The sequence below is a fragment of the Anopheles moucheti genome, chromosome 2 (assembly GCF_943734755.1).
Source record: "Anopheles moucheti chromosome 2, idAnoMoucSN_F20_07, whole genome shotgun sequence".
Classification (NCBI taxonomy): Eukaryota; Metazoa; Arthropoda; class Insecta; order Diptera; family Culicidae; genus Anopheles; species Anopheles moucheti.
In genome coordinates, this window is record NC_069140.1 from 71,733,508 (window position 1) to 71,797,444 (window position 63,937).

General features: G+C 39.6%; 6 protein-coding genes across 7 annotated transcripts; 2 read left to right on the forward strand and 4 right to left on the reverse strand.

The window, feature by feature from the left end:
- Positions 1-2,855: 2,855 nt before the first annotated feature.
- On the reverse strand, positions 2,856-5,668 carry LOC128297755 (proton-associated sugar transporter A-like). The gene is made up of 5 exons (XM_053033447.1): positions 5,562-5,668; positions 4,525-5,428; positions 4,153-4,458; positions 3,831-3,926; positions 2,856-3,749 (listed from the first exon to the last, which is right to left on the reverse strand). The coding sequence occupies exons 1-5, from the start codon at positions 5,666-5,668 to the stop codon at positions 3,618-3,620; spliced, it is 1,545 nt and encodes a 514-aa protein (XP_052889407.1). The 3' UTR covers positions 2,856-3,617.
- A 4,175-nt stretch (positions 5,669-9,843) lies between these two features.
- Positions 9,844-12,662, forward strand: LOC128297174 (substance-K receptor-like). The gene is made up of 7 exons (XM_053032771.1): positions 9,844-9,928; positions 9,994-10,345; positions 10,416-10,537; positions 10,615-10,847; positions 10,997-11,097; positions 11,533-11,623; positions 11,776-12,662. Exons 1-7 carry the CDS (start codon positions 9,844-9,846, stop codon positions 12,505-12,507), a joined length of 1,716 nt encoding a protein of 571 aa, XP_052888731.1. The 3' UTR covers positions 12,508-12,662.
- Positions 12,663-15,560: 2,898 nt separating this feature from the next.
- Positions 15,561-20,443, reverse strand: LOC128297856 (fatty acyl-CoA reductase wat-like). Its single transcript, XM_053033568.1, has 7 exons — positions 20,201-20,443; positions 19,674-20,036; positions 19,345-19,501; positions 18,930-19,287; positions 16,365-16,484; positions 15,977-16,246; positions 15,561-15,843 (listed from the first exon to the last, which is right to left on the reverse strand). The coding sequence occupies exons 1-7, from the start codon at positions 20,441-20,443 to the stop codon at positions 15,732-15,734; spliced, it is 1,623 nt and encodes a 540-aa protein (XP_052889528.1). The 3' UTR covers positions 15,561-15,731.
- Positions 20,444-25,355: 4,912 nt separating this feature from the next.
- LOC128297062 (prisilkin-39-like) lies at positions 25,356-30,071 on the reverse strand. 2 transcript variants are annotated; one of them, XM_053032617.1, is made up of 5 exons: positions 30,013-30,071; positions 29,311-29,385; positions 26,321-26,546; positions 26,102-26,235; positions 25,356-26,021 (listed from the first exon to the last, which is right to left on the reverse strand). In XM_053032617.1, the coding sequence occupies exons 2-5, from the start codon at positions 29,335-29,337 to the stop codon at positions 25,761-25,763; spliced, it is 648 nt and encodes a 215-aa protein (XP_052888577.1). In that variant the 5' UTR covers positions 29,338-29,385; positions 30,013-30,071; the 3' UTR covers positions 25,356-25,760. The 2 variants fall into 2 exon arrangements, with proteins under 2 accessions (XP_052888577.1, XP_052888578.1); XM_053032618.1 differs by lacking the exon at positions 30,013-30,071 and adding an exon at positions 29,642-29,989.
- Positions 30,072-37,958: 7,887 nt separating this feature from the next.
- On the reverse strand, positions 37,959-43,779 carry LOC128298707 (proteoglycan 4-like). Its single transcript, XM_053034479.1, has 4 exons — positions 43,759-43,779; positions 41,235-41,566; positions 38,339-38,988; positions 37,959-38,254 (listed from the first exon to the last, which is right to left on the reverse strand). Exons 1-4 carry the CDS (start codon positions 43,777-43,779, stop codon positions 37,959-37,961), a joined length of 1,299 nt encoding a protein of 432 aa, XP_052890439.1.
- A 12,076-nt stretch (positions 43,780-55,855) lies between these two features.
- LOC128298527 (fibronectin-binding protein A-like) lies at positions 55,856-60,406 on the forward strand. The gene is made up of 4 exons (XM_053034281.1): positions 55,856-55,876; positions 59,332-59,663; positions 59,734-59,974; positions 60,083-60,406. The coding sequence occupies exons 1-4, from the start codon at positions 55,856-55,858 to the stop codon at positions 60,404-60,406; spliced, it is 918 nt and encodes a 305-aa protein (XP_052890241.1).
- Positions 60,407-63,937: the final 3,531 nt, after the last annotated feature.

Sequence of the window (63,937 nt, forward strand, 5' to 3'; positions counted from 1 at the left end):
GTATTAAATAAACACTTAACAAACAAAGAAATAAATAAATTAGTCATGTCACAGCTTAAATATTCCTGTAAGACGATATTATTTATTATAGCACTTACTTCTACACTTCCACATAAAATTACATCTGCACATGATGGAGGCGCCTAATTATTCACCACGAAATATGCCATTCAAACCGGCAGACCAAACACCGAAGAAAATTTACGTGTTTTACCACCACCGTGAAGAATTATTAACATATTCCTCAATTTGAAAGACGCTTGCCAGTATGTTGATTCAACTTCCTGGCGCGGAAATTTAATTGAACGAAGGTTATATTTAAAATGCGTCTAGCGTATATTTATTTGTCCCTAGTGTGTACACAAAAGTACGTACCGAGCATAAGACACAACAACGGATTTCGACACGTACGCTATAAGCCAACAAAAATCAATTTCATTGTATCAACACCAGCAACAAAGTTGATTTAATATGGAAATGTTTCGTGTAAGATCTGTTCCATCAAGTCATATTTCCCCTCCTACTGTGTGGAAAAGTTTCCTCTTTCACATTGTTCCATACTGACAGTTGTAATGGATGCGCCGTAAAAAGTTTGTTGAAGCTTCTGCATGAATGTAATCCGTACGAGAAGATTCCAACGAGAGAAGTAATTTCAAATTGGCCGCTTACTTTTCTCTTTTGCTTTTGTTTTGCTGTTCGAGCTACATTTGTTTTGAATCAAATATTCATCATGCCTTTTAAATCTATCTTGCTTCCAGGAACTACACTTAATAAGAGAAAATTCTCAAAAATACTCGCTAGCAATGTTTTTGCGTGCTTAAAAAAGTGCGACAGCGCGATATCAAATACACACACATTCACACAAAAACATAACTAACAAAGCAATGAGATAAATCAATGTCGTTTTTTGTGACATTTGGGGAGAACTTTCTCTTCTTTGCAACATCGTAAAAGAATTTATTATTTGTATTTCGTTTCATTAATATCAAATTAAAAAGTTCTATAATAGTTTAGTGGATGGAATTTGGAACTTTGGATGACCTAAGAACTTCTGAAACCTCAAACATTGTTGGCACCGAAAATGTATCAATATTCATGCCTCATCAGATTCCATCTTCACTTTCCGTGGAGAATTTTGAAGAATAGAACATTTTTCGATTGTTCAGAACATTATTCCACTTAAAGCAATATTCCATTTATTTTGTTTTTTTTGTTTTGTGTTTTGAGCTTTATTTTGTAGCATATTTATATAGACAATAAATAAATGCTAGCAATCGGTACAAAGCGTACTTTATCAAATGTCAATACTACTTAAATACGGAACAAAACGATCTGTGCGGAAATTAAACGAATTCTACTTATTCTTTCATCGAATGGAACAATACATCGTTTCGCATCAGCTTAGAATGTATTCTTTTAGGCGTAATGGTCAACTAGGTCATGGCTGCCATTGTCGGTTTGATAGACTTATTTTACCACACAATCGAATAGTTGTTCCATGGTATGGGGAAACGGTCTGGATGGGATTTTGTACCGGTCCTGTTGTGTGAGGTGGGCTCCAGTACCAAATACATAACCAAAACACTCGTCCTATGTCATTTTTAAATAAGAAAATGTCTTAAAATACTCCTTAAAATTATATCTTATTACGCACCTAAAAATGTACGACATCGAGAAATCTAAAATAAATTTTCTAATGTTATTTTTGCAACATTTTGAGAAATCGTCTACAGCAAAGCAAAGTTGTTTACATTACGTTCCATGAATAACAAAGCAAAAAAGTTCTAACAGTTTAGTAGAGGAAGAAAAGCGATGGTCTAACAAAATTCTCAAATCTGTTCAAAGCGAACGCGTATCAATATTCATGCCTCGTCAGATTTCATCTCCACATTCCGAAGAGTTTATCAATGAAATAAACAATTTTCATCTGTTTGCTACATAAGAAAAGTGGAATGGAGCTTTATGTAGTAACATATTTATACCGCCAATGAATTAGTGTAGCAATACTGCCGGTCCGACAATCGTAGTTGTCGATCTAGTAACACGGCGTATCGACCTTACCGAGTAATAGTAATATTGACATTGAGTAAGAAAACAAAAAAAATCAATTAATGCACATTTTTTCAAAGGTTGATGTTAAATAATTTTGCATAAAACTTAATAAATTGTCCTTTGTTGGTTTTTGTCCTACTTTTTTTTTATTCTTTTATTGCGAAATGTTTTGCTATATCTTGGAATTTAATTGATTAAAATTGGAATGGCCAAATAACATTTCATTTAAAGATCATGCGTATTTGAAGATCATTTTTAAATTCGCAATTTACTGTCACATTTTCTCGATTATTTACACAAAAACACTTAAAACATTTGTTTTTATTATTTTATAAATCCACTATTTATTACTCATAAGTGCTTTTCCGAGGTTGTCCAAACTCCATCAAACATTGGAAAGATATAAAAAATATGTGAAAAATGTGAAATTCACCACATTTCATTCGAATAATGTTGTAATCTATCAGTTTAAAATTTCAAACAAATTGCAAAGAACAGGTGTCCATATAGTTATGGTAAACACTATAGCAGCACTTGTTCAAATCAGCAAAATAATGGAATTCAATGCATATGTATAGCAAACAAATGACATATTTGTTATCCCTTGTGCTACGATATACATATACTACGTATGTTGTACATATACTACGATTCCTAATTTTGTTTTCAGATGTTTCCATAAAAAAGTAAATGAAAGATTTAAATTTCTACTTAACGACTTAAATATTATAAAAAGTTAACGAAATACATACTGAAGATTGTAACAGGCAGTGTACTTCTTTTATGACTTATACTACTGTGTCCAAAACATAAGCTGGCATTTTAATTTCAACGTACTACGAATCTATTTTACATCGAAGCAACTAATTATAGAGCAAACTCAATCACCTACGCACATCTAGCTCTATTTGAGTGTGTGTGTGTGGGAATAAAACAATCTTATAGTTCTACGAACCTACATAGAAATACTCATTCTATCACAAGTATCTTCTCTTCAGCGCGTCTTCTGTCCATCAAACCAACCGCTCGTCTTTTAGTGTGCTATTCGCTTTCATCATCTTAACATCTTACATCGCACGAAAAACTTTATCATTTAATTACGACAGACCCATGTACAATCAATCATTGGTATAACGGTGCGCCTCACATCTTAGGTTTATCCCGTAATTGATGTCACATTTCCATGACTGCCAGCTGCAGCACGACGCTCGCACGCCGCTGCTCGGTTGTGGACAACTTTATTAACTCGTCGCGGGACGTGCTGGTTGCGGGGCGATGGGACCGTCAATTAAATTGCTATCTTGCGCTCCTTCTTTCCAGCACCCAACCAGTAACGGGTTGCGCACATGTGTCAGTAAACGAACGCGATACGCGGATTGAAGATTCATCCAGCGTTTGCGAAACACACACACACACACAAAACGAGCGGAATCAATTAGAACTGGACCGTACTACAATCGGCCGTTTGCTCAATTAGATACCACGGTTTAAGCTAAAGTTGAACAAAATGACGATGAAAATGGTGGTGGTTTTAGATGGATCCCGGTGGGGGTGAGAAAATGTATTCACAGCCCCATGTACAGTACTGCCATCGCGGACACGGCAGCTAAGAAGGTGCATCCACCGGAAATGAATGTGATCACGACCGTCGTTCCAGCTGCATCGATTAGAACGCCCATCACCAGTGAAACGATTAGCTGTAAATGATGCACAAAGCGATAATCGTCAACGCCAGGGGAAACATTGTAATTGAATCACGAAGAAAAGGGTAGTGTTACCTGGGCAAGGCACAGGACGCTGCTCATCATCGACACGTCTGCTCCGAAACCGCGTGGTTCGTCACTTTCCACACACTTGCCATCTACCATGTGGAACTACAGTGGAGAAGAAGTGAGATTTATAGTGGATGTGGTAACTGGTTGACTGGGTTGTTATACCCCCAGAACCTCATTTACAGTACCTGAAAGTAGGCAATCATTACTTGCAGAGAGCAATCCCCGCATATTACGGCACATTTTGGACATGCTTGCCAAATTGTCTTACTAATTGCATACTTTCAGGCGCACGACACACAAGTATACCAACATACAGCGTACTTACCGAGTTTTTCGAATGATAATGGGAGATCAGGAGGAACGGCATGCAGAAAATGGTGGCGTACATGATACCGGTGAGCGAACAGCAGAGCATCACGATGGCACGGTTGCGCAGAAAACCCATCGCCAACATGCCGACACAGTGTGCCATCAAGCCGCAAACATACACGGGTCTTGCACCGACCCGATCAATCAACTTCTCTATCACCAACGAGTACAGTGAGGCACAACCGGAGAACAGTGCCATCCCCCAGCAAGCAAAGCGCACTCCTTCCTCGTACCGCACGAATGCCGGCGAATGCTCCAGGGCCTACGAGCAGATGGTGACCAAACAATTATAATCATTTTAAGCCATCAAATTTACCACCATTCTTACCTGCACGTCACCGTGGAACACCTCCGCGCCTACAAAGTCGGTAAAGTACAAACAGTACGGTAGATAACCCATGTGGGACAGGAACTGCGTCAGGCATAGGATCTTCATCGAGCGTGGCATCTGCAATGTGTTGCGTACAAACTGGCGGAAGCCCACGCTTTCGGTAAGGTGCGTTTGGGCCGTATATTCATCGCCCCGCATGCGTTTCACCTCGTTCTGTAACGCAAAGTGCGTGACCGGCCGGAGGAGCTCATCCTCTTCCTGCACCGGCAGCGGTATCTCCGCGAAGCTGGTCAGCGTGCTTACCAGCCCAATCAGCAGCACGACCCAGTTGGCCGTGAAGACGGCGGCTTCGTTGCTTTCAAAGTACTGGCCAATCGGGAGAGCGCTCCAGTCTATCGCACCGAACAGATAGCCAAGCAATCCGCCCATACCACCGATCAACATCATCGTGCTGAGTACACGGGCCTGGTCCTGGATCGTGCACACCTCCATGGCGTACGTTCGGCACAGCCCGTTGGACGCTTCGGCCGAGAAGTCGGTCGTCGTCAGTCCGATGGTGGTGATTGTGGCAATCCAAGCGACACTTCGCAGTCCAACCGTTTCCCCAATGAGACGTCCGTACGGAAGTAGCATCATGCCGAGCAGCATCGCAATGCCAAGGATCAGCAGGACAGGCCTTCGCCGGCCCCAAGCAGACCGCAGCCGATCGCTGACGGATGCTACAACCGGCACAAACAGCACGCCAACAATGGGTGGCATTGCCCACATCATCGTCATCACCGTGTGGGGCAGTCCGATCGCCAGCAGAATTGGTGCAACGAAGGCCGTCTCGGTCGCGTACGTACACTCGATGCCGACGATTAGCAGTGACAGCCGTACCAGCTCCCATCGTGTTTTCGTGCTAAAATTACACCCAAAACAACCGACCACACACGTGCGTGTCCGTTTGACGTTCAACTCACTCCACAGTGGCGTGCCTGGTGACGCGATTCCAATAGCGCGGTTTGCAAACTATCACCAGTACACTGACTTACCGAAACGTGTGATGATAAGCACTGCTCCGGTGTGCTTTAGCATACAGAAAACGCCGGCTCAGCATACCCTTCAGCACCTCGTCGTCCGTCGGTTCCTTACCCTCCATCGCACACGCTTTAATCTAATCCAACCAACGAAACTCTGATTTCGCGTACGTATGAATGCTACAGGTACCTGGATGGCCGGCAAGGAACACACCCGAATAGTCTTATCTAACTTCGGCGGCCTACTATGTTTTGTCACAATGCTGCTTGTTCGACCGCTGACAGGCAACAAACTTCGGGTGCGTTTGATCGCGCAAACGCGAACCTTTCGGAAAGCGACCAAACGCAACTGCCGTGAACCGCTGAAGCATGCGCGATGCGTTCTGGAACAGAAGTGGCGAGCTAGTTTGAGATATCGTACAGCAAACCTTGTGTCATTGAGAGTCGGAAACGAACGACCGTTAGAGTCAGTACATAAGACGGTAAAAAAATTCGTTCAACAAAGCTACTCGCGGTATGTAGAAGACACATCAAAAACAAATACACCCAACACGAACGCCTCCATTCCACGTCATCAACAAACAATAAACAGAAGTTAATTTTGGGATGAGTGAAATGGGAATACCCTCACCATTACCATCTCAGATGCTCACAACGATATGGCAATTTTCGATGTCAACTATACGCGGCCGCACGGTGCCGTTCCATTCCGTTCGTTTATCGCAGTGGTCGGCAAAATGCAACAGACGAGCTGTATGCGACACTTATTGGCACTCACATTAAGACCCTTCGTCAAAAACGATCCGTTTTATGCTAGCAGATTTACGAGATTAATCGAAATTATCAACAATTGTTGGACGGAACGTGTTGAGGAGTTCCTTATATACCTGGTCTTTAGGTGTTCTAGGTGTCTCAGGCATCTGCCAAACTATAAGCTTGTTCGACTATAGGTTGTTGAGACACACATAGCAATCAAATGGAGTTTTAAAATCTCTCATTTATCTCGTGAGTTTATTGTAATATTTAGGATTTTTTGATTTCGTTATCGCAATAAAGATATTTCTAGTCATGCGAATTGTTCCCTGGACTTCTACGAATAGTTTAAACTACAAACGACTTAATTCTGTGTTGAAATGATGCCTAAACTATTACAATTATAACTAGGAAATTAAGTACAAAGTGTAGACGAACCAGATAATGGGAGCGACAAAATGAACTTATAGAATGAACTTTGAAATGAACTGTACAAGAACTTAGGAATAAACGAGTTTCAATTAGACCCTCCACGTGGTTATTACCCGTTGAGAAATAGCAATATCAAACAAATGGCTTATATATTCAGCTGTTTCAAACACGCTGCATCTTTTGAATACTTTCTGGCTTTAGATTTACTTAGATGTATTTATAAGGATGGAGATGAGTATGAAGATTTTCTTTGAAAAGTCTTCTTTTCAGTCATCATCAAGTCTAAAAATGGTCAGAAAATCAATAAAATTATTTGAAGTCTGGACGAAAATGCATTTTTTAAATTTTGCTAATTCAATCGTTTGTATGCTTACTATTTGCCCCACTATTGCTACACTTACCCTAATGTACAAATATGCATTAAGTTTTACGCTTTGGTTCAGTTAAACTCATTCCATAGATATGATTATAGAATGTATCCCTTGGCAACGATAAGTTTGTCAACCACTGGTCAATTGCCATTCGTGTTGCCTTGAAAAAAAATGACCTCTCCTCCCCCCTCCCTATCCCCCTTACAATCACACAATGATCAGGATGATTGTAATGGATTTATTGCGCTATTAGTTTGCATCACATTAATTGAAAAGTGTTATCTACGGCGAAACGTCATATAACAATCAGAGTGGGGATGATTTGTTTAACAATCTACATTGTCGTCTAAACATTACGGACTTTAAATCATTTTGTAACACTAAAGAACGTTATTGTAATGATCAGCATTATCTTTTATCGTTTTCCGCGTTAGTACAGTGACTATATAAGCAACACAAAGGAATGACCTATTCAATGTATTGACTTACTTTTAGTTGTTTATGTAAATGAATGCTGTAAGCTGGCAATTAAGACTATTATGTGGTTGGAATCCCGTACGCAGGGCTGAATATCCAGCAAAGTGTAAATAAAGTTAAAGAAAACCAAGAAATGCAGGCCTAGACCTCTTGAGGGCATTATGTCGATAAAGAAGAATAAGAAGAATATAGTTCAAATACAATATGTTTTGAGTTGAAAAAGTAAAGAATGGAGCACTTTTAAAGGTTGAAACAATGTTATCAATACTGTTTCACAGTCTGTTTCACTGTGGGCAATAAAACTTGGTTTATATTTGGAAGTATTTGCCTTTCGGTATGAGGAATAAGATAAGAGAGAAAACCACTGGTAGGAAACATTAAGAATCCAACAGTTAAACAACCATTTGTTCACTGAAACGTTAAGCGCTGATTACAGAATGCAAAGTTTCATGGTTTATGCTCCCAAATCACCTCAGTAAGAATTAACTATCAACAATGATCACGATTGATCACGGTAGTGTTACGATTTTATTGCATTAACATGTTGACGGAGGAACTGTACAACATGATGAATATTCCGGGGCACAAATTTGTTAAGACGCAGCTTAACATTTATTATCTCGCTAGTTAGTACCAACTGCTTTCCACTAATTGGACACAAATTATTCCCCAATGCTTGTATCGGTTAACAACTTAACAGCTGTGATGATGGCGATAAACAGTTGCTAGAATGATAATGGCCATATTTCCACACGCTGTAATAGGTGCGTTGAATAGTAATGACAGCATTTTAGTTTGCCTGTTTCTACAAGATTTTCGAAGAACTATCTTTCTTTAAAATTCAAAAAACCTTGTCGAACATATAATTTTTATCGTTTTAAGCAATCAAGCTATTTTGTGGTGTGTTTCTCATATTTGTGAGACTGATGATTTAAATCATCTTGATTTAATTCAGTTTATTACATAAAGTTGTAATACTTATCGCAAATTACGATTCACTATTAGCCACGTATTTATTCATATTGAAATGTCCTCAACTATAATATGCAATAAGTAACTAGCAGTGCAATAAGCTAAGGCAGTTTATTTATACTTTTAGAGTGTGTTTACTTTATGGTTATTACTTGTATGCCTTAGATTGATGTATAATGCTAAGTGTAAGTTTGAAAAACGTACGTTACTTCACTGCAGACCTAATAGAAGCAAGAATGCGGCATCCAGAACCTACATAAAAATCACAACATTTCTAGCAACTCATCAGGAATGATTCCACCTCGTTGAGGAATAACTTACCATTCGCTTTACTGATAAAATTACTTCGTAAACTTCCCCCTTCTGCATTGCTCTACTTTCACTTGGCCTACAATTCATCATCTGCCTCCAACAGTAACCTTAGCGAATTTATACTTTAGCCACTTCCGAGTGTAGGCGAATGGTGATGAATTCCGCTTTGCAGAAAATGTTTCGCTAAATGCTCGACCGTACCGTATCAACGGTCAAACTATGCTGAGAAAAGCCATGGATTTCTTTGATCGCATTGCTGCTTGTACCTTGAAAGTGTATGCTCCGAGCGACTTCGTTCACGAAACGGAAACGCTCGTGGCTCTTTAGCTTTTGTGTTTGCGAAAACTTTAAACTTCTGCAAGCACACAATGAGCTTCCGTTTGCAGCTTCCGCTCCGTAGCGATAGACGTTGAAGGGTAGGGAAATGTAACAAACCCGAAGTTCATTAATTGATGATTATGCACTAGAAACTATGCCAAGGTGACATGGCATGGCAATAATGTTTGTTCTATCGGTTTACTGTTATTTTGTTTAAAGAGTATTGAAATATATGCAAGCCCTTGGAAGTTGGAAGCAAAATACGTAAATATAGTATTAAAAAAGGAATGCTGGAAGATAATTGCAAGGTTTTATGAACTACCCTAATGTTACCATATTATTGTCTAAATTATTATCTATTCATTATATTATGGTATTATATTAAAATCATAATATAATATAACTAAACTATATTAATATTAAAATAATATTTAACTATATTAAAATAACTAAAATTGATTAATTTAATATCCAACTTTGTGGTATCCAGTGCTACATACTACTGGGGTTGTGTAGCACTAAGCAAATGTTGAACAGAAAATACTTAACAATGGAAATCTCATGTATGCCAATCGGTTCTTTCAACAACGCTCTCTACATACTTGTTGAACTTATAAGATGTACTTTCTGTTGTTTCTGAATTTGCTTCTTTCAGCATCATCATGCAAACATCGGATATCACGGCATATCACACGGCCTACAACTACACACTCAACCAGACGGACGTGAGGATTGTCCTGGAGGATGGTAGGCAAACGAATGGTGTAAGAAAAACCTCTTTCATCTAACCCTTTCCGTCATTTTGTGTGCAGAAAACCTTTACCAAGTACCCATCGGGCTGCTGGTGCTGTTGTCCATCTTTTACGGCACCATCAGCATCTTGGCGGTGATAGGGAACTCGCTGGTGATATGGATCGTCATCACAACCAAGCAGATGCAAACGATCACCAACATGTTTATCGCCAACCTGGCGCTAGCGGACGTCACGATCGGTGTGTTCGCCATCCCATTCCAGTTCCAGGCGGCCCTGCTGCAACGCTGGAACCTGCCCGAGTTCATGTGCCCGTTCTGTCCGTTCGTGCAGCTAATCAGCGTTAACGTGTCCGTCTTTACGCTCACCGCCATTGCCGTCGATAGGCATCGGGCCATCATCAATCCGCTCAGGTGAGGCCAACCACAACAGTGTTTAGTAAGCGTTCACCATGACGTTTTGCGTTTTTCCCTCTCTTGATAGAGCACGGACATCGAAAAACATCTCCAAGTTCGTCATCAGCGCCATCTGGATGCTATCGTTTGCACTGGCCGCACCGATTCTGTTCGCACTTCGAGTACGTCCAGTATCCTACATTGCATTAGGTACGTTGCAAACACACTTATGCATCGTCGTCCAGTACGGTTCGGTTACTTATGAGTTCGCTGTCTCTTCCGTGCAGGTGGTATGAACGAAACGTACACAAACATTACCGTACCGTTCTGTAAGGTGGTGAACTTTGAACACGGGGAAATTCTGCTCTACCGCTACATCCTCGTGCTGGTGCAGTACTTCATACCACTGTTCGTCATCAGCTTCGTTTACATACAGATGGCCCTCCGGCTGTGGGGCTCGAAGACACCGGGTAATGCGCAAGACTCACGAGATATTACTATGCTGAAGAACAAGAAGAAAGTGAGTGCTTGTTTGGAATGGGCGGTTTGGAAGCATGAAGCATCTGATGAATGCTGCTCATCTTTAATGCAACGGAAGAGCTCATTTTATTCACTATTATTTTCCTCTTAATACTTACTTTTTCCAACTGCAACTTTTTCCAACGGAAGGTTATTAAAATGCTGATTATCGTTGTGGCACTGTTCGGCGTTTGCTGGTTCCCCTTGCAGCTATACAATATTCTGCACGTGACGTTGCCGGAAATCAATGAGTAAGTGGACGTAACTTGGATTCTTTTGCATAATAACAGCACAGCAACGTAATTAAATCTTGGAGAAACATTTCAATTTAAAACTCAAACCGGTTCGAACGTCGAATTGCATACATTTAGGCGCTTACATAAATCTTATCAACTGAGGAACGCTCCGCTTCGAACAATCATATTACATTTCACATTTAATTACTGATGTGGAAATCTAATGAACCCAACATAAAAGCAAATTAAACCATGGATCAAACATTAATCATTGATATTAAACGGGCACGATAGATTATTGGGAATGCAGTTTTTATTTCCAATCCAGTTGCTTACGCACGCAAATCTCTGCAAATCTCTTCGTTTTCATTACAATTTGTACAGCAGCGTGCCGGGCTGGCGGTAATGAGCTTACGGCAAGGCTTGTTCAATTTCGATTATCTTTCGCAGATATCGTTTTATCAACATCATTTGGTTCGTCTGCGATTGGTTGGCCATGAGCAACAGCTGCTACAATCCGTTTATCTATGGCATTTATAACGTAAGTACAGTGTCACAATTTTCTATCGAATCGGCATACCAAATGGAATCGAACGCTTGATTTTGGTTGACAACTAACGCGCTTCTGATTGATGTTTTCTCTTTGATATTATCAAAACAAATGCAACCTGCCGGCCAACGTGTTTCGCGTAGGAGAAGTTTAAGCGCGAATTTCGCAAACGCTATCCATTTAAGCGCGATCAAACGTACAACCATGCGCATGAATCGGATAAAACGTCATCTATTTTCACGCGCGTCAGTTCTATTCGCTCCAGCTACGCTACATCGTCTATACGGAACAAGCTGAGTACGAACCGCTATTCAGCAACTAAGCAGCTCCAAGCGCAGTTCAAATATCCACCATCGAATCATCATTTCCATCATCCTCCTGCCGTTACCCACAACAATGCGGCCCATATGCACGAGCTAACGTTCGGAACGAAACAATGCCCCTTGAACTTTGACGGCACTTCAACGACCACCTTTGCTCAGGGGCGACCGATAAGCTGGGAGCAAAATGTGGAGCAACAGTTGGTTGAACACGATAAATTGATTGGATCCATCACGGATCCACATCAGCAGCAGACACTTGCGAGTTCCAGCATAGGCGACATTGAGGATTACCAGCTACGAACGAAGGAACCGATCTCTTTGACTTCAAACCGCACCGAAGCAGCAAGGCAGCGAAATGGTACGTCTCGGGAATCCACCCTAACCACCAACTATATTGACCGGATGGCACTGAAACATCCGCATCCGGACAGTGGAGGTGAGGGTGGCGATGGTGAACCGGAAACCGGTGTACGCTCCATCCACGAAGGGCTGGACTCTGGAGGACACTTGTACTGTAACGATTTAGAAGAACTTGGACCATACTTTGACTAAGGGCCTCGAGAGTAACCTTTTAACCAAACCACAAACGTCATCCGCGTGCGTGAGGGGCTGAAATGTATATATTTGACTGCTTTTTATCAAGTACATAATGAGCAATGTATATTAACTGAGAGCTGTTTGCATTTAATGAGTTTAAATAAAGCTAAGGCCACAACTAAATCACTTTGCAGTATTGCAGATCAATCTTTTTTATTTTATTTTGTGCGTCATATCAACGAGAAGTGTCACTTGATGTAACAACTTAATGTCTTCTGTTGAACACCCAAAATTACGTGCGGATTACGCATTTGCTTATCATAATGGTATTACAGGTAAACAAATTTAAAACAAATTCATAAATTAATCCAAACAGTTTTCGCAATTAATTTTTTCCGTTTTCTTTACTTCGTTGTTGTTGTATCGTATCTAAAGTTTTAATTGGAGAAGCAAAAAACAATCCAAACTGGTAGACGTTAAACTTTTTCCAATTTCCTTTCCTTGGGTCGTACTTTTTGGAAACCTTTCAAATGTTCCGTGAAAGTTATCGATTGGCTAACTTTCAATTTATGATTGATTGTTTTTTCTTTTAAACCATTTTTACTTTGAATTATTTCATCATTTCTATGAACATTGAACTCTGAATTTCTGCGCAAGGGAGAACAATGGATTCATTACCATCGGAGTTTTATCAAAGAAGTTTAACAAGTGTTTCAACCTGTTCAGAACCCAAACACGTAGAAATGCAATTATTAATGTATAATCATGTATGTAATTTACACTTTAATTTAGTCCGCCATATCGTATCGTATCGATTTTAATTCGATTCTGATTCTGTGATGTGTTTTAGTACTCCCTTTTTCTAATTCGCTGTCTTCTAATTCGCCCGATTCAATGTGGTTGTTTTTTTTAAATAATGCAGGGTTTACACAGCCAATCAGTCATCGAAAAATCCACTGAAAGTAGTCATTAACAGTTGTTTTGTCACCGTAAATCCACAATTCGGCAGCGTAAATTCAACAATGGCGTAAATTTCATCGTAAATTTAAAATTTAATTATGTTTTGATTCTACATTGTTCAATTGGCTCCGCTCTGTTTAATCCACATTACTGCCTCCACAATAAAGGATTCATATTTAATTGTTACGAAATAATTTCTGTGGTTTAATAATTCACAAATGTTATGTTTTTAATGTTCAAATTTATTAACCTGTTTTTCTGTCTGTTAAACGTGTTTTTTTGTCTCTGCATCAAGCAAACTGTAATTAGCGTATACGTACGTCTTTCGTTCGTTTTGAATTCTCTTATGTATCTGAGTTTGTTGAAGTTTGTTGAAAATTAATCAAAAATTAACTTTTATATTTTTAAACGTTAAAAATATAATTTTAAATTATATATTGAATAAGTTTGGCCAAATTAGATTCAAAGTTTTCAACGCTGTTTTTGGATTTACGCTGTCAACGATCACCAATTTAATAACGGTTATGCATTTACCAGTTATACCGGTTATACAATAAAAATTATACATTTACCTTGAGGCTGCAATGTTATACTTTATTTGCAGCTCAGTTTCACATTGTTTATAAAATAATTCTTTTCAAAACTAAAATAAAATGCTAAAAAACGTTTGAAGCACGTTAATAAATAGGCAAAAACATTAATAAAAGGATTTAATGTTCCCGTTACTAGTATAATCATTACTAGTATATAATACATGGCGTTGCCTGGTAGTGTATTGGTAATGGCGACGGTCTTCACACAACGGGACCGATAATATTCTCACCCTAACCAATCACCCACACGCAGGACTGGTAAAGTCAAAGGAAGCTCGAAATCGCAGACCTACAGACCTCTTGAGGTTTTTATGCCACCAAGGAAAACGAATATGTACAAACATGATGACTGGGGCTAATTTTCATTTATATATCAATCCACTCCCATATCAACACATCCAGATGATGCAAAAACTAATGTTGCATACTTTTAGGAGTCGATTGTAGTAGATAAACATTAAAAAGATAAACATTGCATACCTTCAGTCATTCTCATCAAGGTAATTCTGCAGCGCAAATACAAACTCATGTATAGCTCAGCGAAAATTTATTTCTTAACTTTATAACTGCCACCGATTTCACTGAGTTGCCGTTTATCAACAAAATGAATATGTTTTTAAGTTTAAAAATCATTTCCATATTTAATTATTTTTTTTTACACCTAACTTTTGATTTGTTTTCTTTTTGTTTCATTTTACGTATTTAGTTTAAATTTATGTTATGTTTATATTTTACAGAGATTGCCCAATTCCTATACAGTCTTTGATACAAACAATCTCATGATAAAAGTAAGTATCTCAACCGTGAAAAGAAGCTAACAAATTGTTCACAATCTACGCGATCCAAGCCAGGCTCATGTAATCAAAGATGTTTGACCAGGAATTTTCCTTAGGTTCTGTTTCTACAATGAGTGTACAGTACTAAACCCCTACCTGGAAGGAACAAATCAAATGTTTTGAAATCAAATAAACTGGATTGGTTTATTGCATCAAGCACTAATCAAACTGCGCGAAATGAAACGACGCGTATGATTGCAGGAAACCCTTTTCCTTTATTTTCTCATGCTAGTGAAATTCCACAAATCATTTCTCGATTGTCGACTTGCTCAATCGAGACAACTGACGCTGCCGGTGTCAATTCTCGTCATCTGTCAAATCGAGAGCATTTTTCTATTTCGTTACCCATCACTGGATTCATTACTGCACGCCTACGCAATTTTGTTTCTGTTTTATTGATCAGATAATTTATTGTGTTGAGAATTTCGATGATTTTGTTGAGTAATGATACATTTGAAAACCGTTTTTACAATCCTAATCGATTTCGAGCCATTGTTCTTTACAGGGTGCACCATTTACGGGTATTATTTCTTTATTTTACTCGAAATACACTAAGTAAGTAGTAAGTGTTGTAAGTTGTAAGCTCAAATCAAGTGTTCTAATGGAATAAAACTCAAATGCGTCACAATTTTCCAAACACATACTGTATTTATTATTGACATAAAAAATTACTTGCTTAGTATCGCCCTTTATTGAATTTAGTTATTTCGCTCAAAATTTGCTCTTTATGTCCTTACTTTCATCCTCATCCTCATCCTTTCTGCTTAATTCACTGAACATATATCACTGGTCCATGCTTGTTCATAACCAACACGACAACCTCGCCCTGTGTGCCACGTGTGTCAAATCCTTACGAGATCAAAATGAAAAATAAATTCCGCACCACGTACAGCCGGTGGCCCAGCCTTAAGCAAAAATAAACCCATATCAGCTTGTTAAACAGTTGACAGAAAAAGCGTATCCTATCCGGCGACAATTCGACAGCGGGCATTCGGCACAATGAGGTGGAAAGAAAATAGAGAAAAAATAAAGATATTTATTACGGTGCGAAAGAGGATCAATCCCAAACGGCTACTCCCAGCAAATCGGTCTTACCTCCGATGCCACGTTGTGCTTTTCACCTTCGATGGACGATCCTTGAGACTGGGTTCGGCAAGGAAGTAGCGTCGTATGCCGGGAATGTAGGACTGAAAGTACTCGTCCCAGTTGACGGTGGACAAATCGAATTCAAGCATCGATACTTCGGTGGGCGTAAGCAGCGTCCGCAAACGGACCACGTTTTCGTTCGCAATGTGCCACTCTCGCAGTCCGAAATATGCCATCAATTCTAGGAATCGGTTCGTCTTAGATACCATTCGCCGATAGCTAGCGGAAGATTGAACATGAAGCAGGACAAAATTGTTTGCGAAAGCAACCGACAGCCGCACGATGGTCGCCAGATTTCAAAATACAGCAAATGTGCGACACGATTTTATGTACTTACAGGGGACGTTTGCCTTGAATCTGGCGCACGAGATCTAGCAGCCAGGCCGGAACTGTGTGACAGCAGTGGGAAAGGACTCGGAACAGTGCCCTGTTCGATACAATCGCATACGCGTGATACCTAGTGATGGAATAGACCGGAAAAAACGAGAATTGTAGGACGTGTTGTTGGACCATCTTGTTGGACTAACGAGTGGGCGATTGAATGCACGAAATATACACACAATTTCGTCTAGGTCTATGTTGGTTTCACTTTTTGTTACCCCATAGCATTCATCACGATCGATGTCGTGAGCAGAATATATATCATTCATTGGCCGCGCTGCGGACCAAGAGGATCTAAGAAAAATCCTCTTTAGCGATCTCTGCACAAAGTTCTTAGTAAAACGATTAAACGAGCAGACACTGAGATTTCCTGCCAAATTAACAGATTGTGCATATAATTAACAGCCATAATCTTATCACTAAAAAGACTCCTTTCGCTCAGACATTTGTGGAAGCGCTAAATGATTATAAGCAATCACTAAAACAAATACACTTTAAAAGTTTTCGAGCTCAAATGGTAAACATGGAACGATTGCTTGTCTTTTTAATTGAATTGATTTATTTAAGATATATCAATTTCACTGTCGAAATCACACTGATAACAACTTGAAAAATCTCGAGCAAGTTGGAAAGACCTTTATTTGACTTTCTTTGGCTAAATTTGTCTAGTTTCAGTACAGCTCGTTTTGTAGCACCCTCTACATTTGAAGGCAATATCATATACCTTTCTCATCTTATCGGAAATATTTTATCCAACAAACCCATGAAATACTATATCGACTTGAAGTGTATTGTATGAACACACTACTGACATTTCTAAAACTCCAACAATCGAACTAGATGGTGGAGAGATCATTGTGGAACCTTTTGGAGCTACAGTTCTTTAGCATTAAATAAATAAAGGGTTTCGCTTCTCTCGCCATTCCAAAAGCGATCAATTGCCTTGGATGTCAGCGCGTAAATCGATAGTAAAACTAATATGAAATTCACTTTTCTTCGGTTCCTGATTGTTCGTGTTTGGTCCGTGTTGTTATACATCCTTGCGCAATTATAGAAATATAAATCGCGACCATTAAATATCTTCTATGATTCTTCCAGAAGCAACAGGATTATTTGTGGACCAACCAAAACACACGTTTGTACTGTTGTTTACGAAACGTAAAAAAAGTTTGTTCATTCCTTTTAATTAATTCGTTGCCAAAAACTCGTGTTAAAACGAACATTTTACGATGTACAGTGATCATACAAAATACTAGTTACGATTCTATCCATAACATATTTTCACTAATTACCTTGTTGGGATATGAGGTGGAATTAACATTATTTTCTCCACCTATCACGCGTCAGGCTTACAAAATGTAAACCCAAAAGACACAAAACATTATAGTCTCTTACGATCTAGAGAAGCAGAGTATTATTTTCGTGTTATTTATGTTCTCTTTGAAGATTCTGGCTTTTATTTTGTTTTTTTTTTTTTCGAAGAATATGCCAATAATAGCCGGTCCACATATATAGAGGACTTGGGTATGCAAATTCACAAAAAGAAACTGATAAATCCATGTAGCTGGATTACTGTGTGGTATATTATGTACCAGATACGTAGAATAAATGATTTTCTTCGAATTCTAATCAAAGGCGGGACAAACTGTTGTTAGTCAACGGCAATAATTTGAAAGGTACCTCATACTCCTGTGGATTTAAACTGTAAAACACTGTTATCACTTAATAAAATTAGATTTTATATTCCCAATCAGATAAAAAAAACTAATTTATATCATTAAAACCAATCAACTAAATAAATAAAGAAACTTCTTCACTCGAAACTCCAGTAGCGTCGACGACACCTGGTATGAAGTTCTAGAACTCACATACGCCTCAGCGACATGAACAGCGCCCAATATAAATGACACTCTCTTAGAGGCTTTCGAGGAAAAGATTCTCGGAAAGAAGATCTACTGTCATGACAAACTCCACCATTTATAAACTCCCGATCGTATAGTGAAATAGACTCGCCAGACACCAGAAAGACTAGGATCATGGTTTGGTCGATGATGGCACTCAACCGTGCACGGTCATAAGTATGGAAGTAACATATGTACTACCAATAAAACTAATTTTAGAGAGTTCTACGAAATAGTCATTACAGTTTATCAGCTGCATCGTCAAAAAAGACAATGCAATTGTTTGATGCAGCTACATTCTATTGGCTTAAATGTTATAGACAAAATTCAATAAATAAGATAATGAGTTCGCAATATGGCTATAATTGATTCTGATACTAGGAAGGCATAAAAACACGGTATGCCTCGTTTTGTTATTTGCATGGTGGAATTATTTCCAACGGCTTAACCTCCACAACGTTACTTGCTTGGGTATTATTAATGAATCTCAATTAAAACCAATTATAATAAGTACGGATGATACATCATCACTGTTAAAAACAACTCACTCAGGTTCTGCTCGAAAAGCGCGTACGTAAGTACACCATTCACAATACTCGATATTGATTTTTATAACTCACCAGAGCAGCCGCTTGATCCACCCGTCGAATCCCATCGATACCGAGCTCATGTACCGTCCCCAGGTAAGGCTCGATTGTGAGTACATATAGTTGTACACCGGCACCAATTGTTGCGATTCCCAAGCACCAGTTTCAACCGGATCCGGTTGGTGCGGCCGACCTATCGATCGGTCCGCCACATCGAAACCCGCCACCAGCATTGCGTTCACGCAGTAATCCACCGGCACCAGGTTTGCCTTCTTACGCCCATCGCCATGAATCACACGCACGTAGCCCTTCACCGTCCACAGGCACAATCCGGCCGGACCGTTGAGATTATCCGTCCAGCCAGCGAACGGTTCCCGGTAAGTCGAAAGAACTGCAATAATATACGGCTTGATCAGCACATTCATGCTGCCACTCATCGAGATCTTACCTATTGGTGGTCGGAAGATGCCTATCGGAAGGTCGGAAAATTGTTGTTGGATAAGTGATTCCGCACACTTTTTGCTGAACGTGTACGTATTGGGTAGGTCACCCACCAGACAGTGCTGCAATCGATTCATCTCATCGGCAGACAAGAGATTGGAAAGCTGGACGCAGAATGGAAAACGAAAAATGGAAACAAATATCAAAATTAATTCTACTATGTTGCAGGTAGAAAAAGAAATAAATTAAGTATAAACCAACAAGTTGGCACCCAAGAATCCAAGGCAATTTAATTATTCCAAAATAAAACAAAACACCACATGATTGCATCCCTACCTGTAGCACACTGTCGGGATTGAGCCACGAGTCCGTATACACCTTCTCCTGTATGTGTGTTCGATCACAGTTTGAGTAAAGCGTGGACACGTGCACGATGGCTTTCAGCCGATGCATACGCCGAGCAAGATGCATAATTCGCCGCGTTCCCACCACATTGGTGTCGATAGCATTTTTGATGCTTTCGTTGAATTTCACCGACGCAAGCACATTGAATACGAGCTCAGTGTCTTGTAGCAGCACCGCTTCTTTGCAACCGTCCATACCTAAGCCAGAATCGTTTGCTTCCAGCGATATCTCTACCGCTTCGATGCGTTCGAGCAGCTGCTCGATGGAAGTGGTCATCCGAAGCCTTTCGAAAACCTATCCACGAAACGCCGGCCACAAGGAACAAATTCAGCACGCAAATTAACCCCCCAACAAAGCCGGATTTAGTTAATTCAATTCCATTGATACTGATGCACTGTGTTCGGCGAAAAGTTAACGAGCTCCAACGCGCTTCCGGCTGTCTTTTCCGTACTACTTACCGCATCCTTAAGCAGGTCCTGCAAACGTTCGGCAGGTTTTCGTCCATCCTTCGTGCGCACGGCTAGAAACACCTTCCGAACTTTCAGACAACGTAGGATTTTCTCCAGCAATACCTTACCGAGAAAGCCGGTTCCACCCGTAATCAATATAGTAGCGTTGCGGTAAAAATCCAACACCCGATCCGGTGAGGATTGTTCCGCATCGAGTCCGTTTCGCTTGGGTTCCGTACTGCACGCCGCCATCTCGGTACGAAACGTGTGACGATATCGTCCGGAGCACCAGCCAGCGACTGACGGGAAGTTGGTACCGGGAAATGTAATCAGGTTAGCGGATTATGTAGCCCACATACACGTTTGCCACCAAGCATGGAAGTGAATGTGCGTGAGTCATACTAACCCTTACGGCGGGAAGCTACAGTCAAGCAACCATACAATATTGATCATGTTGGATGGGAACTTTCAACAGCTGCTCTTCACAATGCATGACAGACGGTGGGCCGTTGTTCAACTATTTCGAAATCGAATCGAACGCCTTTGGCGAAAAATCTACACAGAAAATGCCTAATTTCTCTTACACATCTGGTATAGTTTTACTTACCGTGCGATACTGTGCATAAAGCGTACAAAAACTAATACTTTCGGTATGAAAAAACTTTGCCTACCAGCCGCAAACTTCCGTCGTTAGTGCATCAATTCGTTGTTCTGTGGGCAACGGAAGGTTAATTAAAACGGAAAAAAATATTCCGAACGACGGATTTCCTTTGCTCACTACATTGTGCTGCAGAACAGGTTGGACCCATTTGTTTACAATGCGAAACGTTCACCGTGTTTGCTAAATGTTAAAGTTATTACGCTTAATAGTGCTTTTGAAGGATAATCGAATTATAATAATAGATCATGTTTACTGATGTACCACCAATGTTGGCCGTACAACATTTTTCTTCACTCGAAATATCTATTCACCGTAAAGGAACAAAGCATAATCCTACGATGGATGAATTTGTTTGATAAAACAGCTTAATGATACTGTACACACTGATTGTTTTTTTTTTTCAAATCTGCATGAATATGCCTACGAAATCTTATAAATAACGTTCTGGACCGGAAATTGTTCCGGTTCAGCCATTTCGGGCCGGAACCACTATAAAATATGCTACCAGGCTGCGCCATTGTTTAACTTAAAGATGAAAAATCTATAAATGCCAATCCTTGGTTCCTTTACAAAAATGGGGGTTGGAATAGTCCTTAACAAATCACACATCCTATGTATTTTGTCTACATGCTCTCGAATGAATTCGGGTTGGACATTAACGAGGCATAAAACAAGTTGATTTTCAATTTCTAACTTACGCGGGGATTATGTTCAAATAGGTGAGTGCACTTTCGAAGTCGTCCAAGATTTCACCTATCTTGGGTGAAAAGCTTTACATCGACAATAATATTGATGTTGAGATACATTCCTGATCCTGTGTCGTGACATTCCTGAAACATCATGTGACAAGCTGATATTCTGAATGCAACACACTAGATGTAGCATAACTATATAGAACTTCTATAGTTCCAGTTCTCACATACGCCTCTGAGACATAAACTTTGTTCAAAACTGACGAAACACTCTTAGACGCGTTCGAGAGGAACATTATCAGAAGTATTCTTTCCTCGTATGTGTGGAAGGACAATGGAGGAGCCGCTATAATGGCGAACTCTATGAACTTACTGTCGACCAGCTGATTAGAATCGCCCAGCCCGAAAAAGTCGATAAGGTTCCGTTTTACGTCGTACACATGGACAGAGAAGGGAAATAGAATATCCAAATTGAGTTGGAGTGATGGCGTTGATTTGTCCCCCAGAAAGCCCGAGATAAACAATTGGCTGACGACTTCGCTCGACCATGAGCAGTTTAGAAGACTCCTGTTGAAGGTTTCATTCTGGTTATTACACGGTACCAGACGATTTTAAACTGTTGCACTTCTTGGTAGAACCTTGGTAGAACCTTGGTACGGACAACCCGTTTAGCTCAATTGTCTGATTCCAATTCTCAATGGCTGTTAGTTCAATGTAACAGGTCGGGTGATAATTGTTTGGCCTAACACATATATCGCGCTAAAAGATTTTTATCCACATCATATTTCGTTTGTACCAACCTTCAAACGAATTCTGCCCAAATTTGACAGCACTCGGGCCATAACCTAATGAGCTAGAGCATTTTGTGTGTCGCAACTTTTGTGGTTTGAGTAGTCGTGGAAAAGAAGGTATTTCGCGTGTTGATAAATTATTGCTTTTTGAAGGGTAAAAATACAGTCAAAGCCAAAATTTGGCTTGATGAAGAGTCTTTGGACACTGCTCTATCAAAATCAACCATCAAATATTGGTATGCTAAATTTAAAAGTGGTAAAATGAGCACTGATGACGGTGAACGCAGTGGAAGCCCAAAAGAGGTGGTTACAGAAGAAAACATTTAAAAAATCACAAAATTATTAAGAACACCCATAATTTGAAGCTGATCGAGATAGCTGACACCCTAAAGATGTCTAAGGAACGTGTTGGACATATCGTTCACGAGTATTTGGATATAAGATAGCTCTGTGCAAAATGGCTGCCGCGCGAGCTCATATTTGACCAAAAACAACAACGATTTGATGATTCGGAGCAGTGTTTGGAGCTGTTTGAGCGAATTTAATCCGAGTTTTTGCGTCAGTATGTTACTGTGGATGAGTCTTGGCTTCTCCACTTCACTCCAAAGTCCAATAGACAGTCATCCGAGTGGCCTGGACGCGATGAACCTACTCCAAAACGGGGAAAAGCAACATTTAGCTGGCAAGGTTATGGCGTCAGTTTTTTTGAATTCGCAAGGAATAATCTTCATCGATTACCTTGAGAAAGAAAAGACCATTAACAGCGACTACTATTTATAGTTATTGGAGCGTTTGAAGGACGAAATCGCCAAAAAACGGCCGCATTTGAAGAAAAAAAAGTTCTGTTTCGTTAAGACAACGCACCGTGCCACAAATCCGTAAAAACAATAGGAAAAATCCATGAATTAGACTACGAATTGCTACCTCACCCATCGTATACCCCAGATAAAACTATTTCCATTCCTCAGGTCGCAAAAGGATGCTCGCTGGGAAAAAAAAATAGTCGGATGAAGAGGTGATCGCTGAAACAAAGGTCTTTTTTGAGGCAAGGGGCAAATACTACTACAAAAATGGTATCGAACAATGGTATCGAAGACCACTATAATCGGTGTAACACCCTTGAAGGGTATGTATACGGATGTAAGAACCTAGAACCTTCATTACCATTCTTTAAAAACCGGATAAAAGCGCAAGATAAACAACATAACATAGCTACTATCCATTTATTCGAAGGCTATTTTAGAAGACCACTACGAACTACCACACTTCCTTAGTTATTTCTGATTGTAACACCGAACTGCATTACAGAACAATACAAACTTTTGAAAGATTCCCCATTGGAGTTATTCTCTTGAAATTTTGATTCGAAGTAGTTTCAAGTGTATAGTTTACCATGTTTTTTTTAATCGACGGATCTTATCAGAACATTGAAGTAAATGGAAACGTCGGGCAAAGAATTTGTGCAAACAGATAGAAAATCGCCTCAGCACCAGATGCTGACGAACCCTAATAGTTAGTCATAGTTCCTAATAAGGAAGCAGAATCTTTAGTCAGAAAGTTTGTCGGGATGTATATGTTTTGATAAGCGATCTTCTCGTGTTGTAAACAAAGTTCTTCATTCGTTATGACATATTCGTTAGACATGAGTTCCCCCAGCAGACCGAAACACAAATCGAAAAATATTGGGCTATCATGAAGCAGGCATCACGGATCCCAAGCAAGTCGAATCTTAAGCAGATATTAAGAAAAGTTAGCTTCCATGCTGAAGAAACTGCAGCCAGATGTGGTACAAAATCTAATGAGTGAAGTGAAGCATAAGTTACAGGCGTTCAGTTATGCTATTAAGGTTGAATTAAATAAATATGAAAATATCTTACCTACATTCTTTATAAACTCCTATCCATTTCACAATAACAAAAGAAAAGATTTTATTTTAAATTAGTTGAATTAACTGCAATTTATTCGTCAAAAAATGTTCAAATCATCATAACCATCAGTACGGGATGTAGTTTGAAGAGAGGACAATTTTAGAGGTAATTTTCGCTGCATTCCTTGAGCGTGACATATTTTTAAAACACTGGCGCTGTGGGAATATAAATACAAATTACAATATAAAACAAAATTTGCTAAATTTGTTCATCTACGTTGAACATATCTCTCATCAGAAACAACGTCCTACTGGAACAAAGTTCTACAAAGAACAGAGAATTCACTCAACACAATGCGGAACGACGCATTCCCACTACATTTAAAACATTTAATACAATACGAAGCACACAAAACGCACAAAACGAAGCAAAAATAAAGTTGCTTTCCAAGCATTAGAGTATGAAACCAAGCGGACGATTAAATTTGCCATTTAAATGTGATGGCTTGCGAAGAGCGGAACAGCGCAAATGTGTCGATTCAAACGCCTTGCCAGCCCGTTACACAGCAGCAACAAAGATGCGACAACACCGGCAAGCGCATTCCAACGAATGCGTGTGGAAAACGCACGGAAACAGAAGGAAGTAACGCTTGAAGAGTTTTGTCCCGACGCGCAAAATCTGTTCCGATCGAGAGCTTCCCGCGATGAAGCTTGCATCGTTCTGCATCGGAACGACAGCGTTTATACGCGCACACACACACTGCAACGATCGCTGCAAGCAAACTCAAACAATGGCTGTGAAATTTCACATCACCCGTCGTCAGTGCAGTTTTGCTTGCAGCCGGCGGAGAAAGAGCGTTCCGAGAGTTTACCATCAGCGTTACTTCTAAAATTAAGCGTGCATCACCCACCATCTTACATAACGCCACGCTGAAATACAAACATGGATGCCACGGGGTGCGTCATTCTGAAGCAAATCGAAAGCGACTTAACGAAGCGATTAATGGATGAATGCAGAGATGGAATTGGTAGATGGAGGCGGCAAAACGAGACAGGGTGAGTGATGGGGTGCACTTGCTTCTTCTTCCGACAATGGACACAAAGTTTAATTTCCATTTCACCCGACGGTGATTCCAGTTCTTCGAACGACATCTTTATTTACTCGAGCAAATACAACTCCCCGCCCCAAAAGCTGGGCTACGACCCTATGGGAGCGAGGTACCGTTCTTGCGTATGGCAAGGGTATGAAGGTGTTAAAAGTATAAATAGCTATCAGCGCCACCAGACCAGGGCGGAACATTTTATCTACGCTATAGAGATATACCTGACGCAACAGGATTGTTTGGAGATTCCATCATTTTTGATTCGTTTCGTTTTCGTTTTTGGTTTCAAGCAGCGCACGGGTAGTGCAGTTTCCGCCCCATCCACAAAGCTCACGCACACACATGCACACGCCATTTTTGGACATTCACAACACACACCGCATCACGAAAAACAAAGCACGAGCACAAGTCAAACGAGTCAATGCGGGACACGCTCACGGGGTCGAAGTCAACTGTCAGTTGTAGCCACGGAAACCGCTGACGAGGGTTGAGCCTACGTAGCCAGACGGTGAGGTACCGGTGTAGTAGCCGTAGCCCAGGTTGCGGTTACCGTAGTAGTTGTCGTTGTTGTAGCCATAGTACGATTGCAGTCCCCCATTACCTCCGAACCCGCCGTAACCTCCGTATCCGCCGTAGACGCCCCCGCCGTACGTTGTCGATCCGACACCGAGCGTGTTCGTTCCGGGGTAGTAACCAGCGCCGCCATACCCGCCCGACTGAGGATAGACGGAAGAGTGCCGTGCGTCAGTTTCACCAATCAACATACCGCTGGTGATTGCCGGTTGAAATTACGTACCGGATAGTAGCCTCCCTGCGGTAGATAACCTCCTTGTGGATAGTAGCCACCCTGCGGGTAGTAGCCTCCGGATGGGTAATATCCCCGATTGCCCGAATAGTATCCGGGCCGGCTCAGCAGCCCCAGGTCGAACACTGGCGCAATAAAGTGCACGAAATTAAGCGATAAGAAGGGTGTTGCTACATACGGCAATATTCAACACCCCACGCTGCTACTTACATCGTTCGCTCGAACCTCCACCATAGTAGCTGCGCTGCGTCCTTGTCGAAGCTGCCGGACGCAACAACTCGTCCGCACTGCCACCGACCGGCTTGACATCTTCATGCGTCTCAATGCTCGCCGGTACCCGCACATCCGTGGACAATGGTTTGGAAGTTTCGCGGCGACTACGCCCCAACCGCTGACAGTGAACCACTTGCGACAGAATCGAGGTCAGCAGCAGCATCTGCAATGAATGGACACCAATCAAGGGTGAGAGAGTTCGCTCGGTTTATGTTCCTGTACCGCCTGTTCGCTGGGTCACCAGATCACCCCGGACGAAATGTGGTTTATTATTGGAAGCTTTATTTACATCGGTTTGCACTTATTGTACCAGGCGATTGAAGCTTTGCAATCTGTTGATTGAATTCCGAACATGTAATGCACATACCATTACATCGGGTAACTCTTGTCAAAGATTGAACTGAATGCATGAACGTCACGGACCATTAGTGGCAATTTGTGACTCTTTTTACAAAGCAGCGTGTTGGCAGTGATTAACATGCTACAATTACATGTGTTTTATTGCTGTTTGAAATATTTTTTTTTCAGTAAACATTTTCTGATTAACCCATCCTTTTATATTATTTAAGTAATAAAATTGTTGTTTTTGCAATATGTTAGGCTCTAACATTTTCATTGAAACTGACATATTTTCGCCTGTGAATGTAAAGGAAACACTTTATTTGCACTTCTTGTCGGACATGCTCACGCAGTTTATGATATTGCGCTCGTATTTAGTAGGAAATTTAATTCTGCCTTGTTTATAAAACATGTTTAAGGTAAAGGTATTAATATATTTTGTTTTTGGTTTGTTAAACCGTCATCGAGAAACTTATTTAACAACGCGAAATATCCTGGTAAAACTTTCAAATCATTTTACTAGAATCAAGTAACCTCGACATGTTTAAACGCATATTTTCACGTGGTACCCAGAATATCGCAGAGACCTAAGGAATGATTGATTTCACAAATTCATCGTTATGCTTTATAACATTTACTAGCACTTGTCTGTATGCTTTTATTTTATAAATGATTTCTTACGAAGAAAATAACGGTTATACATCAACCAGAAATCAATTTTTTCTTCTTAAACATCTGAAATTCATCGAAATATTCCGAATCAACGAAGCACATCGTAATATCAATTTGGGATTCGAAATGATTTTGCCAAAATGTCATTGGATACCGAGTTTACGGTGGCTATGCCCAGCGCTTCAACGAAAACCCTATTAAAAGTTCAGATTTTGTGTTTTTGAAACCCCCTTTTTCTGGAATAATAAGTTAAAACACTTCCTATCCTATGTTGGATGTAGTTCTTTTTCTGTTCAAAATCTCTAAATTGACCTTTTCCCCAGTTTCAAAAGGAATATTCGGGTTTGATTTTCAAGATCGAAAATATGGTGATCTATTAACTGAAACTATGCAAATCCATCAATAATTTTGTTAAAAATGTGCAAGTTTGTTAAAATGTTTTCCATGATAGCGATACTTATTTTGGCTGACGATAACTTATATTGGTTAGTTTCGGTAAATCCATACTAACACGACTGTATTGTTGCAAAAAATACTACATTAGGTCACAACAACCGGAACGGCCCGGTGGCATGATGGAAGCATCGCCGATCTTCATACGAACGGTCCGTACCAATACTCTGTCTAAGTTTAAGATTGTCTATTCGGCTAAGTGGTAAAATAAGTCTAGTAAGTCATAAATGGCAAGCATGTCCTAGTGGACGTTACACCCAGGAGAGAAGGAGAGAAGTCACAACTAATTCAATACGACAAAATATCATTTTTAATTGTTCATTTCAATATTAATAAGAACTCTCAGTTTAACTATATTTTTCATGTACAAATTACAATACAAAAGTAAACTAGTTTTGACCTCATTAAATCAATGTTATAACGTTCACAAATACTAAAAATGTGTGAAAAATTATCCATTAATACAAAATACTGCAATAACAAATATACTAACGAATTGTGAACTCTAAAAGAGCGTAAAACTTTAACCATAACATATGCTCGAATGGTTATCTAGCAGAAAATTGTCATCAAATTGCATTTAATGATGATTTGGCAACACTGAATGGACCGCAACAAGAGTGGACACAAAATCCCTCGTGTAGCGTAACAAGATTCTATTTTACTGCTGAAATACATTATTTTCAACAATACAATACATTTGTAATACATTACACAAAGACCTGGTAATGTTTAAAAATTGTTTCCGTTACAAAACAACTCGAATTTGCAATATTCGAGCATATGTTATGGTACGAATTCAACATTTCGCTATTGTGTTTTTGTTGCGCATAACAACTATAACATAGCAAAATTTTGTTCTGTACAACTGTTATGGTTTGAAAATGCGGACATGAAAATTAAACTTAACGCGGTAGGGGATTTTTTTCGGGAAACCGTATTCACTAATTTTACCGCAAAGCCGACTAGTAAGCCCCTGCTACATGTAATTGGAATTTTTCCTGGGTCCTGTTATATGACGACCGGCCTCGCTACCAATACACCATTGGACTGCACCAGCTAATAAGCTTCACAGGCTCACGAATTTTTAAACATGCGCTTTACCCTAGCCGAAAAGTAAAACTACGTTCCCGAAATCCAATTGATTCCTCATGCCCGGAAACGTTGAACAACTATTTCCATTTTCATCGTTACTTAATGGCCACACTTTTTCTGCAGATTTCCGACTATTCACATTACATTACACCCATCATAAATGTTTAAATGAACCATTACGAAAGAAGCAATCTTCAAAGGAAGAGTTCAAACTTTACACGGAACACTTGTATCCGTCTACCAGGAAAAATGCTTGTATATTTTCAAATAGTTTTAAAACTTCATTTCATGCTTTCACTCTCTCTCTCACACACACACACACACACATATCCATACACATAACGCTACTAGAATACTCTATAACTCACCTTAAACAGCACACTTGTAGTAAGCATTTTGCATCCAAAAGATATTTCCCTTGCAAAACAGCACAACACGTTACCCTGGAAATATAGCGAATCGTTTACTTTCCACTCGACTTTCCGGGCCACGGAATGATTAATAGCCGGAAAATGTCGAGCCCCAAAAATGGGTGGCACAGCGCTTCACGACTTCGTTCGTGCGAACGTTGAACTGGTGGCTTCGCAAAAGATAGTCGGTGGCACTTGCAGTTGGTGGTGAATTTTGAATATTTGGTGAAAGGCAGATGAAAAGCCCGCGAAACAAAACAAAAAAACAATACAATCGATGTTATCCTACTTCTTGTTTAAGTCGTTTGTACGAATAAAAAAATCCATCCAAAAAACGGCGCGCTAGATGCTTGCTTCCTTTCACTATTTTTCACTTATTCGGAGCATCTTTCGCTTTTATGGATGAGCTTTTATCGTTTTGCTTGTTGCGCAGTAGAAGATACACCTTTCTGTGCTGTTTATCGTAAAACGTTTTGCTACGATGTGCAACCACAGATAAATATTTTCCACCTTCTAAGCAGTTAGATTTTCCTTATGTTAATCATAAGTACACACAAGCTCACACACTCCAGCACTGTCACTATCAGAACGGAAAACTTATGCATTTGCTACGGACTTTGCACACCATCATCACACGCTGCCGGTCGGAAACAAACTTACTGATTAAAGCCACTTAAATCTGCCCGAAAGCTGAAGCTGTTGCGCGCTGAAACGTTCGGTTGGAAGTAATGGTTTTTCCCAGCGCCGGCATGATTTTATAGGCACCTGGTACTCTGTTTTTTTTTTTCGGTGCGTCACCACAGCGTACGATCGTCGAGCCGTACGCACCCCGAAAGAAGTTTTGCAGCAGAAGGGTAGGCACACAATGGTTTCCGAATGTTTCGTCGCCAATGAAGCTTGTGGAGGCGAAGAAATAAGCAGGTTGGAGATCGCGTTCGACCATAGCACGAGCGGGTGTGTGCGAGATTAGGGGGCCAAAGAGGGGCCATATTTTCCATCCCCGGGTTGGTTCCGGCGGTGCTAAGCGCGAGACGCTTTGTTCCGGTGCGATAGGTGGTGCGGGTACGAGCACCATCAAATGGCACGATCGCTATTGATCTGCTTGCGCACAAACATTTGCGTACCGGTGACCGAAGCGATAAGAAGCCCATCATCGGGGAAGCACGATATCCAGGGATTGGCTGTGAGGTTAGGGTGTGGCTCTTCGGTTGAACTTGAACGCGCGTATCCCATCCCCGGGGGAAGAAGCTTCAGTTTTGTTTCTGGTGAGGGAAATGATCCGTAAGGCTTGCGAACTTTTTGCACTTCTGAAAGGTTTCTTCACGTAGGCACATCGCACACAAACACCAAATGTTGCCAAGCGGCCAGTCCTTTATTTGTCAACCGTGACAAACACAGCTTCCAATGTTACAGTGTTAAGGTCACTCGAGTGGAAAAAACCATGGTCGTTCATTACAACGGACAGTTTACGTTGTTATCATCGCGGTCTTTCGAAAATCGATATATTCTTTGTTTGCATAACGGCATTTCGAAATGAATTGTTCGTCTAAAATGGAACTGTATACAGAATATATTCTTAAGTTTTTGTTCTTCTCAAACGGACTCATGGATGTTGTCTGCGACAGCATCATTTTGTGTAAGTTCAGAAAGTGGGTCACCGGGTTACTGTAGCTTTAGGGTTTTAGGGTTGATAATTTTGACTCTTATATCTTCCAACAAATGTTTAAAGTTTAACTTACGAGTTTAGTTATTTAAGCATATTCGCATCGCATTATATCATAATAATTACATTTATTTAAGCAACAAAGCCGTCAACAATTCACATCACAATATATCATAATAATTACATTTATTTAAGCAACAAAGCCACGGTGAAAAACCGACTTCTTTTCCACTACCCCACCAGCTCGCCATTTTTAATTTCAATATTGTGGCTAATCAATTCTGCAATCAGTTTCTAATTGTTTAGTTGAAACCCAATTACAATATTTTTCAAAACAATTCATTATACTAAAACTTCGATTCGTTTCTAAAAAAAATAGGCTAATGAATTATTAAGACAATTTCCAAGATGAATATAAATTATGTTGTGATACTTCTGGTAAAACCTAGAAAACCGAAATCCTATAACATCCAAGCGCTTCACTGATTGAAGAAGAACAAGTCATTTTGAGCATAATTGCCATTTCTTCTTTGCCTTTTATGTTGTTCTTCGTTACAAATTATGCAAGATCGTTTGTCTATTTTTAGTTTTCTGCCAATTTGCTAATGGCCGTAATGTTTGGGGCGGTATTAAAATCCTTTGTCTCTTTTGCCTTACAGTACGTGACGAGAAACTATAAAGACACACAAGACCAATGACATCGTTTAATGCGATGCTCATCATTTATCTCCCAGAACTTCATTTTCTCATTCAGCAACATTAGCCCGCCCCATGTACGATTGCCAGCAAACGAAGGAACGCTTTTTGCTATTGGAAAATAACGCCCTGCACGTAGCCTGAAATGGGCCCATTGTACGGGCAACCTGTTTGATTCGGAAATTACCATCGGACAACGCAAATGGTCCGCTTGTCACACATTTCCGACCGATTGTGCAATTAGTGGGTGGTGAAGGATAATTTTCGGGGTGTATATTTAGCTTGGGTAAATAACCGCAACCAACCGGCCAAAGTGCTCACGGGGTTTTTTTTTCGTAGGCACCGGAAGATATGCTGACGGGAAGCGACCGCAACGAGCAGCCAGAACGGTGAATCACATTTGCCTAGCCCTGTCGCTCTCGATGTTTGCTATGCTTTATCGCTCTTCTGTCCGTTGGGTGGTGATTATTGTAAAACTGAAGGGTAAACCTCACCCATAGCCTTATTCTTACAGCCCCATTCGTTAGGTATCATTGTAGAAACACTAGCCACTGTTCCAAGGACACTGGGAATATCCAACGTAAAAGGTGTCTTGCGTAAAAGTACCATGTATGACAACTTAGAAGATATAATGTAAAGTGTTTAATGTTATCGTTCTGTTGTCGATAACTTTAAAGTATTTCTTAACTGTGACGACCGTTCAGATGACGCTGAATGACGCTGATATGAAGTTTGTAAATTCTGTTGTGAAAAATCCATTGTTCTTGCAAATGATCGCCTCGTACATCCTCATTTGTCTATGGAAAAATGTATATGAATAAATAAATAAATTAATAATGCATCAAATTCTTACTATTCCATCATCAAACACTGCAATTTAAGGTGTAATGACTAACAGGACGTCGTAATAACCGAAATTGATATGAACATCTTCATTAATATTTTGATGAATAAACATTCTTGGCAATTCAACCGTAACATTTTTTGAAGAAAACTGTTCTGTGGACACAATCAGCACACGCATAGAAAAGAAGCACATCCAATAGGGGATTTTACTACAATTACACCTACATTTACTAGTATGCCATTTCCATAGTGGCACTTCTGGTAAATCTATACGTTGCAGAACAAGAATGTCTGCGGATAAGGACTTAATACATTTCTTGTACTGCAGGCGAACATAGGCTCCATCTCAACGAACTATCCTTGGCTTAGAACCAACAACACTAAAGCACTTAGTCATTTGATTATTGTCAGCCTTCCGGGAGCAAGTTTACCTGCCGTTAACCACCAACTATCATCGGTCCAGAGCTCCACGTTGTACTTGTTCGCGAACATCACAAACTTCTTCTGCAGAAAATAAAACGAGCGTTCTCGGCCGGCACATTATGTTCTGCTCTAGGATATCTTACGCTTCGAGCATACTGTTGCAGGAAATAGCAGTAATTGTTCTTTATCATTTCCTTAACTTCCTTTCTCTTCTCTTACCTGTACTATGTAACGCTATTGCAACTAAAATAACTCTATTGCATTGTTGGAAATAACAAAGCCATGTAACAACTGTTAAATGTTCTTTGTAATCCCTGTGTATCAGATATTATAACGTAGGTTGTGTTTGCCTTAAACACTTTAAAAATAAGATTTAAATTTTCCACCGGGGTTCTGTCTATTTTTCGACCTAAACCTTCACAACTGTAAGTCTGCTACTAGGAACATCGTGTTGGAAATGTTTAACGTCAAACACTAGAATTATGTAAGTGTAATGAAAAATTTATCGCAAAAAAAGTTTGTTTTCTTCGTTAGGCCAGAACTTATCGATTTATTTTTACCACATATCCGGATAATCAGTAAGGATACATGATACGTGACATGACCTGAAAAATATAAAAACAGAATATAGTTAATGATAGGTTACAATCGGAATAAAACTCTTTATCAAGTCTCCTTTCGGTATCACTTTGAATTATAACTCCCATGGTTGGTGAAAAACAAGAAATATAAATTAAAAAACGACTCCAGAACGAATCCAATGTATTCTATCCCTCTTGGGTTGGATTCAGTAAATGTTTCATACGCTACTTCATAATGTTTCATACTTATGCTAAAATTCTATTCGAGGGGCGATTTAATACGTTGAAATATTTAATACTTTCGACCCTAAATCTCCTCCATCACATTATTCATACATTGTATATACTTTCATGACGAGAAAAGCCGCAATCAATATTTATCATGAATATTACATCAAGACATTGAGCGAATGAGCGAAGACATAGACGGGAACAAGACACATTCAATATTTCGATATTGGTTTGTCTTATATTGTCATGATATTGATGTTCGTACCTTATTCTATTGAACGTTATGAAATTATAACAATATTTTTTGCCTGGATAATATTCCAAACATTTTTTGTACAAATCCATATAACATAGCTCAGCATTGATACTGCTCTTGCACACCCCTTACAAATAATAACAGTTGTTATGCTACTGCAATCTGCAATTGAACCCCCAACTACCTTAAAACACCTGCAAATAATCCCACCGTAGCCTGATACCACCACAAACCGATGATTGTTGTGGAACAATTAAACGCTCATCACTTGCCCACCAAGTCGATGTTTATCGGTCACTTTGTTTTCCACCATTTTACACCAAACCGTCCGAATGTCTCTTCCAATGCATCGCACGGTTCACACCCTTGGGCGGGTGAGTTCATCCAACGGTTCATGAACTGGTGGAGGAGAGTGATTTTTGACACAAAGAATCTAACACCCACATAATGCACCTGCCAAAGGGGTAGGAAAACACACTCCCATGCTTTGTATGCAAAAGAAAACTTACACCGCGCCGGTAACCACATACAATTAGCACGATAACAAGCGTGTTTTCCTTTACTAATTTCGTCAAAGTAAGGAGTGCTGTAAAGTTTAACCACAAAAACACATGCGACATTCATTTGGGCAGCGTGCGCACGATTAGTGGCGCAAGGTATGTCTTTATGGCGTGCAGTAAAGACAAAACAGCACAGTTTGGTGGGAAAACATCTTCGTAAAAAATATTCCCATTGAAAATGCGCGGGCAAATGTGGTTTTGTATATTATTTCAAGTATAGTAAAAAAATGCTTTGGTAATCATTTTTATACATTTTAAGATTCTTTTTTCATTTCATACATTATTAACTGTACATTTTTTGGTCGTTTTATTTAATTAATACATTTTTCTTCAAAGTCATATGGCCTGGCTGTTCCTCACGAAAAAAAAACATACATTTTAATGTGAATATAACAAACATATTTATCGGAAACAATACAAAATAATCCATAAAAAATTTAAAACCACAAATTAGGTTGAAAACACTATTTAAAAAAAAGTGCCATAAGCGATTCATACACGATATGACACATGTCTCAGTGCTCAGTGCTGTCGCCATGAGCTACAAAGCGCTTGCTGTTATGTAATCTTACTTACCCACGCCACTGGCACACTCGAAGAGCACACACGCCAAACGTTGACGACTGTGGAGACACCTGATAGACACTAATGGGCAGACACTGCGGGAAATGTTGTGCTAATGCTCTGTCAAACCACAAACGAGTGCAAATGTGCAACATGAACGCATGAGGTACGACTACCGGCCCCGGGCGATCAAACGATCGCTGTGAATCAACCAATGTCATGGATTTTCTCAATTGTTGCTATTGTGTTTGCAACCGAGCGCCAAAGCTGGAGGTCATCCCAAGACGGAAAAATATATGACCGTTCCCTTGGCCGCAGTGTGCTTTTCGAAGCTAGTGCCAGCGGTCCGGGCCACAGTTACGAACCCCCGGCATCAGTGACACAGTTTTGAAACGAGCAGCCCTTTGGTTGTACTGCTGCTAATCAAGGGTGCAATTGTGGAGCATTATGATAAGTAGGTGCCAACCTGGTCATTGTGCGTCGGTACCCTCTCTCGCTTTTCATCAGTTGGTAATGGGAAAACTACGAATGCACTTGGAAAGTTGTCTAGATAATCATTCAAGATAAAGTTTTGGTCATTCCCGGGCTGTACTACGATCTACTAAGAACTAGGCTTTAAAAAGTTAAACATGCTTCAAGATGGCCAGTTGTGCTAAATCACAAGGACATAAAAAGGTTTTGGTAAGGCTGGTCCTCAACTGTCAATAACGTCATGCACTCCTTTTCATAACCGTACCATAGTATATACAATGATCATGATAATCACAAGTTAAAGTCTGTAGGTTGTATATACTCAGCTGCTCTGTTCCATTTCACCTATTTCAAATATTATTCTCTTCCTGATGAATTAAAGTAATTATAATCAGCTGGTTCATCAGCTTACTATGGCTTGAGATGTCTAAAATTCCTGTTTTTTTAGTAATTATAATTATTCAGGTTTTTTATAATTCCTTATTCCTGTATGCATTTGTTTTAATCATTTGTTGCTCAATCGACTAGAGTTGCCAACTTACACAATAATTATGTCTTCTCAAATATCAATTACAGATTCACATAAAATGTGTCGTCTGCGTCGTACCGAAACAATTTGATTGCTGTAGTTTTGAGAGAATCCGTTTCAGATTCATGTATTTTAATGAATCTTTAAACTGAATGATGAATGAATGAAATGAATCTGAGTCTTTTCAAATTCAATAATGCATAATGCTAATTTTTATACTTTTTGCTTCTGAAATGTATTATATATTCTGTACAACTTTGCAAAACATTATTTTTAACTATCTCGGTAATTTTTCTAATATTCTGTAAACATAGAGGCATTATTTTTATTAGAGTACCATATTCATATTTTTTTTGTCAAAACAATAAACACTAACGCGGTGAACTTCACGATAAACAAACAACTATGAATTATAAACTTAAACAGATACTTTGTTCATTAAACCAAATAATTAGTAGATCATTTAGTAGAACATTTTTAAAAATAAAAGCTCATATTATCAAAAAGAAAAGTCGGCACGATCTTTTTACGCATTGGTGCAGTGCAACGATGGTTATACTTATTCCATCCGTATAAAAAAATCTTATTTTAGAAGCAAGCATAATAAATATATGGCCTTTCAGAACAAACAGAATAAATATATGATTCCGTTGCGAATTACGAATTTATAAATATAATGATAAATTTTTAGGGAATCATTAATCTATTGAGAGTCGGTTACAAATTTGAATGACTTCTTACTAAAAAATAATATAACTCTTCTCAAAATCGTCATTAGGCACATGAAAATTATGAAAATGTACTGTGGTCTTTTTGGATGATATTAGTTGGTCTAAATTGTTCTGTATAAAATTTAAGCTGTGCTATACATGCTACAGTATGGTGCAATAGGTAAACTAAAAACGTTTTATTATTATTTGCTCTGTTTCCAAATTACACTGTGCATGCCACAGGTACAGAGCACCTGAATGTATGCAATCCGTTAATTTGTTTTCTCTAATGGAATGAAATGCAGGCTTTTCCCGAGTTACGCGACATTCGCGTAACGTGAATTCGAGATACGCAAATCTCAAATTTTTATCAATTCGTGTAATTTTGTACGTGGAATTGAATTTTTTATTTGTCATACTTCTAATCTTCCCAAAAATACGTTACATTTTAATATTATAAACATAAAGTTTGGGAAAAATTTACTCTAATTACCGAAATAAACGTAACAATATCAATGATGATGTGCTTCGTAACACGAACAGAAGAAATCGATCCCTGAATACTAAATATAAACCATATTGTAAAGGAAATGCGAGTTACGCGAAAATTCGAGACACGCAAATTTCTCTGGCATGCATCATTCGCGTAACTTGGAAAAAGACTGTACTCAAGCAAGGAAAGCTGGAAGAGGAGAAATAACGATGGGCAATATAAAATATGATCACTATTATGTACAAATTCTCAAAATATCCACTTTTTTGTAAAATAATATGATTATTTTGCCGATTGTTTTGGCAAAACGAATATTACTATTAGGAATTCCGGGAAAATTAAATCCGCATGAATTATTCCACCCAATTTACTCAATCCATATTCAGAAAACAAACAAACAAATCAGTTAGATTGTTCAACTAATTGCTACAGAAAACAAACGATTTTCCGCAATCTCCTGTTGTTCAACCCATAACACGATGAAACCCCTTGTTCCGCACTTAATGTTACACAATGTATTTTCCATTTATTTATTTTAAAAAAACTTAAAAGTACAATCGACAATACATTTTCCTCTGGCAGGTTAACCGCAGGTATTACACCGTGACGCACCGTAACCAATGGATGGAATGGCAAATTGACTGCCAGCGGGTAGACCACCAATTCCACCCTGTTGCGCCACTGGACCCCTGGCACCCGGCAGCGTGTCCACAATGACCAGCGGAAGGAACACCTGCTTGGCGTTGGGATTGACCGAGCCCAATGAACCGGCATCGTCACAGTCAGGTGCCGCCTTCGGTGAACTGTTGAGCGACTTTAGCAGCATCTGTAGCAGCAGCTTGAGCTCGGAAATATCCTGACCCACCGCTTGCAGGTCCTCTGCAGAAGGAATCAAAGGATAAAGGAGAAAAAATATAATACTACTCTGCGTATTCGAAGCACTTAATTACGGCATGTACTTACGCGGTGGCTTCAGCGTTTCCGCCGTGTTGGTTGCCGGTGAGCCGATAAAGTTGTCCCGGTTAGGGCCGAATTTGTTACCGCTGGGTTTTTCAGACGGCGACGGAAGGTTGTCTGGTTTGAAGGTGTTCTTCGGTGCCGTTCTGGCCTGTGTCGTTTGGGCCGGTGCTGGTGCACGTGGAGTGGGCGGTTGTTGTTGCTGACGGGGCGAGGCCGTGTTGGGGCGCAGAGTAACAGTACGTGCAGTGGTGGGTTTTGCCTTTGGTTTAGCGGTCGTGGGTGCTGCTGGAGTGCTTTTGGGAGGAGCAGCTTTGGGTGTTGGTGGTGTGGTTGCGGCACGGCGTGTAGCGGGCGGAGATGCTCGTGCTGCGGCGCGAGTAGGGGTTGGCTTCGCTGGGGTGGGACGTCCGGTCGTTGGTCGTTGTGGTGATCGTGTGGCAGCCGATGGTGCCGCCGCTCGTCGCGTTGTTGGTGCGGATGGTTTCGGTTTCTGTGTCGTCTGCGTAACCGTACCATCATCGTTCACTTGGAATCCTTTCGGGATAGACAGCTCGTTACGCTCATCCTTGCTCTTTTGCAGTACCCGACAAACATCGGGGAAGTAGAGCTTTTCCCAGTCGTACGTTTCACCGACGGAATCGTAAAGATTGGCCCTGAAATGGTAGGAAAACGAGTGCAGCGGCATGAGAGGAAAGTTTACCACGACGATAGATGGAAAATTCAAAGGAATTACATTTAATGCTTTATGACGTTTGATGCATTTTGATTGAAAATAGCCTTAATGAGATTTACCTAGTTCAATCTAAGTAAGTTTGATCACACCACGAAAGGGTATGATCAAAACAAACTGCCGTTTTGCTTGACTAATTAAACTATTCTGCAAGCACAAATAGCGATGCAAGTACAAGTACAAAAAACATCTCCTAATTGCTCCTTATTTTCAATCTAGATCTGGATAAAATTAATTTTGTTACGTTAACATTATGTTGACTTAACCGAAAACATAGTCCAAAACTCATTTTTGTAAATTAAATACATAAATTTCCTAAACTTATTTCTACTAATTGATTTTTTCTTTATCGTCACCACTACCCCAAGATCCCCTAGACCATTGCCTTTATTTACCCATAGCCGGATAGTAAGTCCTGCATACGGAGGATTGGTTCGGAAGGAATTTTGGACCGGTTCTGTCACGTGAAAGCCGGCACCGAGCCATCCCCCTACTAATTGAATTGGCTTATTCAAAAAATATAAGACCGCCAGAAAAGAATTGCTATAATAATTAACTTGTTTGCCTGTATCTCGATCATTTTCAACCAAATTTTGACAGCCGATCAATCATTTGACAGATGACAGTTTCGGCACTAAGCACTCGTAAGTGCACTTGAAAAACGCAGGAATTAATGCGCGATGAAAAAAAAACGAAAAAACCGGCCATTAAAAATTAATGGCCAATCAAGAAACGGTTTCATATTACACTCAACTGTTTTGTCGACAATAAACCCTAATAATTTTACATCAATCATAAACTTACCATATTAATGGCAAAAGGCTATTACTAACAATGGCCAAAACATTTAAATTCCACCTTGATAGAAATAAAAAAAATCTTTGTGAAAACAGGTAGGAAAGCGTGATCTCTATCTTGATGACCTTGATATAGTCAATCTACGAAAAGAAAATCTAATCATTCGTTTTTTAAATACCTCAATATAAAAGGTCTAACGGATTAGTGATATTGGTAGGTTTTTACATGCTAAGGTCTGTACTTAATCCCATCCGGACCGCTAATCCATAGCAAGGAATGACTATCAAGGTATTTAGAAAATAATTCCTGTAAGAATGTTACGACCAAGCAGGAAGATAAGGGATTTGATATTTACAAACTCGTCGAATTCGTTAAATTTGTACAAATAAATTGCCTATCGATTAAGTTATGCTCAAGAAAAACTATATGCCTCAAACATTTTTTATGTGATTCTGTTTTGTTGTTGATTAGTGTTAACTTCTTTAACTTAGTTGAGGTTTGAATACATTTTATTTACAAATTAGTCTTTGTTTTTCCTGGCGTACCTCTCAACTTCTTTTGTAATTCAACCATTCCTTTCTTCATCCTTAACAGTGGCTTTTCAAATCTTCTCATGCTAGCCCTAAAGGTGGAATGTAAAGTTCTTTATAACTTGCAATTATTGCATTTTGAATAGTGGCATTCTACTATTGCAAATAACTTGTTGACTTATAAATATAGCCTGGTCTTTTTGAATTAATGAAATAAATCGCCTAAGTCGTAACCTGCCATGATTCGCTTCATTTTTACATTTTCTCAGGCCCTATTTCTCGATGCCATGATATGGATAGAATTCTTTTAAAATAACATGCCTTATTCTTCACGCATGTCTCGATGGTATGCCATTATGTCTTCCAGCATTTACATGTGTGGCTGTATTAATGGCGTCATCTATTCTAAGCTCATTGTTTACGATGTATTCGGCATTTATGCCTGCTTTAACTAATTTATCTCTGTTTTCGTTGCCATTCGTTGCTAAGTGGCCGGCGGTTTCATATGCTGTTTCAGTAAATTTGCATTTCAATAGTATGTTGTCTATTAGCAACACGGCTAGGCTGTCTTTCTTAAAGTAAAAAAAAGTATCGTTGCCTATCGGGGTGATGAAATTTCGAAATAAAAACATAAACTGGAGCAGTTGTTGAATTCAAAGATTTAACTCTGATGATTTGATTATTGATTAGGCATTCGGAAACAGGTCTGGCACATACTTTTCCAACCGATCTGTTTTATGAGCTTTGCGACGCCAATAGTTATCCCCAACCCAAGCCGGTAGTCATAAATCGAAAAAGTTATCAATATCTAAATAAGATTCTTAAAAAAAACTCTACTTACACGCTGTTAGCCACCCGGTCGGTGTACACCTTGGTCGGTTGGTTCGGTGGCACCACCCGGTATCCCTTCAGATCGGACACGTAGTGGTAGAGATGCGTTCCGTTGGTCGGATCGACGAAGCCGTAGCATCCGTACGTCACACCGTCCGGACCCTTCACCTTGTGCTGGTACTGGTTGTAGTTCCGCCGTGGCACATTGTAGCCGTAGTTAAACGAACCCTCCACCGTCTTGCCCTGATGGTACAGCTTCGAGTCCGTGTCGACCTTGATGTCGATGTCGATGTTATCGTTCAGTGCAGCACCAAACACGCTGCACACGCCGCACAGGGCAATCTGGGGTAATAGGGTAAGGTGCAAGAAGTAGGCAACAAAATGAAACGAACCGCCGATAATACACATTTCGGATGAGCTAGGCGACCAGGAATGCCATCAAATAGATTTCAATTTATCGATAACCCCGCGACGGGTCATCGATGCTGAATTCGTTACAAATCGACAGCAACGATGAATCCCGGAGGCCTCGATTGGAGGCCTCTAATCTAATCCCACGCACCGAACGAGATCTGCCTACGCATGGTAGCATCTCTCAATGTGCTATGCATACGATCAAATGCCATGGTTATGATACAGTATTTGTCACCCCGTGCGTGGAACCACCGCCGGCCGACCAGGGTATGCATAATTGAGCAGGAGCAAGAATTTTTAATGCTCGCGATGACACCTGGTGACATCAGTTGGTTGGCCACGGCCGACCGACACCGACAGCTGCGGTATCGAGCCACGGATACCGGTTCCGCGCCGTGGATGAAAAACGCAATCCGTCATCAAGGTCGTACCATGTAAAGTAATGTGAACGAATTTCGAACGCTGCTGGCCAACTGGCGCACGATTGTGGCTCATTAGAGCTGGAAAGCATGCTAATGCTAACCTCCATCGTAAAACCGAAGCGAACAACATCTTCCCGTGTCAAACAGACGTTGAGCGAGCGCTATCATATGCGGAAGTGAATCGGCCCCAACGGGGTGCGTTTCGGTATCATTCCGGCAATAAATAATCTATTGTGCATAAATTAAGCTCTGTTACAACCACACATCGTGTGCGTCTGAGAGAACCTGTAATCCGTAGCAAATTCGTTACACTTCTTCGGTGTTAATCTAGAAAAAAAATCCTCAAATGATGGATGCTATTGGTAAACTTTCCATTTCCCTGCTGAATTTAATCATTTCTGTCGCGCTGGTTTCCGGTGGAAAGTGTTAAGGTAGGTCATTAGGTCTTTGAGGTTGATTTGCTCCATAATTAATTTTAGCTCTGATCCTGCATTGCCGTACAGAGCGCATTCTTGGAGTATCATTTTCAGAAAAATCGTCTAATTCGTTTTAATTAATGAATAAAATGTTTGTTTGTTTGGTAGGCATTCAGAATAATGGAAGTCGTAATTGAGTTAGATCAGAAGTAGATCAAATATAGTAAATAATAATAATAATTAGATATAAAACCTATGCAATGAAACGCATTCTTCACTTCACTTGCAAACGTTTACAAGCTTATCTGCCATTGAATAAGTCTTTTTTGTTTGAATGGAAAATTATGCAATGCTTCCAATTCCCAAAGGCCCAATCGAAAACCACATATTGTTGCACTAAATTCCTCAATAAATTCATTATAAAAACGAAATAATTCCTCTTATTTCATGGTATTGCATTGGGGAAAAAAATGCTTGAAACTAACCATAGGGGAACGATAGCTTACATGGTTGGACAAAGAATTGGAGCTCTTCTATTTGGCCATTCAACTGTAGCTTGGCTGAATCAACTTCTAATAAAGTCAAAAACATTCCGAGTGATGAAAATGTTGATTAAAAATTTACTCAATCCACAAACCAATTGAAAAATATATTACATTTTGAAGTACAAAAAGAAGTCTAAAATAGAATTTCACTGAGCAGGAATTACTTTCAGGTAAACTATTTTGTTCTAAATAAGAACAGGCTTGTGGAATACATTTAGTCAGTTTAACTCCTACTGTAAGGCCTCAAAACATAATTTATCAATTTCAACAGAGTCTAAGGACCGTTTAACAGAGTTTGTTTAAGCCTTATCATAACCAGAATCAGAGTAATAATCAGAGTAAAAAACTTTGATAATTTTTCCTAAAAATAATCATAATCGTTTTAATTGTAAAAGTTAAACTTTCTTGGAATCTGATATCTTCTAATACTGAACAATGCAACTAAAGTTTTAAGACATTCGTCCTGTATTGAAATCAGAGTTATGGTAATAATCGATACATCGCGATATAATAGCCATATGTCGCTTAAGAAAATTTCATTCTTTAAAGACGATTTGGTCATATTATTATTACTATTACTAAAAATTATAAAATAACTAATTAACCCTCGAAACAGATAGAAAAGGAGATAGTTTGAAAAATTGGTTAAAAAAAAGATATTTTTCATTCGAAGGATACCCACATTATCCAGTATGCTATTAATTAAACCCTCACAGATTCTCCTATCATTCACTTACCACAATATTAAAGCTCCACATTGTCACTGATTTATAAACTGATAAATTAGGTGCTTCACTTTGAACCGCTTCGCGAGACGGCGTGCATAAATAATATTTTCGCCAAAAAAAAAAAGCTCTTCCCTCTAAACGGCCTCCACGCTCGTTATTAATGTCCAACAATTTGCAATGGCAGCACAACAAACGAAAATGGTCTCTAATGTCCACTGGCTGGTGCTCGTAACTGTTCACCTTATCCTCCGAACGCGCGGCACGATGGTGAAAAACGACGGTTGTATTATTTATACACGCTATATACACTGAACAACGTCTGGTCGGCAGTTACTGCTCCGGTTCCGTACCGGCCGTCCGTGTAAGGCTCGGCAAACTTTCGACGGGGCGCGCTCTACGCAACGTTCTCAATCCACCAGCCGGTGTCCGACTAAAGTTCGGGCTGTGGTTTGAAGCACTTTTAAATAGGTGACAAAAAAATGACTGCTCCACCCCGCCCGAGCGTGGCTGGCGCTCACTTGCCCCGCAGAACACGCTCAATTCAAGATCCTAGGATGCTACCGTAGCAGGAAGATGCGAGCGCTTTTTTTACGAAAGAAGGAGACGCCGAAGAAAACACACGTTTCTACACACATACACGCCCCTACATATGCTGCGCCATATCGTGACCGTTTTATATCGTCGTTTTTGCATTTTTGATGAGCACCAGAACAGCGTCTGGGGCGCCCCAAGAGTGCGACTTATGGCCGAAGCTTACGACCATCCAAAAACCAGATCTTTCGTGTTTCGGCGGTTCGTGCGTCGGGGAGTGAACCCCGGGGTTGAAAGAGATGTGGGTATCGCCCGCTGATGGTGGTTTGAACGATGATTTCCAATTATTTTTGAAGCTCATCTGCTAATAGAACTGTCTTCCGTCATCTTCCGGCGCGTTTATGCAAGCCGTACATCACACGGGTCGAGGTTGGTTTGCTCGAATTACTAATTTATGAGACAAATTGTCTCCTCCCTCGGTGTTTTCGATATTTCGGAATCGGGCCCTTTTTGGGGTGGGTAGTCCTAATGGACGTTCCATGTGTGGCAGGAGGGTTGGTGCAGAGAGAGGTAATCGAAAAACCGGGCCAAGATTTACATCCCAAGGTATTTAATTAGCAACTTGTGGATTTAGATTTGAAATGTTTGTCAGAACGAGGACAGAGATGCAAAGCTGGAATTGGTTTGATGGTTGCTGATCTTACTGCTACCATAAGCGCACAAATGTTTACTGTAAGCAAATGATCTTAGCAAACGACACATAAAATCAATTATCAAACCTGGAATGCCTGGTGTGTGCAGGAATACACTAGAGTCAGCATCCGCTGAACGTCATAATCCGTGTGTGGCATTCAACTTTAGACATTCTTAAGATATCCTCAATCATAAATATTATTTTGGGGGTGCCAGTTTTAGCTATAAATCACATTTTCATGGCGAATAAAGCCATGAAATTATAGTAAGGCTTCGAACTGCTGATCTGTTGCTTCAGAAGATAAGAGGAAAAGACTAAAGTCATGAGTTTAATAGCAAACATCGTTGTAGGATGATTCATGCAAGGAAACGAGCCTGTATTTGCATAATAATGATAATAACATGCTTGTAGTAGTTGGGTGTAGTAGTTTGGGTCTCAGACGCCATTAAGCGCCGTTCGATGGCATTCGTTTATAGTCGAAATTCTGGAGAACGCATATTCACAAGTTCACGCTCCTACAGTTTAAACCAAGCACACCTTCTGCCTATTTCTAGACTTTATAAATGGAATAGAGCATATGGAATACCCTCCAAGAGCTAACTTTAAGTAACAATTTTAACGTCCATCTTCTTCTTCTATCCTCCATTTGAAGCAGAGACATGTCTAAATGCTTGTGAAAACCATGTCTAAGAGCTTGACTACAACACCAAGTCGATGTTCGTGACAAATTTGACAAGTTGGTCGACAGTAAACCATCTCCCCTATAATTTTTTATGTCGGTGTTAACTTAAAACAAATGATAAAATTCTGGACTACTTGGAAGGGCCTAGAAGTGATGGAACTACCATTGATATATCTCATTTCAATGTTTCTGGGCCATTTCAATACCTGAAATTATACTAATAGCGCATGATAACTGATAAGTTAGTATTATGTAGGCAACACATATCAGAAATCTGCATCAAAATTATCAAGAATGGATTAATTACTGAGCCTTGGCTCTAATACTTTTCAAACAGTTTAAGAAGACATTTTAATAATGGAGCGAATTCGCTCTCTAAGCCTATTTTTCTAAACAAACCAGCTCTCAAATGCTATGTTTCCAGATACGCCTATTTTGAGACTACATGAAAGACCATCTCGATAATCAGAATTTCTTCAGGAAAATAAATATTCTTCAGTAAAATAAAAAGCTTCATCTTAGATGAACTCATCAACGAAACAAGGAAAGATTAAAATGTCTAGCTCTTTTTTTGCTAATGTCAACACAATGTCACATTGCTGTCCAATAAATTCAGCAACATACAAGACATACCAATCAAAGACGATCTATCAATAATCGCACTGTTCCAACCGCATCCCGCTATCGTAAAATAGTTAAAGTCGATTGTTCTATTTCTTGATATGCTATAATTTATGTGCCTCCCTCACCTTCATCAATATGCTAATGATGGTTGCTTTGCAACATCATATCCACCCGCCCGATCAACATCCCTGTCATCTACTCCAGATCGTTTCATTTCTCGCATGCTTCATTCTAAACACTCTCCTTCGGTGTAGTGTTATTTGCATAGCGCAAGCGAACCAGCCACCAGGAAACCATATCGGTTACCTGAACTGATGACATTTAACCATCAGCGGGCAGGTTAAGGCCGGTACGAACAACCTACGATCTTTGCAACGTGATCGGTCAGTTTGCGAATTTTACCGATGCGCGATAATTATGAGCGAAGGATGAGCAGGCCGTTCTATCGGACCGGATGGTGCAGCATCACATATCCGTCAGCTGAGTCATAGCTATCTTGCAAAACTGCAAAACAAATCATTTGAATCCATGAGAAAAATAAAGTTCAAAAAACAAATTAAAAAAAAGAAAAATCAAAGAAAAATGAAATCAAAGAAAACAAAGTTTTACTGTTCCTAAAGGTTAACCTGCAATGGTTTCGTTTGTTAACGTTTTGGTTAAATCTTTATCGCATGTGTTAATCGCTCCCGACCAGCCGAAGGTCAATCATTCATGCACGTTCCGCTGCATGCAACACGAACGTCAAACTGGGAACACGATTTAGCTGCTCATTTTCTATTCATGCTAAAACCGAACGCGTAAACAACACATTCCCCCAGAAAAAAAACCGGTACTAGCACCGTCTGCTCTCATTTAGTACGGCACCAAATATATCGCATCTTAATTCGTTGCTCAAATTTCACGACGACAACCTTCACCCTGTGGCGGCCCTAAGTCACCGGCAGCGTCCGTCCTTGCCACGTCGGTGTTATCACGAAATTCCTCTAAACAGTGCCCATTAACACTGCCTAAAGTGAGCTACCAGCCTTTACGCACCGGTTACCTTGCTGAATGCGAGTCCCAACCCCCCCAGGTAGCGACGCCGATTTTCGGAAGGACGGTGCGAAGCGCATCTCACATCCATCCGATGACGGAATACCGCTTACATATCGAGCATAGCAGAACTGGGATGCTGGGTCTCGCGGATGCGTGGGATGAAGCTGTTGGCTGTGGTTAGCCGATTGACTCATCCACACCATTAGAAGCGAAATGGTCGCATGCTTGCCGGTGAAATAACGAACAGCCACCAGAACATTGAACCGGATCTACTTATGCAGGCCCCGTGTCGCGTTTCCAGTTCTGATCCGATTCGTTAAATAATTCTTCCCCGGACCGGAGGCAAACCGCATCCTGACGGGCTACGCAATAAAGGGAAGGCACCGAACACAAGGGGAAAATGGAAACAGGCAACATATACAGAGAGAAAATTAAAAAGATACATAAATAAAGCTTCCACCAGAAATAAGGTTGCCCGGTTTGTTTTGAAATTTTGTGGAGTTGTTTTTTCTTTTTTTGCATTTTTTTCCCCCATTTCGGCTCAGCACTCTATCAGCCGCCCAAGAACATGCCATCGCAGAGGAAACTCATTTGCGAAAAGAATGCGATACGGTCGCGCATTTTTGCCCACAACGTGCTGAACCGGGTGATATTCTTTATTTGTGTGTTCTTCTCATCTTTTACCCAACTAAGCTACGGAGACCCATGCGCAGCAAAAATTAGCCGTAACCCATATCAAGATGAAGCACGGGAAGCGTATTGGATCGATTTTAGAACTTCTCGTAAACAAAAAAACCCTAGCTGCTAACGATGATAAGATACGTGCCGGGGTAAAAAAAACATTGGCCGGAAAGCTGAAATTCTAACCGTAAGCATTGAACGGGGTCGACGTAGGCCATGGTGTAGATATGTAGTTAAAATACTTCGATGAAACGATGCACGGTATTATATTCGTCCAAAAAATTTTTATAAATTTTAAACTGAGTCAGCATAACAAACTTCTCAAAATTATTTAATATATTATTTTATTATTTAAGCATGAAATACTAGCAAATCATACATATAGAGTATGCCTCGTTTCTATTTACGTTTTTGCCTTATTTCGGACATGCTCGGTTGGATCCTCTCAAAGTACTAAGTTAGTTTTTGGAGCTGATCAGCTCTTAGTAGTATGAGTCCGAAGTTTAGAATTGAAAACTGGTTAATCCCTCAAGTGAACCAGTGTTGTGTGCTGAAAGCCTTTGTAATATCGGATTACACGTATCGACGAAAACGATTTTACTTCAAGCGGATGCATGCCCCAATGTTCTGAAACGCATCATCTGTCTGTTGATGCAATATGATGTACTTTTCGTTTCGATTCACATCCATCCTTCTGGAAGCGCCAACTCTAACAACACGTGTCGATAGACTGGATACGTCTAGTGGGTATGTTTGAAATACAGACAGAGGATTCCAACAAGTTCGACAAAAACCGACATACATGTGCCATTCAAAAAGAGACGTTCTGAAAATCCACTAATAACTGCATGAAAGCCCGCAGCGAAACTCGCAAAAACTAACTATTTGATGTTGGATGGAATTCTTGCCTAGAACCAATAAGAAGGTTTCCTGCATGCCCCAAAAACTCGATTAACCTTGCCTGTGTTGCATGAGTGACCGTACGGGCAGTTACGTTTTTGCAATGACGGTGTTACCTTACGATAAAGTTATATCTTTTTCACAGAAAAATGCACAAAACCATTAAACAATTTATGATCAAAAAACGACTTAAACGGGATGTAAAATGGGATGGAAACAAAAGTTCTAGGAATGAAAAACATACGAGCCGTAACTAGGTAAAGTTTATAAAAATATTTTAAATGCTATTAATGCAGCATACGGTGGTCTCTGAAAAGTTTGAAAATAATATTGTACTATATGATTAATGTAATTGCTATCAACGTTATAACATTTCATTTATTCAGATATAAAAGGTAAATAGATTCTTTAGAGCTAGTAGTTTGTTAGATTTCAGGTCTCTCTAAATTGCTTTCACAGACCACCGTCTCATCGGAAGACACCGTTAATGGCCACTGTGCGACCTATGTTGCCGGTATGGGGTCAGATTGGGATCGAAGATTTGCAACGTTCGATACGCGTCAGATCCGCGTTCCTGAACGGCCTGTTGCCGAAACCGGTCGTCTTAAGAATTTTTGTAGTCCTGCGGACACCCTTGTCCCCACCGGTTGTTTCCTTCCTTTGCAGGCCAACCCGCAAAAGAAAAAAAAACCTGAGCGACAAATGGGGGGACCATAAAAGTTGCAGTTAAGATGGAATTATCGGCGATATCGCACGGTGACGAAAAAACACAATTAATTTCAGTCACTTTTACACGGTTTAGCCATTGTGTGTGCGGACAGTTCTAATGCCGATCTGGGTACCGTGGGATATGCTCAATTAATTTGTTTCTACCTTTTTTTTTCGTTTCGTTTCCTAATCAGAACAATCATAATCATAATTTAAGATTCTTTTCTACGCGCAGAACTTGTTAGGCAAACGAGAATCAAATTAATCCCATCAAAAGCTATTCAGGCGAACAACAAAAGCATTCTTATGCTTCGATAAAACCGACGATCGTATGGGACAGTACAACAATATGAATGAAATGGACCAATCGAGAACAAACGGAAATAGAGCCCTAGGGTCATTTTTCGAACGCGGGCAGAAGTTTGCCAAAAAATAGGTTAATTACAAACGAGCATCCATGTGAGGAAAATTTATTCTCTGTTTAGCAATGAATTAAAAATTCATAAATTGAAAAATTAATCGTTTATTTAAATATCAATTTGATATTTAAATTTTAATCATTGGTTAAAACTTGAAAACATTCCTTTCTTCCCTTTACCTACGCTCAAGCTAAAAAATTACAAATATTAATCATAATCATAATTAACATCCAAAAATATAATTTTGAACGTCCTTTTCAAGAACTCGGTCATTCAGAAGCTTAAAAGTATTCGATCTAAACGTCGTCACAAATTGACAATACTCTCACTTCGAGGAACTTTTTTAACTAACATTGTAGTTTTCATTTTCTGAATGCTGCTAACGGTGTAGTAAGAACTAAGAAATAAAGTGCCTAAAATAAAATCACAATGTAATCGCATTCAATATTGACGGTTCAACACGAATTTTTTGTTGGAAAATTGCATCGTTGAAACGTAAAGTTCTAGCTAGCGAGCGAGAATCTACCCTTGGCAAATACTAAACATAATAAGCGTTTTTTCAGTAAGTTGAGGAGATCCATCACAATTTTATAATCAACATTCGGACAAAGTGTAAGAAACTTCACGTTTGGCATTGTTTAATCTATGAGTAAAGTTTCTAGATAAACTTATTGTTTCCAATTTCTGTGTTTTTAAAAAAGATTCAAGAATGTGATTTAAAGAATAAATATTTGGAGCGATCCATAATTTTCATTTATTTCAAAACCTTCTTAAACTCGAAAAAATCACGAACGATGTTCGAGTTTCTAATCCGGTAAATGAGCTTTGCTCAGTACATTGTAATAATCAAACTCTCTTCAAAAATTAACAAAGATGATGAAACCGAAATGATGGATAAGATTTTTCCATGAGTTTGTTAAGATGTAATTTTAAATCTCAATAGCGAACGAAAACTGGAGTCAAAATGAAATTGAATGCGCTTGAAATATGACTGCATTGTTTTTTCGGCATACGCAAATCAATAGTTCAATAGTTTCCAACAATGCTTTGATAAGAAATGCAATTAGGTAACAACATTGCGTTTTTGTTAGTTAATTAAGCTTCGTTGAACATGCATATGTGGAAGCATATCGCTTTGAAGATCAATGCAATTAAATCTTTACGCTGTTAGTACACTGTTACAAAGTAACTTTGATGGCAGAAAACAAAATTTCCCCAACACAAACGGCCGCTATTTTGCCAGTTATCATATTCTTCATACTCTCTTGAAAATTTCGTGGAAATCAACCAATTAAAATCCGGTTGTGCTCTACAAGAATTCCTTGAACCATGACCATGCTTTGACTATATAACCGTAACAATTGCAACCAAGAGGTGTACCTATGGACAGTCCCAAAAAAATTACAGTGAAACGATCGTAGCTGCAATGGAAATGCGTACCATCTAGTAAGTTCTCAATCGATAGTTGGGTTGTTTGGCACCCATCAATCTATCCATTGAAAACTCAGAATCAGAAGAATCAGCATATAAATCGAGGAATTAATCGAATAATCATACAAAGTTTACACGTAACTAACAAACAGTTTTATCCATAAAACATGACATGCATACGACCCTACTCTTGAGGGACCAACAAAGGAATAACCCTTCAAAAATAGACCCAATTAGTGTGGTTCCAGAGAATAACCAATAATGGATGCATAAATTGGTACAAAACTGTCGATAAGGACGTGATCAAATAGAAGAAAATGAAAAAGATTTTTAGTAATCCAATATATCAGCTTTAACCCATCGTTGATTAAAGATTGTGCCATAAATTCTTCATGGAATATATCATTGTTAACTATTGAAGTAAAGTATTTAAATTTTAAATTTCATTATTTAATGTAAGCATTGTCAGTCATTGCATTACATTGCACATGAGAATAATTGCAATGATTGCATCAGTGCAGAGCAACAAATTTGTGTATCAATAAAGAAGACTACACAGTTCCTTAACTCGCTCAAGACATTAAAATGTTCAATATAAAGCATGCAACATAAAAAAAACAACAAAATGTAGATTTGAAAATGAAAATATCAACCATACGAATTGCTTCGAACTCTGCTTCGTGAACCTTTACACCGACTAGCACGTAAATTGCGAACCTAATCGAGCGTAGGTACATAACTCACCCTTCGCGCTCGTACCGTCCGTATGTCATTAGAGAGGAACGTATTTTATTGTTATACCATATCCCGAAACATTACGATGCTAATATATCTTATTGCTCCTCCCCGCGCGTTCCGTTCTCAAGGAAGCGGGCCTAATAGGTTGTCAAACATTAGCCCACCATTCAGCTGACCGAACTACTAGAATGTGCCCGCGTTTGGCTCCAAAAAAAAAAATCAGCGATCATTGGAAGCTGCCAAAATGCAAACCATCAACAAGATAGCAACAGGGAAAAACCGGTGCCGTTTTCTGTTCTGTGGCCCATCTACCAACACGAGCCAGAACACGCCGCACAGTAGTACACAATCGTCCATGTCAAGCCAAATTAGCCACAAGCGCAGGCTCAAACCCCTCGGCGTCGCCGTTAGAAATGAATATTAATAAAGGCCTTCGACAGCATCGACTGCCGTGCAGGATGGACGGCTTTCCGGCTATTGGCTCGTCGCACAACCGGACACCTAACACCCCGTCCTGCAATCGAACTAGTTTAAATTGATAACATATCGTAAAGCGAGAGATGTTCGGTAGGGAAATAAAAAAGCCAAACAATAACACATTCATTCTGATTTAGAACCGAGAACGAGACAAATGGCCCCAATAGGCAGGGTAGCATCCTTTTCCACGAAACACTCTCGATCGTTCACTTTTTCTCAAACGTTTTTTTATCCTGCCGTTGGGGCCCCGTAAGCTGGCTTTTATGATATCAACGCACAGCTCGACGAAAATAGAATTTCGCTCGAATGGTTCTGAAGAGGAAAAATCTTGTTTTTTTATCGCCCTGCTAACCCGATCGACATGTGAAAGGGATGCGAATGTTGTGCACGAGAACGAAGCAAGCAAGACTAAATAACTGGTTCGAGATGGTGCAAAAAACAAAATTCGGAACCGGAATCTAGAACAACATAACAAGACTATAACGAACTACATTGCAGAGCTGAAGGCTCTAGCGTGGTGCATACATTTGCAAACATGTTTCTGCTCTGATGGAGAAAATTAGCAGAAACCCCTCTAGCGACCTCGTGGTACAAGGAATCACACAAACTACTACCTCATCTGACTCTGAACCATTTTGGCAAGCATTTCACAGTATTGTTCGATTTTGTACTCATTAGCAATGATAAGTGCTTGATATCTCAATTTTCACATCTACTTTGTTTTTATCGAAAAGTTTCTAAGTGTTACGCATATTCATTATACACATGATTATCAATTTCCTATCATTCAAAAAGATCTAATATCGGTTTTAGATCGATTTCCGTAGCACATCCCCAAAAAAACGCCAATTTATGCAATTCGCAACACATCCCTCGAGCAACCAGTTGTGATGAAAGTTGTGCGCGTTGAGTTTGGTTGGCTTGTTCTGCGAGAGCTTTTTAATTGGATTTTAATTAAAGTATGCCGAAAAAAACATGCAGCAAAATTATGCTAACAACGTTGATGCAAGGAATGCAACAGATTTTATAATGAAATGATAATGTTGTGATTATTTGTTTTAGTTTATCGTTTCCATTTTCCGTCCGAAGCATTCCTTTATTCGTTAGAACGACCAGGCCGTAACAAGCAAGCTGCGTGAGAATGGTCCGGATGATATTTTCCTGAATGTGAAAACCGACTCCGCTACCAATACACCAACGGACCACGCTGATTAAAAAATTGTTTTCTGTTAATTATTTTAAAGAAATTTCTTCAATTCAACAAGTAATCAAATAATTATATTTCGATTTTCTTTTTCTGTTTGCTTTTTGCTAATAAGCACTTTAACGCATTTTAACTGCCACCGGCTCCTGGTTCAGATTATAAATCTGATGTCCGTCTCTGAAATCCATTAGGCATTGATCTGTTGATGATCTTTGGTGGAACGTTTATCTCTAAATAAGACATATTTTTAGTGAATTCTGTGCTACGCAGCGCTACTAAAAATTGGGAATGTACTTTGAAGTTACGACATTATGAAGTTAGCTAAACTACCTCGGTATTATCACCATCAACTGATATTCTGATTTTCAGGCACGTTCTGTTATGGTCAGAGCTTCTGATAAACAAACATTTCGTCATCTTTGCATTGGTCCAATTAAATTCAATCCTTAAAACTCGGGGATTTTGTCTGATGCCGCTGATGGATGTGACGTTGATGGCGCCTGCAAAAATTGTAATTGCAGTGAAGTGGTGAATATCGTTATGTTAAAAGAGGTTTAGTCGATAGCAAACAGGTCGACACGCATATACAACACTATCCTATTACCCTGCACGCCATGCTCATCCAATACTATAGAATTCAGATTAAATTTGCAAACATGTCTGCTGTGGTCATCTCCCTGACAACGAGGATCCAATCCATAGTGTTTCGTAATTCGTTATGAATCCGTAACGCTCTGAAACGTCAAACCAAACCCATCAATTCCCATCAACACTTCGTTGTCACCTTCCAAAGAACTCACGTTTATTTCATGCAAAATTGGAGCCATCCGGTGTGTTTATTATTTTTTTTGCGATGTTTCCAACAAACTTCTCCTGCCTGTTTTCCATTTCTTGGCTGAAACTGTCGGCAAGAATAAGAGTTGGTAAAATCAAACGTACCCTGATGCCAAATTCTTATTCTACGCTGTCCAAATTGTTTTCGTCCTGTTTCCGATGGAACGCGATGGATGGAGAGCATAGAAAGATACCTTGCAAATCAGTTTTTTTTAACACATTTTGAGAATATACGACAGTTTGACGCCGGGGTTAGCGCTGCCATTTAAAACAATCGAGATTCAAAGCATAAGAACCTGTCTAATCGTATTAGAATGCTAAATAAGGAAGGGTCAAAGCGAATGTAAAATAAAGATCGTTTAAAACAAAAACCAGAGGAAAAAACAGCATCGAATAGCAAGTATAAGATGTAATAAAACAAAGCTCCATAAGACGAATGGTAGCGATGGGACGAGAGGAGCTTTTATTTCACTTCTTTTCTTGATGATAAAAACAAGTTTTCGCTTTCATGCTTGTCTTCTTTCGTTTCGGTTTGGTTTCACTTTGCGAGTAGAAGGTGGATTTAGTACTACGCTCCGGTCGTTCTAAATTAATAAAATAAAGAAGATGGTCTTTGTCAGCGATAGATAACGCTCGGACTAACATATCAAGAGAACGAGAGTGGGATTGCATATGTTTTACGTTGAAACGGTGCCGGATGCAGTTCATCTGGCCGGACTCGTTTAAATAAGACCATCGGACACGGTACCAATCAGCAGCAGTTGTGTGCCAGAGGTTGAGTAACGCGGTTAAAGTTGAAAGGTGCCTTCCAACATCCTATCGTACCGGGTCGCAGTTTCGCTTGAGCGAGCCGACCATCGCTGTGAAAGGAAATTTACTGGAAAATTTTAAAAGAGATTTTCCAGTAAAATGACATAAAAGTGAATGATTAAAAATGTGAAAAGAACCACAAGCTACCGTCCTTATTCGAGTGCTAGATCGATCTTTCTCCCAATCGAGAGTGGAATAAAAGAACATTTTTATTGGGTAAAAAGTAGTGAAAATTGTGAACAAAAGCTAAGATTGAGTACAACTAAGTGAACGAGCGATCTCTATAGTGTAGTAGAACTTTTCAGTGATTATATACTTTTTTACGAAAGATCATCAAAATGGTGAAATATTTTGTGATGGTAAGTAAAATTACCAACTTCGAGTGATCTGGTGATCAGAATTGGTGGCAGTGCCAGTTTTCCATACGTGCAAATTAATTCGAAATCTTATCCGGAATATTCTCGCCGTTCGTAGATTGGGTTGCTCAGTGACGGGTCAATATTGCCAAAAAATGTAGGATACAACAAAGGAAGTTGTTCTACCTCCCGGAACTCTTTAAAAAACAAGAAAGCAAGTGTCTTCCTCGCCAAACTTAAGCTTAAAGTACATCGAAGCTTAAGAATGATTGCGATACGGGGGAGGCCCGGTGGCATGATGGTAGCGGAGCCGGTCTTCACACGAACGGACCGGACCAAAATCCAATCCGGATCAATCTCCCGTAGCAAGGACTGACTATCCGGCTACGTGGTAAAATAAGTCGATACGGCCAGGTCGTTCTAACGAAAACAAAAAAAAATGATTGCGATACGCTTCGCCTTTTAGTAATTAACATGTGTTCGGTGCTACTTTGCTCGTGTTATGTTAATTAGTTATTTGTGTTACTTCCCGTATCAAGCGATCCTCAACCGCGTTCAGCAACAAAGAACTTTCTTTTGGTTGAAAGGTTCGTCTGGTGGTTTCGTAAATCGTCTTGATTTAATCTACCATTGTCTCATGAAAGTGTGAGCGTTAAAACAAACTTCTTCGTTCCGTGTTGTACTATCGCACGCATTTATCCAACTCTCGCCGACCAAACAGAGCCTAAGGGAGTCATCAAGCTTTGGACGCACATAAACGACGAACGGCTCTTCTACCGTGAACTGTAGTTACCTCGTACCATTGATAACAATCTTGAGGTTTTTGGTGACAATATGCTTGTTAATTATGTTTGAAACTAGGACCGTTCGTTTACTTAAACGGAAATTTACAGTCATAATTGTTATGATTCCTCCATTGTCCTTCCACCCATACGTGGACTAGAATCTGTTTGAGCATTCTTCCTCTGAAACGCGGCTTAGAGCCTTTCGACAGACCCATGGTAATAGCATAGTTTCCTGAGAGTTTTCCGTCCCACATCACCTGGCATGTTACGTTGGCCATTGTCTTTCGTACTAGACTGGTAAGTTTGACTGGAATTCCACAAGAGCTCATTGCATCGTAAAGTTTACCCCGGCTACGCTGATGCTGGCCGCGAAGACGATGAAGGAATGAAAGAAGTGTAGCTGCTGCTCCACCTGGTTCTCCAAGATCTGACGCATAGTGAAGATCTGATCAGTGGTTGATTTTCCTTTTCGGAATCCCCTCTGATAGCTTCCAACTACCTTTTCAACGAATGGGACAAGACGACCTTGTAAGATGAGGGAGAATATTTTGTAGGCTGTAGCTATAGCTTATCTAGTTGATTTTACAAGGATTAGAAGATACCAAGATTCCAATCTCTATTTCGTGTTCTAGTGCTACACCTCCATTTTTATCAGTTTGACTACTATTCCGTAAGAATCTTTAGAAATTTATAGATGGTTATATACTTACGAGTTCGACTCATGTTTCGAATGACTTGTCACTCTCTCTGTCTCTCTGTCTCTCTCTCTCTCTCTTTCTTTATTCTTCTATCTTTCTCTCTTAATCACTTAATTTTTCTCGCTCTATCTCTCTCTCGCTATCGAACTCCCGCTTAGTGGGATTGAGTCCGGCATCCTTATAACATGCCCCAGCCATCGTATCCTGCCCGCATTCGCCACCATCAGGATGTCCGGTTTGTCGTACTGCTCAGCAAGCTCGTTCTTCATCCTTCTCTTCCATACTCCATGCTCGAACACACTGCCAAAGATGATCCGGAGAATGTTTCGCTCACACACGTCCAAAGCGTTTGCATCCTTCGCACGAATGGTTCACGACGCGTGTCCATAGAGGACCGTCGAAGTCTTCTGGATTTCAACAGATGGTAAAGTTCGTATTACGCACGATTGCGTCTTCGTATTTTACTGATGATGTCATTATCCGAATTAACGACCGCCCCAACATAGCAGAATTCCTCTACACCACCTCGAAATTGTCGCCGTCAACTGATACTCAAACGACTCATCGCTGACTTTTAAAAAATATCATTGAAAACAACACTAGGTATAAAATTATGTTTTTTTTTTATTTCTTACGTCGTAGACTTGTCATTTTGTTACAAACTGAAAATCCTGCTAACTTATTTCTATAGTATCTTCATTAACATGATTGTAAATTATTGCGTTTTAAAAACATGCAGTGAGTGTATTTCGAAAATATGCTGAACGGAGTTAGGAGAAACCAATATATAAATACTGTTATTTATGGAATATATTGAAAACTTTTTTTACTACCTTGACGATGAACTTGCACACTACATGCGAAAAATAGTGCGACTTTACACGGAGCACGGCTGGGGTAATAAATAGTGGAGAAATAATGGCGTAATTGAGAAGTCGTTCAAAAAGACGGGAATTTTTCAAAAAAACAGAGGATTATCAGTACTTTACCGACAATCTTAATGCAAAGATGTAGAGGCGGCCCGGTGGCATTATGGTAGCGGAGCCACACGAACGGACCCGACCAAAATCCCATCCGGACCAATCCCCCGCAGCAAGGACTGACTATCCGGCTACGTGGTAAAATAAAGTCGATACGGCCAGGCCGTTCTAACGAAATAAAAAAAATGCAATGATGCAGCTAGCATGAAATTTTTATGAGATAGACAACGACATTTAGCAAAAAGGTTTGATTTTGTCCAAAAAAGCAAAAAGGTTTGAAGGTTATTGTCCTCCTGTAAAAAGTTGTTCCATTACCGCATAGGTAATACTAATTAACCGCATAGGTAATACTAATTGTGTGATTTTAATCAAAATTGTATTTGTACTTCATATGCAGAAAATGCTGTTATTATGCAATTGTTGAACATTTTAAACAATTAACAACCCTGCGACAAAAATCATCATGTTTGCTCGCTCTGCCTAACTAACAACTAAATCTGCGAAAGCAAGAAAGCATGATGAATTGTTCTGCAGGAATTAACACATGAGAATTTGCAAAGATACAGCGTTCTTACGCTAGAGAGACGCTCAATGAGTCGGAATCGTGCATATTCTACAAACTACTGGGCACCTCCATCGATTCCATTATGAAACACGTAATCCCCTTTTCTGTGTCCGCACAGTTCTGTATATGCCAGGATTTTCGATTATACAATTCTAACTGCTTCCATAAAGCATCAATTATCTGTTTGCGGATATGCAGTTCGTGTCTAGGACAGCTTCACCAGTCGATGGGAGCAGCGATGCGATATTATATGATTCTTGCAAATTTCAAGATTTGATCATGACTGTCATTTTGATATATTTAAAACATTTTTTTCATCATTCATCAGACTATTATTAATTAACTAGTAATTAAATAATAACTCAAAGTATGCAAACAAAATCCAAGTATTTTAACAATATACTTTGTAATAAACATCGCTATTTTGCAGTTGGCAACGATTGTTGCATTCGCGCAAGCTCTCGACTCCAGTGAAACGGGCATCGATGTGAAGATCAACGTGGAGAAGAATTCCAACTCGTACTTAAGCGGACGGCTATCACAAGGATCGTTCGAGTATGGACTGAACGTGGACAAGAAGAAGGACAACCATTTCCAGCACAAAGTCAAGGGTCCGGATGATGTTACGTACGGTTGCTATGGGTTCGTCGATCCGGACGGTAAGCCGCATCTCGTGCACTACGTATCGGATCTCAAAGGATACCGCGTCATACCTCCGGATTCCGCCACCAAGATCTACGTCGCACGGCTCGAGGGCAGCATGTAAGTGGATGATCATTCCATTGCATACACCTGACATGATGTTATAACACTCCTTCTTTCGATTCCTCAGAAACAACGTGTATCAGGCATCGCAGGAGAAGAACGTCCAGTGGAAGGATCTGTTCTTCCCGCCGGCCTGTAAGCAAGCGTTGCACGAAACGGAGCTAGACATCACACCGGCACCCATTACCACACCTCGTCCATCTGTCCCAAAACAGCGCGTGACACCGCCCCCCTCGCCCCCAACACCGTCATCCACAACACCTGAACCTGAAGAGGAAACTCCATCCACCACCCCACGTCGTCCATCTGTAAGGACACCACCGACCCCTTCGCCCACACCACCAGAAGTGGAAACTCCACCCACCACACGTCGTCCGCCTTTACCAAAGTACCCCGTAACACCGAGACCATCGAAGCCGCTGCCTCCACCAAACGTGATACCAACCGATCCAGAGCCCAAGCCCAGCGATATGTGTCCGTCGGTTGTGCAGCCCCCACCTGCCCAGCCCGCCTGCTCGGAGGTATGCGACGAGCTGAAGAAAGAAATGGAAGAAATTAAGGCGAAGCTCAATGAGCTGCTCGATACGCTGGCGGAAAAGCCGAAGAGTGGAGCAGATGGTAACGGAACCAAGTTTGCCTATTTCCCGGTCATGCTGAGCGATGGGCTGCCGGACGGAGTTGATGCAAGTTCTTCCAAGTTTGCCTTCCCAGCAATTCCGCAACAGTGCGGTAATCAGTAAGTCGGTAAAATGTTCTCATTGGTTTTATTAAACACGGCATTTTTGTGTTATATTTGGCAATAAAGCAGAAGCAATACGTTTCGTAACATTTGTCGTGAATTATTCATACTTAAAATATAATCGTTTGATTCGTCATACGGTGCACCAGAATTTGCTGCAATTTCGTCCAATATATGTTTTTTTTTCGTCCAATCCCTGCAGATGGCCCAATGTTTTGTGTAATTTTTTTTTTTTAAACGGTGCTATTGTTTTTATTTATTGTAGCTACAGGGTTGTCAAAGCAGTTCGACACTCCTGTACGTCATGGAAGTGAGGGTTAGTTCCGACAAATGGCGGTAGCGATCTCGATATACATATACATCTGATTCCCCAGTAAGCAGCAATACATTTGATCAAGTGTAATTGAAACCGTGTCGTGTTCAATGCCTAAATGCCTAAAAATATCGTCCGAAAATCCAACAAGCTGTTAACAGTATTTATACGCTGGAGCTCCCACCAATTCAATCCAACTAAGGTTTATTAAGTTTACAACTGATCCTCCATAGACGGAATATAGCACAGACTATTTTTATCATCAAGATACTATATAATGAAATTAACGCACCATATTTACTTTTCTTATACATATTTATGCCACTGAGCATGCTCTTAAAGCTAGACAACTAATATGACTAAGAAAAGTAAGTACTTTTAACGAATATTTTAATAAATAAAAGTAACAACAAATTAGTCAAGCAATTCGGCCAGGATGTTCATCATTAAGCTAAAAAAATAACAAATTAGTTTATACTGAACTGAAACTGACCCTAGTACCTGGCAGCCTTACGATCAATCTGACTGCATTCAACTAAGAAATTCTGGTGGTTTGAAACTCCAACTAGGACTACCGAAGATGGTCCACATCACGATCTTATTTCATATCCACATACTTTTGACATTACTTGGTTAATACGCTGTAGATTTCGATCAAGAGCCGAAGGATTTGACATGAGTCGAGAAAACAAAGTGATGAATCTACGATCAACAGAGAAACCATCAAACCGAAGCCGCTGAGACACTTGTGGAGAAATCGGAAAAAGATTGATTTCCCTAAATCATCCGCTTCTCGCATGTTCAGCCTTTGTGATAGATAAAATTGCTGCGAGAAACGCCAATATTTTGAGAGGGTTCTGGATATGTATGGCTAAAAAGCACCTTCTCAGGCCCTGTTTTGGCCAGTGAAGCTGCCTTCTCATCACCAGGAATAACAGAATTAAAAATTACCCACTTTATCGTTGTTCTAAATGTTTTGCAGCGAGATTATGAAACTTGAATGATTTCACATCGAAATTCGCACGAGTTGTACCGGCCTACACTGCTGTAGAACTGGACTGTGAGATAAAAACTATACATTTGATCGAACTGTCGAATAAAATTGTTGAACGAATTAGATCGAAGCTTGAGGCTAAAGTGGATCATCCAAAGTGAGAAGTTGATAACGATCCACAAACAAGAAACTAAAACGCACTTCTTCATGCATTCTGTAATGCAAAACATTCACCTGTGGATATGCAAACATCGGCCATCAACAACTGAACACCGCTCAGTACGTGACACCCCTGAAAAATCAAAGAATGCTCCGAAACGAAATACGCCTAAATGTAGGCTTATTGAATATCCACCGAACACAGTTTCCAGCGACCCTGTCGCATCATTGGTATTCAGCACTGCACTACCCAGGGGACAAAAAGCGAAGAGTTTTTAACGGCTTCTCGCTTTTTCTTCGCTATCTCGCGCTTTATATGAAAATATATTGCCGTTCGTGAGCTGCGGTGAGCAATTTTATTGATGTTGGATGTGCCGGTAAAAGCTACCCGAATAAGGGTTTAATTTGTCGTAGCGACAAAGTGACATTCGCAAGTTAATGGTTCCTAAAAAGTAAGTAAAAACGACCGATTATGTCAAGCGCATTCATCTTGTTAAAAAAGTATATTGTAAAGCTTATCTTTTACCATTCTGTCACAAATCAATTCTATTTAGAATAATAATATTTTTGAAATTTTAGATGCTCATTATCGTCTAAATTTTTCCCGAAATTTAGACACTACAAAACTCTACATGAATAACCTATTTAACCCACCTAGTGTTGTGGGTTTAATTAAACAAAATAACCCACTAAAAACAAGCAAGTGCATTTAGTTTATTAAATGAGGCAATTTAAAAACGAGTATTTTTGTGCATGAAGTATCCTACGCTAGGATATAATGCGACCTTTTAAAGAAGTAAACCCATGGAAGCTACAAGTTAATATCGTTTCTAGATGTGTACAGTGAGGGAATACTCGTTTAATATAACTAAATTACGTGTCTTTTATCGTAGTTATGAAGCAGCTGAGCAAATCAGTAATTCTATTTCGTTCCCTCTCTAATTTATACTAATGGACCCTTCATAACTAAAAGTCTCCAATAACGGATTTTCGTAGATTTCTGAAATATTACACAAATGGACCGCTAACCCGACCTCATTCATTCATTCTAACGCGTGTGCTTGAGACGAATTGTTCTGCAGTTTACGCATTCTCGTCACCTTTTTGCTACTTGAAAATAAATCACGCAATTCAACTGACCTCAACCACTTGAAATTAATCCTCTTATACACTTTAAACTTGGACCACCAGAGCCAACACAACGCGTGAACCACGCTGTCTATGGGGTAGATCATACTTTACGTTAGAAAGCTTAAGCTTCAAAACGGTGTTTGTCAAATAATGCAGGTTGCAGGTTGTATAATTCTGAGGAGATTGGTAGCATTTGGACATATTTAAAGTCATTTGATAATATAATTTTTGCAGAACCATAAATAAAGAAAAATCTTTTAAATTTTATTAACATAATCTTGAATACAGTTCATTTAAAATAATATACAAATGTTATCATTAAATTCATCTAAAATTAAATCTTATTAAATTAGGCCATAATAATGTTAAAAAGCATGTTAAACTAAACCTCACGAATATGTTGATTCTATTTTCACAAAGATTAAAAATAATCAAAATAAATTAAATCAATATATGCTATCTCATTCGTTCAACGACTTAAAGTGATAATAGGAAAAAGGAAAATAAGCAAATAAGTAAAAAATGGAATAGTTTGTTTAAACAACCATTGCACAAAAATAATTAAAAATTAAATATTTTGCTTGATATTAAAAACATTCAAACTATATTTTTTTCATATATTCTATATTTTCCTATATTCTTTTCTGCACTATATTCAAAATATTCAAACTTGATATTAAAAAAATTCATATTAAAAATATTCAATTATTCAATTTAACCCTCTAGCTGTTTAGGAAATGGCAGTGGATATATCTCCAAACGTCAAAACACATAAAGAAAAACTAGCTTAAAGCATAATCTAAAATGATCCTCCTATGATTGTTATGCTTCTGTGGTATGAAAGTCTTGTATGGGTTTATTTTTATGTCACCTAAACTTGTGTACAATGTTTTAAAAAAGGCAGAAGCACTCATTGCTTTTATTTGTTAGTCCAT

Bases quoted from the DNA above. Each gene is read 5' to 3' on its own strand.
- LOC128297755 (XM_053033447.1), bottom strand. From the start codon at position 5,668: ATGGAGGGTAAGGAACCGACGGACGACGAGGTGCTGAAGGGTATGCTG. The intron at 5,429-5,561 runs GTAAGTCAGTGT...GTGTAATTTTAG, and splicing joins GCTTATCATCACACGTTTCG to CACGAAAACACGATGGGAGC. The intron at 3,927-4,152 runs GTAAGTACGCTG...TCTCCACTGTAG, and splicing joins ATTATCATTCGAAAAACTCG to TTCCACATGGTAGATGGCAA.
- LOC128297174 (XM_053032771.1), top strand. From the start codon at position 9,844: ATGCAAACATCGGATATCACGGCATATCACACGGCCTACAACTACACA. The intron at 10,538-10,614 runs GTACGTTGCAAA...TCTTCCGTGCAG, and splicing joins AGTATCCTACATTGCATTAG to GTGGTATGAACGAAACGTAC. The intron at 11,624-11,775 runs GTAAGTACAGTG...TGTTTCGCGTAG, and splicing joins TTATCTATGGCATTTATAAC to GAGAAGTTTAAGCGCGAATT.
- LOC128297856 (XM_053033568.1), bottom strand. From the start codon at position 20,443: ATGGCGGCGTGCAGTACGGAACCCAAGCGAAACGGACTCGATGCGGAA. The intron at 16,485-18,929 runs GTGAGTTATAAA...TTCCATCACTAG, and splicing joins TGGATCAAGCGGCTGCTCTG to GTATCACGCGTATGCGATTG. The intron at 16,247-16,364 runs GTAAGTACATAA...ATCTTCCGCTAG, and splicing joins ATTCAAGGCAAACGTCCCCT to CTATCGGCGAATGGTATCTA.
- LOC128297062 (XM_053032617.1), bottom strand. From the start codon at position 29,337: ATGCTTACTACAAGTGTGCTGTTTAAG. The intron at 26,547-29,310 runs GTGAGTTATAGA...CATTCATTGCAG, and splicing joins CTACAAGTGTGCTGTTTAAG to ATGCTGCTGCTGACCTCGAT. The intron at 26,236-26,320 runs GTAAGTAGCAGC...TTATTGCGCCAG, and splicing joins TGGAGGTTCGAGCGAACGAT to TGTTCGACCTGGGGCTGCTG.
- LOC128298707 (XM_053034479.1), bottom strand. From the start codon at position 43,779: ATGTGGAGCTTTAATATTGTG. The intron at 41,567-43,758 runs GTAAGTGAATGA...CTATTACCCCAG, and splicing joins TGTGGAGCTTTAATATTGTG to ATTGCCCTGTGCGGCGTGTG. The intron at 38,255-38,338 runs GTAAGTACATGC...TTCCTTCTGCAG, and splicing joins GGAAACGCTGAAGCCACCGC to AGGACCTGCAAGCGGTGGGT.
- LOC128298527 (XM_053034281.1), top strand. From the start codon at position 55,856: ATGGTGAAATATTTTGTGATG. The intron at 55,877-59,331 runs GTAAGTAAAATT...GCTATTTTGCAG, and splicing joins TGGTGAAATATTTTGTGATG to TTGGCAACGATTGTTGCATT. The intron at 59,664-59,733 runs GTAAGTGGATGA...TCGATTCCTCAG, and splicing joins GCACGGCTCGAGGGCAGCAT to AAACAACGTGTATCAGGCAT.